Genomic DNA, 72,089 nt, shown 5'->3' on the forward strand with positions numbered 1-72,089 from the left:
GGTACGATGGGTTGGTCGTAGGCCAAACCGAACAGTATGCCAGCAGAAATTTCCGTACCCCAGACGTTAATTTCCTCTACCAAGCCCACTTTGTAGTCTTTGAGAATTTTGGTGATAAGGGATCCCAACCTGAGTGTGCCGGTACTACGTTGAAATTCACCGATAAGAAAAACGGGCATGTTGAGTGGCTGGTAGGTCAGCATGTGCCAGATAAAGCAATGTTCAAATTTAGATGCGGAGGATTGGGAGTTGACCTTAGGGAATATAAAGTTGGTTAGTATGTAATGAGCCATTTTCTGATTCTGACCCATACACGTGCTGGCAATTTCTCCTTTGTGACCAGAGGGTTTACAGAACTCAACAGGGTATTTGATTTTTCCGGAGTCGTTTGTGCACCTGAGTTCGGTTCCTTCATTCTTCAGCTTAAGCAGTTTGGCGAGATAGGGGGGATTGATGAAGATTTTCTTCCCCTTGACTTTGGTGACCAGGTAATCACAGTCATCATCAGCAGCTCGTAAATTGGCGTAGTATTCCCTTACCAATTCTGGATAGGTGGCTTCACGGATAGAAAATAGCTCGGTCCAGCCATTTTTCGAAATCCATTCGCAAAAGGGTTTTTCAGCTTCTACAAATCCCTTAGAGAACCAGCGGGAATGGTCGATCTTGTATCCCCTTACACTGTTGTAAACCGGAGAATAATTTCTTTCCAATGGTTTCTTGCCCTTCTCCTTCTTCTGTTTCTTAGATGGAGTTGCTTGGTCAGCTTGAGGGTCTTTACCGGAGATGTTGACCTTAGATTGGTCATGCTGACCATGACCTTGAGACTCACTAGAAGTCTCTACATGCTCCAGCTCAGTATGAGATGAAGGATTTTCGTCGGAGCGATTTTGGTCGTAATCGGCACCGGAGATATTTTGAGAATCAGACATGATTTTCTTGAGAGACTTTGAGAGGATTTTGGGATTTAGAAGAGAGAGAGAGAGAGAGAGAATGCCAAAAATTTTGAATGTAAAGAGGTATGAGTGGGAATACGTCCACTATTTATAAGGATGCCAAGTTGATCGAAAGGGTTGGAATAGCCGATTTACCTCGAGATGATCAATCGACAATAATTCTGGCATTTATGACACAATCGGCGCATGTGTTTTCTAATTATTGTGCTTACATCATCCTAGGTGGCTATTAATGCGCGTGCTAGCATTTATTGTGCATGAGAGTTTTACTCAGTTTCGAGAATCCTAATTGTTTGAGATTCTAGGATGTCAGTTTTACGTAGAAGGAATGTTCGTATGCTTAGTAACTCATTTTATAATAATCACTCAATATGTATATCTACTCAGCATAGGGTGATATAGTTCATATTTAGCACAGCATGCAATAGTTACCAATTTAGCACAAACCACTCAGCATGGTAATCACTCAACATTCAACATAGACTTTTAGTGAAGAGGATTAGACATACCGATAGCTTCCCTTAGTATGTTAAATTGCTCACGAGCTAAAGGCTTCATAAAGATATCCGCAAGCTGTTCATCTGTTGGAACATAGGTCGGCTTGATCTCACCCTTGAGTACATGATCCCTTATGAAGTGATGCCTTATGCTAACATGCTTCATCCTGCTGTGTTGGATTGGATTTTTGGATAAGTCAATGGCACTCTTGTTGTCATATTTAATTTCAATGGTCTCTATTTTTACGCCGTAATCCTCAAGCTGTTGCTTAATCCATAGGACCTGGGCCACACAGCTTCCAGCAGCAATGTACTCAGCTTCAGTTGTTGACAGGGCCACTGATGATTGCTTCTTGCTGAACCAAGATACTAGACATCTTCCAAGGAAGTGACACCCTCCTGAAGTACTCTTACGCTCTAGCTTATCTCGTCCATAGTCAGCATCAGTGTATCCAATGAGTGTGAAGTCATTTGTATTTGGATACCATAAACCTGCATTAACTGAGCTCTGCAAATATCTGAAAATTCTTTTTACAGCTATAAGGTGAGATTCCCTGGGGCCAGCTTGATATCTTGCGCAATAACATACTGAGTACTGAATGTCAGGTCTACTAGCAGTAAGATAAAGTAGAGAGCCAATCATACCTCGATATAATTTACTATCTACGGACTTACCTTTCTTGTCAGCACAAAGGACAATGTCAGTACCCATTGGGGTAGATATGGGTTTACATTCTTCCATATCAAATTTCTTTAGCATTTCTTTGGCGTACTTAGACTGACTGATGAAGATGTCGTTCTTCCCTTGCTTTATTTGTAGTCCAAGGAAGAAGTTGAGTTCTCCCATCATTGACATTTCGAACTCAGTTGGCATCTGTTTACTAAATTCTTTGCACATAGATTCATCAGTAGCACCAAAGATTATATCATCTACGTAGATCTGTGCCAGCAGGGTATTTTTACCCTTTTTCTTAATGAACAAGGTCGTGTCAGCTTTGCCTCTGACATAGTTCCTGGTCAGCAGGAAACTGGTCAACCTCTCATACCAAGCACGTGGTGCTTGTTTTAGTCCGTACAGGGCCTTCTTAAGTTTATAAACGTGGTTTGGAAATTTTGGATCTTCAAACCCCGGAGGCTGACTAACATATACCTCTTCGTTTATAAATCCATTAAGAAAAGCACTTTTGACATCCATTTGATATAGTTTGAAGTTCATGAAACTAGCATATGCACACAATATACGTATAGCCTCTAACCTAGCAACGGGAGCAAAGGTCTCACCATAGTCAATGCCCTCTTGCTGACAATAGCCTTGGGCTACAAGTCGGGCTTTGTTTCTGACTACATTGCCTTGCTCATCTAATTTGTTTCTAAAGACCCACTTAGTTCCTATGGTCTTTTGATTCCTAGGTTTTGGTACTAAATCCCATACCTCATTTCTTTTGAATTGATCAAACTCTTCTTGCATAGCATTGATCCAGAATTCGTCGTGCTCAGCATCGGTGAAGTTCTTTGGTTCATAGACTGAGACGAACGCAACATTGCTAAGATATCTCCTGAGTTGATTTCTTGTCATCAGGTTGTTCTCAGCAGCATCAAGAATGGACTTCTCCGAGTGTCCTCTTGGAATTTTTATTTCTTTGGGTAATGTTGAGTTATCAGGAATAGGTGTTTCTACAATATCTACAGGAGTAGATTGGTCAGCAAAGGTAATTTCGGGTTCGAGTTTACCTTTGGTCAGTTCTTGTGGTGATAACTCAGAGGCTCCATTTTGGTCAGCGGAAGCTGAGCTTGGGTCATCTTCGGCGGACTGAGTTGTCTTTCCTGCAGGGTCAGTTTCGTCGAACTCAACATGTACAGAATCTTCTACAACCTGAGTTCGTTTATTATACACCCTATATGCTTTACTGTTAGTTGAGTACCCTAGAAAGATTGCTTCGTCAGCTTTAGCATCAAATTTAGCAAGGTTTTCTTTTGTGTTGAGTATAAAACATTTACACCCAAAGGCACGAAAGTAGCCAATGTTGGGCTTTCGTCCTTTCCAAAGTTCGTAAGGGGTTTTCTTGAGTATAGGTCTAACTAAAGCCCTATTGAGTATATAACATGCTGTGTGGACAGCTTCACCCCAGAAATACTTTGGAAGCCTATTTTCGCTCAGCATTGTCCTAGCAATTTCAACTATTGTTCTGTTCTTCCTTTCAACAACCCCATTTTGTTGAGGAGTCCTAGGAGCAGAAAAATTATGGTCAATGCCACTGACTTCACAGAATTCGTCAAACTGTTTGTTTTTTAATTCTCCGCCATTATCACTTCTAATATGAGCTACTTTTAGGTCTTTGTCAGTTTCAAGCCTTTTGACTAATGTGGAGAACATCTCAAATGTTTCATCCTTGCTACTCAGCAAGATGATCCAAGTATACCGAGAGAAATCGTCTACAATGACTAAGGAAAATTTCTTACCGCCCAAGCTGAGTGGCTGGACAGGTCCGAAAAGGTCCAAATGTAGTAATTCCAATGGACGCTTGGTTGAGACAATATTTTTATTTTGAAAAGACTTTTTAGTTTGTTTACCTTGCTGACAAGCATTACACAATTGATCTTTCTCAAATCTAAGTTTGGGCAATCCCTCAACTAATTGCTTTCTTGCTAGTTTGGCAAGGAGGTCCATGCTTACATGACCAAGTCTCCTATGCCATAGCCAGGAATTGTCTTCCTTTGACACTAAGCAAATATTTTTTGAAAAATTCTTTTCTAAACTCAACATGTACACATTCTCAACACGAGGGGCAGTTAAAATCAAATTGTTTGTTTTTCCCTCGAGTATCTGACACTCAGTGGCATCAAATACAATCTTTCTACCACTGTCACACAGTTGAGCTACGCTCAAAAGGTTATATTTGAGACCTCTGACTAAAGAGACTGACTCAATAGTAGGGTTACCTCCGATAGTACCTGAACCGACTATCTTCCCCTTTTTATTGTCTCCAAAGCTTACACTTCCACCTCGTTTACGCTCAAGTGTGATGAATTGAGTTTCATCACCAGTCATGTGCCTCGAGCATGCGCTGTCAATATACCAAAGCTTTGACTTCTCCACGCACCTTAGGCTCACCTGCATTTTGAATCATTCATCTTTAGGTACCCAATTCTTTTTGGGTCCTCGTTGGTTAGCATAGACAAGTGCTACATCATATTTTAATTTGTGACGACATATATTTATTGTGTGGCCAGCTTTACCACAGAAGTCACAATAGGTCACCCTTTGAGAGTGATTTTGTTTCTGGTCAGCACGATTGTGCTGAGCATGCCAACATACCTTAGTGGTATGGCCTTTCTTTCCGTAGAAGTCGCATTGGACATTCCGCTGAGTATACCAACACACATCTATGGTGTGTCCTCTTTTCCCACAACAGTCACACTGAGTGGACCGTTTATGCTGAGTGTACTATTTATGTTGACCAGTACCTTGAAACTCAACATTGGGATAGAACCTTTTCTTAGCCGACTTACTCAGCTGGTTCTGTATGGTTGTGATGTCCTTTTTGAGCTTCTTTGACTCAGTTTGGACTTCCGAGACAAAATCATGCATGACTTTAAGATTTTCATCTTGCCTGGTGTTCTCTTGGAGAAGATATCGGAGGTCACTTAGTTTGATCTCCTCGATCTCATCACATCGCCTGCTGAGTGCCTTTATTTTCTTGTTACACTTTTTAGTGAGCGTGTATAGATCACTCAGGGCGTTAACCATTTCATTTCTAAGCAAGAGTAGAGATGTTACCTCATTGGAATGTTCCTCTTGGTCAGAACCATCAGAGAGACCAGCTTGCTCAGATTGACTTTGGTCAGCAGCGTCGTCGGACATGAAGCATATATTTGCTGTCTCAACTGCATCAGCTTCTGATGAGGTTGACTCATCACTGTCACTCCATGTGGCCACCATTGCCTTTTTGCTTCCCCTCTTTTCTTTCTTTAAGTTAGGGCAGATTGACTTAATGTGCCCAGTTTGATGGCACTCAAAACACGTGACAGGCTTGGAGATGTCCTTCTTGTATTTATCGCTGGACTCAGCTTTGTACTTATCACTTCTTCTGAATGGCCTTTTGATGTTCTTATCATTCTTTCTGAACAGCTTCTTCATTTTTCTTGTGAACATGGCCATTTCCTCATCATCTGATGAGTCAGCTTCGGTTGAGTCAGCTTTCATGACAAGTGATTTTTGCTTCTTGTCTTCTGACTTCTCTTTGGCTTCAAAGTTTTTCATAGAGATCTCATGGGTCAGCAGAGATCCGATCAGCTCGTCGTACTTGTATGTGGTCAAGTCCTGAGCTTCTTCCACAGCCGTTTTCTTAGCTTGCTAGCTCTTGGGTAGACTTCTCAAGATCTTCTTCACTTGCTCTTCTTCTGTGAAGTTCTTGCGGAATCTTTTCAGCTCATTTATGATGTTGGTGAATCTAGCATTCATTTCCGAGATGTCTTCGTTGTCATTCATCTCAAACAGCTCGTATAATCTCATATGTTGGTTCACCTTTGACTCATTTACCTTGCTTATGCCTTCATAGGTCACTTCGAGCTTCTTCCATATTTCCTATGCTGACTCGCAACCTGAAATCTTATTGTACTCTGTAGCATCTAAAGCACAGTGAAGCATATTGATAGCCGAAGCATTGTTTTGCAATTTTCTAAGGTCATCTTCTGACCACTCAATTTCACTTTTGACAACTTTTTCGTTGTCAACAGTTTTGTAAGGCACATATGGGCCTTGAACTATTGCAAGCCACACACTCATGTTTGTAGCTTGAATAAAGTTTTTCATCCTGTTTTTCCAAAATGTATAGTTTGATCCGAAAAACAAGGGTGACCGACTAATTGATAATCCCCCAGGGAGTATCTGTGTTGTTTGATTTCCTGGAAGGAAACGAGTGCTGTTCTCAGCCATTTATCGGGATCAGCTCAAGATAGTTATATCTTTGAGTAGTGAGCTACTTTGCTCTGATACCACTTGTTGGTCCCGTGTGATTAGTTCCAAGGGGGGGGGGGTTAGGAACTAATGTAACTTTTTGCTTAATTATACTGACTTAATCAATTCTTTAAGTTACTTAACTTAGTTTAGGCCAGCACGGTCGAGAGATGTAAGACAGCTTTAGTCAGATGCTGACTGGAACTGTTTTACTTGTGAGTTGGGAATTAACACTTGAGGTCAGCTTCCAACTCAGCACCAAGATTACTCAGTGTCAGCTTTTACAATTTATATCCTGAGCAATTTAATCAAGCAACACATATATAGATATATTGAGAGAGAGTTAGAAATTACTCAGCACGACTTATCCCGGTTCGGCCTCTCCGCCTACGTCAAGTCCCCAGAGTCCCTCCGGGCTTTTTCAGTCCAATACTGAGCTCTTTAAAGGTAGAGCACAAACCGTTTACAAGGCAGTTGAATATGCAAGAGTATCTTCCTCTATTCGTCTACTCAACTCCTACTAAGTGCTATAACCGAACACCTAGATTTCTCTACCGCTGAGTACTAAAACCGAGTACTCAGCACCACTCTCTCAATCTTTTACAATTGATACAAACTTGTTCTTTCTAGATGAAGAACACTTTAGATGATTACAAAATCAATCTAGCTTTTACACAGAGATAGAAATTTGGTGTAAGATCTTTTTCTTGTTTGAATGTGCTTTGTATGTATACTCTTTTTCTCTTTTTGTTTTTGTAATCATCCAAGGATCCAAGAATGAACTTGTCCTTTTATAGTTGAAGTCTGAAGCTCTAATGATTTGAATCTGGAATTATCCGTTGGATTCAAACGAATCTATTGCGTCATTGTTCTGGCCAGCTTCAGATTTACAGGCCAATCCTGTCGTCTGAAATTAGCAGGCGTCAAGCTTGTCCTCTTCTGGTAGGTTCGTCTTCTAGCGCCAGTTCGTCTTTTAGCTAACGGAGAGTTGACCCATGCATCTCGAAATTGACTCTGAGCGTAATTCCAAAGCTTCTGTTATTGGTGCAGACAGTTGTCGGATCTTGTCTTCTAGCAAACGGATCAATCGCGCTGTCTTGACGAACACTCAGCTTGACTTTATTGACATTGCTTTTGTTCTTTGTTTCTGAGTCATATTCTTACTCAGCTTCCGTGGTCAGCTTCGTCTGCAAGCATTGGTTTAGAGGAAGACTTCTCTTCTTTGATACTGAGTTGCATTTCACTCAGCTTCTTTGGTCAGCTTCAACTTTAAGTATTTGTTTTGAAGATGACTTTTCTTCTGTTATGCTGAGTTGTACTTCACTCAGCTTGTGTTGTGTTCTCATGCTGACTTCGTCATGTCTTACTTTTTATTTCTGTTTGCATTTATACTTATACTCAACATTGAACAAACATATTAGTACAATTAAATCAAAGCACTTAAATTTAATTGCCTCTTAATCATGGTTTAACTTAAATCATTTTGTCAAATCAAAATCATGTGGAAAGGTGTTTCAACAGATGCGCTGGTGTTGTTGGTCTTTTAGGCCTTTTTCGTTTTTTTTAATTTTTTCGCGGAGATTTTTCATTCGATTATTTAAATAACTAATCAATTAATACGAAATGAATTTAGGTTCAATTAATTAATTAATCATTTGATTAATTAATTCAGAACGCATTTTGATTCGATTAATTAACTATTTTGACAAATTAATTAATCCGAATCGTATTTTGCTTCGATTAATTAATCATTTGGTTGATTTAATTAATCCGAAATTGACTGATTTGGATCATTTATCGAAAGGTTTTCTTCATAGGTCCTCCGACCCCAGTGTCTACACATAGCCAGCCATATACGGCGTCTGTGAGTAACTATTTTGATTAATGAAGTATTTCCATCCATGAATGACTGTCCATAGTGTGAAAAATGTGTAGATTATGATCCAATCTATATGCTAGTTACCGAAGATGGCATGACAGTGCTCCGACGTAACTGAACTAACTATGTGGCTTATATCGTAGTGGACGAAGACGAAAACAACCATATATTGAGGTTTCAATCATGAATGCTTTCTGTTTCATAATGTTGGCTTGTGCTCAACACAAGGAGACTTGGTTAATGTTACTTGCTTAGAATCTTTGAAAATGGGAGAGCGGACCTTAGTGAATATTGAGAAAGAAACTCAAATCAGGAATATGGATTTACTTCAATAATCGAAATAGTCTATTTATAGTTGTTCGTATGCGTAGTGCTAGGTATGTGCTTGTTTAATCTGAGATTTACCTTTTCTTCTATCGTTTTCATTTTTCCTATTCATGTTAGTTAATATAAATCCCAATTCAACCAACTGTTTAATTCTAATACTTAAGGAAACTCATTTAACCAATTTGATTTAATCCTTGTGGAATACGACACTTGGTCTTACCAAATACTCCACATGACCTAGTACACTTGCTAGCATCCATATTTAACACACCAAGTATTCGGTAATTTTGTCACAAAAACTGAACCGACCGAAATTACCAACCTATGACCAAAACAGAACCAATGGATCGAAAAACCGAAATTCATTAGTTCTATCGGTTATTTCAATCCGGTTTGATTTTTGAACCCCCAACTTTAACCTCACTATGACATTATACTACTTTTGGTTTGCACATTTATTTTCTCATTGAAAACACCTAGATTCTTTTGTTAAATAAATATTATATTTTTTTTAGTACCCTATGAAATACCAATTATTTACTCTTAAATAATTAGTTTAAATATATAATGTCCATTTTATTTACTCATAATGTATATATTAACTTAATTTGACCATATAAAACAAATATTTAATGAAGAAAATATATAATATTTGACGGAATACTACAATATGATTAAAATCAAAATATAGAAATATTAAAATTATTTTTAAAAATATGATGAACACTTATGTGTGAACTCTTAATTAATTTGGTTAAACATCATGAATGTTTAATTATTAATCATTAATTTAACTTTCTCTATAAAAAATAATAATCTCAATTGAATCAGAACAATAAAATCACAACACCTCTGATATAAGTAAAGTAGATAAGACACAATTAAGGCAAAATCGCACAAATTCTCAACCATATATATTCAGTTGATCATATTTTTCAAAACTTGAGATTATGCAATTCATTCGAATTTGAGCTTAGAAATTTAGCACCAAAAGAGAATCAAACTTGAAAATGTCTGCCATTACTATTGTTGACCACATGATGCCTATTACCAGATAGTAACAACTACAAAATCCATATTCAAACAATGTTCTCATTCTTTGTATATTATACTACACCATATTATGAAATGTGATGTGTCAATTAACCGTTTAATTCAAAAAAAAAAACTTCAGCATGTATACGGCTTATGCATAATTATTGCCCAACTTTCATATAATAGAAAAAACAATTGAACCGGATGATATAAGTACCTTTAAAAGTTACAACTGAGCAAAGTAAGCTTCGTGCACTCTTTTAATCACTCTATTACCTGTGCATAAGGAATACAAAGATTCACTAATTAAAATGTAAAATTATGACAAAAACAAAAAAATGAAATTGAATCTAGATTAACACAATTAGAGTATTTCAAATTCATCAATCAATGGACAAATTGCACAAATTAAAGTACAGAAGTAAAAAAAAAAGTAGATGCTAAATTGAATTTCCTGAAGTATTGCTACTCAGTGCTAAAAAATTAGTACTCAGTGCTAAAAAATTAGTACTATGTGGATCGACTGGACTAGATTTAACCGGCTTTCATCTAACTAACCTGTAATCATGACATTATAAATTTTAATCTAGTGATATATTTGGTTTTCAAAGTCCAAAATTCAATTAAATTGGTAAAAGAAATAATAGTGTATCTTTATTTTCTCCTCAATCACCTAAAAAAAACTCAAAATAGTCCAAATCTAAGGAGCAGTTGTTGCACCTATTAAAGCTTTTCATTCTCTTTCTATGCAAAGGAAAAATAACACCAAGAAAAACATACATCAATTTATACATTGGTTGTACATAAAATAACCAATAATAGACTTCCAAAAACTACAAATTCATAACCAAACATTAAACTCTGGAGCTAGTCAATGATACATAAAACAAGCAGTGAAGTGCAATTGAAAAAGTAGAGAAATTTGGTAAAAATTAAGACTTGCCCAAAAAATTTTAATACATCAGCACTCCTAAAGTTGGCACAAAAACATTGCCCCTAAGTTTTATTTTATTAGCCATTTGAATTTGTTTAAATTGGCATGATCAACCCCATAAATCAATGTTGCAGAACAAAAATTAAATTTTGACAAATTAAAATATATATATATTAAGCAAGTATGAGATCAATATATAAATCACTATAAGCAAGTTTAGAAGGTCAATGAGTCACATTAAACAAATTTAAGAGGCCAGTCAGATTTAGGTCTTGTTTGATAACCCATCTAATCACTTAAATTAAAATATTAAGCACTTATTTAATTTAAGTGCGTTTGATAACAATTGTTTCTCTACCACTTAAATGAGCTAATTAAGTTAAAAATCACTTATTTTGATAAGTCAAAATATTTAACTTAACATTTTAAGTTAAACATTATCAACTAATATTTTTATAAAAATTATATCATTCAATACTTTCAACACTTATAATATTCAGCACTTAAAATTCAGTACTTATTTTTTCAGCACTTAATTTTCAGTTTTATCAAACAACACCTTATACAAGTGCATGAGCTAATGAAATACTCTATAAATTAAAAAGACCGGTCAGATTTTTGGATCAAGTTTCAAGCATTCCTAATGTATTAAACCAAAAAAATTATAAGTTAATTTTAAAGTTCAATTACTAATTAAAAGGAACAATCTATGAATGCAAATCTCTATCTCTTTGCGGCTACAACATTAGCATTTTAACCTTATTTCAAATTAGCTATCAGCTTTTCTTTGGCAAAGGACATAAAGCTACCTACGGTATGGGGAACGAAGGAAATGGTTTGTATCGTACGAACTCTTGAGGAAAATCCGAGTAATCTGTAAAAGGCTTGCATTCTCTTATGATTGAGCAGTTTACCCAGAAGAGAGAAAAATAAAGGCAATGATCAGTTAATCCAACATAAGTGGTAGAGGTCGCAGAGCCTTTCACTTCACTTACCTAAAGATTAAGGTTGAAAGTGAACCTATCGATTCACCGGCACGAATAGCATTTCCTTCTAGCATATCTAATGGCAAGAGCATGTCCTTTTCTCCATATGCGGAGTGTAGCTAAATAACCTAAAACTAGGTAAATCAAATCAAGTAGGTTTAATATATTAGTGGCCATGAACTTGGTCAAAAAAACCGATTGAGCTCCCTGAACTTCAAAAGTGTCAATTCAGCCTTTGAAATTAAAACGTCTAATTAGCTCCTAAGTCCAAATGACATAACAATGAGAGGTTTGAACAAATTAAAATGTATGTCACTTTAAGCAAGTTGAAAAAGCTAGTATTAATGATATGAGTTTGGTCTGAGGTCGTCGTCGGGGTGCTAACCTAGTTGGGGTTGTTGGTCCCTTGTATTATGAGAATAAGTTCCTAGGGGGGGGGGGGGGGTTAAAGGAACTATTTAAAATTTTAAATATTTAGGCTGTTTTTATCTTCACAGATTTAAGTAGCATAATGATACTGAGTGCAGTCAGAGACAGCTTTAGTTTTGGTCAGTAACTAAAGTTGTTTCTGAGGTTGGCTCAGAAAATAGCACTTGGTAGTCTATTCCTAAACACAACACTAGATCAAGCAACTCAGCAGCCTAAGTTAAACGTTTTCTTAGCAAATATAAAAGCAGGCAAGTAAAGGAGATCAGGGATAGAAATACTACTCAGCAGTTTATCCTGGTTCGACCTCCTGCCTACATCCAGTCCCCGGAATTCTTTTTTCGAGCTTTAATCCACTACTGAGCTCTTTTGGGTAGCGCACAAACCCTTTACAATAGTCAGTGAACAGTTACAGAGTACTGTCCTCTATAAACTTATACTCAGCACTATTCAACTATGAGTGCTAAATACCGAGCGACTCAGAGTCTCCTAACTAAATTTAGTGATTGATAAAGTTTTGTTCTATAACAAAGAACACTTGAATGGTCTAATCTACTATTTACACAGAAGAATAAGAGTTTGTGTAAATGTCTTTGCTTTGCTTTGCTTTCAGAGGGAACTTCAAGTATGAATTTGCTCAGAGCTTTTGCTTGTTGAGGATCAAATTCCAATGAAGCAAATGACAGGCCTTTTATAGTGACACTTCAAGGCATCGGTCATTTCGAATTTCGAAATAACCGTTGGAGTGAAATGGCTCTGCTATCCCTTTCATCCTCAACGCCTAGTGCCACAACCAATCGTAACGAAGTTCTTTCTGTTTCCCTGTGTCTTGTTCAGCAGCGCTTCAGTTGCTTTACTCAGAGTCTTCAGATGGTCTCATCATTTTTCGCAAAGATTCCAAGACAGCACAGCGACAACTCGTCTATTGCGTCTGAATCTTTCCACACTTAGATAACCTTTGTCAGCAAGTTAGGAAGTCAACTTTCGCCTTGTCTTCTTGCCCTTCGAACTCAGCAGCTTAGTGATGAAGGAATTGTCTTTACTTCTGGATCCTTCTTTTTGCTGGGCTGAGTGGATCAAAAGCCTTTGATCCGTTTAACTTTCTTCTTGACTTTCTTTGGGTCTTGACTTGGCTTATTAGACTTGGGCTTTATCTCAAATTTCTTTTGCACTTATAATTTAATCATTCCAAGAACACTCAACAAACACATTAGTAATGACGAATCAAAGCATTTAAATTTAATGTGTTGAGGATTTATTTTAGGGATTTTAATTCTAATTTAAATATATTTGTCAATTCAAAATTAGTGTGGAAATGTGTTTCAACAGGGATGTCATAACTCCTTATTCCCCTCCTTAACATTTTAATTAAAAAATCAATTTTTATGACAAAGTTTAGAGAATCCATTCACTAAACTTAGCATTTGCTGAATCTTCCATATTCAAAACTATTTTTTTGACATCAGCAGCCCAAATTTTTCTATAATGATCAAACAAGTAAAGATATGGATAACAAGGAATTACATGACCAGGAGAAAAAGGTAAAAATTAAAATTAGTAAGAAATTGAAACTTATGATTTACTATTTATAAAACAATTCAATTAATATGCTTAAAAGATGGATCTACTCGTCCTGTTTTTATCAATTTCAAATCTGGTCTAGAAATAGGTAGGTTTAGGCGGGCATGGCTGAGGCAGGTCTGGTGTTTATTTTTCTTGTCGAAGTCTGATTTATTGGACGTGAGCATGAACTTCCTAGACTAGTGAACAAATCTAGGAATTGACACATTTCAATCCTCGGTTGAAGAAATATTATTATGATTTGTTCTAAATATGAAATTAACAACCTAACTTTATTAATCAATCATAACCCTTTCAAAGCTTGAACTGCAACAAAAATTATTGAACATTTCAGGCCAGAAACCAATGAATTTTCTAATCTTGCTAAAAAAATGAAAATCAATTCAGTAATTTTGCTCAAAAATAAAGAACCAACTAAATGCTCAAATCAAATCCATATTAAAAGTTATTTCAAACACCAAAAAACAAAACCAAGATAAGAGAAAGTTAAGTTCTTGGACTCTAGCTAACTCACAATAATAAACATAGAAACCATTACTAACTTTAATCTATACAATCACCACTACATTAGCAATCTAAATCTATTAGTCAATCATAACCCTTACAAAGCTTGTACTACAACAGAAATTACTGAATATTTCAGGTCAGAAAACAATCAATTTCTTAATCTTGCTCCAAAATGAAGATCAATTTACTAATTTTGCTAAAAATTGAAGAATAAACTGAATGCTCAAATCAAAACACTAGTAAAAGGTATTTCAGACACTAAAAACAAAATCAATCACAACTCTTACAAAGATTGGACTCCAACACAAATTATTGAACATTTCAGGCGAAAAATCAATCAATTTCCTAATCATGCCCAAAAAAGAAGATCAATTTTCTAATTTTACTAAAAGCTGAAGAGCAAACTGAATGCTAAATCAAATCACTAGTAAAAGGTATTTCAGATACCAAAAAACAATATCAAAATCAGAGAAAGTTAAGTTCTTGAACTCTAGCTAACTCGCACAAAAGGGTCACTAGCTTTAAACTCCACAATCACCATCACATTAACAACCTAAATCTAATAATCAATCACAACCCTTACAAAGCATAGACTGCAGCAGAAATTATTGAACATTTCAAACCAGAAAACAATCAATTTTCTAATCTTGCTTCAAAATGAAGATCAATTTACTAATTTTGCTAAAAAAAATGAAGATCAATTTACTAATTTTGCTAAAAAAATGAAGAACAAACTGACGGCCCAAATCAAAACACTAGTAAAAGGTATTTCAGACACCAAAAACAAAATCAATCATAACTCTTACAAGCTTGGACTGCAACAAAAATTATTGAACATTTCAGGCTAGAAATCAAGCATTTTTTCTAATCTTGCCAAAATAAAGATCAATTTTCTAATTTTACTAAAAAATAAAGAACCAACAGAATGCTCAAATCAAATCACTACTAAAAGGTATTTCAGACACCAAAAAACAAAATCAAAATCAGAGAAAGTTAAGTTCTTATACTCTATAGCTAACTCACAGTAATAAACATAGAAAAAGTCACTAATTTAAACCACAATCACCATCACATTAGCAAACTATAAATCAATCACAACCATTACAAAGATTTAAAGAAAAAGAAATCAAATTCAAGGGGAAATAAGTACCACCAAAGGCTTCAAAAGACATTGTGGGAATCAACTGTGATCGTTATGAACCTGTACAACTTGATTTTGTTTGGGATGTGGAGGAAAAATTAAACGGGATGACTAAGAAGTGAAAGAAACTCGATATTCATCCCTAACCCATATGAATCGATGTTGGTCGGCTCTGGTTATTAGGTTTAGGTTTTTTGGAGAGAAAGTATGCGTTGAGTTTAGGTTTAGGAATTCTGAGATAAAGTAAAAGAGAAGAGACAGAAATTTCAATATTATATTTATATATGCTCTCAATTTTGAGTTTACAGTAACAAAAGCTAGACGCCTAAACTTCCCGCACTAATTTTTGTCAGTTTGTGGGGAATCAATTAAAATCCCCACTAATTTTTATATACTTTAGTGGCGATTTTTAGAGATCCCCACAATATGTAATATTATATAAATTTTTAGGAGAGACAAAGGGTTATATATAATTATATTTTTATTTACAGTACTTTTTATTACCACCAAAATTTAGCGCATTAAATTTTCAGCTTTTGTGGGAAACTTGAAAAAATCGCTACTCATATATATATATATATATATATATATATATATATATATATATATATATGGAAAATTATTAACTCGCCACATGTTAGTATATTAACTGTGGCGAAATTCGGAATTCACCACAAATATTAATCTTTTGTGGGGATATACCAAACTCTCACAAATATATAATAATTAGTGGAGAATTATGTTTCCCCACTATATTTTCTCCACAAAAAATTCAGTCGTGTGAACAAAATTAAACTAATTCAAAATTGTTGTTTCATATGAAATAATCATCGCTTTTTGATATTGAATAAAAATCATTTAATACTAATTAAGCTTAAGTCAATCCCTAATATGTACAACACAAACTTAATTTATCATTCATGTGTTTGAAATTTTATTAATAAATGGAGTTTGGAGTTGTAAGGATTTAAATCCTAGATTATTTTGTTTTAAAAGAGTATGTGAAGTATTTAATTTAAGTTATAAAAAGTATTACGTTTGACATGGTACTGTACTGTAGCTTCATGGCTTAATACTATTAAAAGCTTAAAAATTTAGCAGAGCAAACAGATAAAGAGCGCAGAAATGGAGCACAGTATAAGAATTCATAAAGTAAATTATAAGTGAATAGACAAATAGCATCAAGACTAAACAACATTTAGTAGGAATAAACATGTTGACCAATAAGGATACATATAACAGCAAACAAGAAATTGAACTAAAATAGGAGGAACTTCATAAGATAAGAATCAATATACCAACTAATTTCTATGAAAAATGTTTCAACAAACAGAACAATTTTCTATAATCTAGTACGCGAAAACCCAAGTGATATAAGGTTAAATGATACCTCACACGTGGCGTCATCACCACACTCGTTACGGCCCTAGCCCACAAGTAACAAAGATCCAAAACGGCACTGACAGGGCATAATCCATTGATGCGGCCCAAGCCCAAGCAAGCAACAGTCCATCACCAATCACCAAAGGCTCCAATCCTCAGCACATCAAGGATCTTCTAGAATCCTACAAGATAAAAGATTCCTCCCAAGATCCGGAATACTTGAGGGAAACAGAATCCTAAGCTTGTAAGGATTCTTAAAGAGATGACCACTTTTAAACCTAATCATGCACTATAAATACATAGGTATAAGCTCAAAGTTTAATACGTTAACTACTATCTCTAACTAGTTTGTTCCCCTCTATCCTACGTCTAGCTGATCCTTGTAGACGAACATCTCGTTCGAGGCACAATGGTCGTTGGCCCTCTCTTGGAGGCATAGAGCCACTAAAATCAGAGGCCTCCCCAAGTGATACACCATATACATCGCCCCTAGATCCCTCGGTATAATGATACTATGAGCTTCGACCATCGACTGATTCTTTGGCGCACGTGGACTACTCTCGGTCCCAAAACGCAGGCCTACCGAAGCACTGTTTTTTCCCTTGCCCCAGGCCCACAACTTGTCCCGCATATCTTCGTGAATAGTGGCCAGAGAAACACCCACAATAGTAATACGTGGAGAAAGATCGATTGATACCACCATATGGTTCTCAGTAATAGACCACGTCGTCCGGACGCAGTAGAAAAGGCTCATTTTTTCCCGTAGTCCGTGTCTTAGGTACAACTCCCCCATCAAAGCTCCTCGACTCTGAAGGCCCCACTTCTTCTTGCACGTTCCTATCACCACTATAGGACATACTTCGAGTGCAGAAGTAGCCTGTTGCCAGGAGGAGGCGGAAATGGAGTAATAAGAAGGAAAGAGACACGAGAATGACCTTGACAAACGATGAAAAGGCAAAGATGAAGTGGCCACCACACTAGAGGTCTCGTGACGAGCATCGAAGGAAAAGTAAAGAACGGACGAAAAAAGCAAAAGCAAAACTAGAAAAGGAAGAAAGTAAAATCCCTTTTTATAGTCTGGCTTGGGGCAGATGAAAGGTTTAGCATGAGGATAACAAAAAGGCCCATTAAAGGACCCTGGCAAGAAATGATTGCTCTGTAAAGCCCAATAAGGAAAGGGGAGCTAATAAAGGCGGTAAATAAATCCAACCGCCATTCCAAAGGCACGCCTCAAAATCCAAATAAATGTAGTCGCCAGTCCAAGGGCATGCCTCAAAAGCCAAACAAGAGCATGGTTAAATCACCAAGAGACCAACCCATCGACTCCGCTGAAGCGCGTCGCACTCGGTGGCCCACCCAATTTCAAAAATCAGGCATAAAAAACTAAACAAAAACATGATTAAATAGCTAAGAAGCCAACACACTGATCCCAATCAGTGCCTCGCCCAACTATGGGGGACATCTGATGAAGTAAATGAAGATCTCCTATTCAAGAGTCATCGACCTAGGTCCCCAATGCCGAACCCTCGTTGCATCTGAACCTACCCCGTTGTCTCCAGGCCAAAGCCTTGGTCTGGGGGAACGATGCGTGAAACCCAACACCGATCCCATAGAGGACCTATAAATACTTTCCACCCATAACCTTAGAGGGATAACTTTTCTCTCTCTAAACAATTGGACTTATCTCTCGGTGTATTTAGGAAACCGATCCCGACGCACGTCGATATAGGTGCACAACAAGTGCAACTCCTCAACCATACTTATAACAGGAAATAAAAAGTTGTACATATGAATTATTATAGACTATTATGCATTGATTATAAAGAAACAAAGATAACATATTTAAAGACAAATATAATAATTGCAAGCATGTTGGTCAATTGATAGTTGAGTTTGGTCCATGAAGTCAAAGTGTGTGTGGAGGAGATATCTTAGTACTAATATTAGTAATTAGGATCTTAAATATGTTACTGTCTAACTTCAACTACTACTTCTTTTAGATTAAATACATATCGTAGTTGGCATAACCATTCCAATTTAATGGTTAGCAATCTTTGACGATCAATTTATTTTAGTTAATCTTTTTCATATGTACTTGTAATTAAACCCAACTTTATAAAGGAAGCTCCAAGAAGTCTTATTAGATCCTAGTCCTCATTACGATAATCATATTCGATCCCAATAATTATAGGTTTAGTGGATTTAAGGAATATCAATTCCTGATATTTGTGTCTATTTCCTCTTGCCAATAGGAGACACGTTGTTCCAGTGGCGGATCTAGAAATTAAGATTTGGGGGGACTAATTTTAACTGTGCGGTTGATGGTAACAAAATTATTTTAGCCTCTAACGTGTTAAAACTGTAAAAATGTTATCATTTTTTAGAAACTAACATTGAACTAATAGAAAATTAAACATGTTTATTTTTTTTATAGTAAAAACATAATAAAAATGAATATTAAATACGTTTACTTTTTTTTAATGGTAAAGACATATTAAAAATGAATTCAAAAGTGTTATCAAAATAAAAATAAAGAGTCCATTTAAATTAATTAATAATTGTAACATGTTTTTATAATTATTAAAAAATAAAATTAAAAACTTTTTAAAAGAAAATGAGGTTAGAGGGAGTTGAACATAAACCTCTCAAATAAAAGTAAGCATCTTTAACCATCCCATCTACCTTTAAACATTGAAATAATACTACATAGAGTTAATATAATTCTTGCCAAAATATTATCAGACACCATTATTAAAAAAAAAAAATTTCTCAATTCTCCGGTGGGCTGTTGGGGCTCGAGCCTACTCTAACCCCCTTAGTTTCGTCCCTGCATTATTTTACAACTCATAACCATCTTCTATAGATCGACATTATTATAAATAGAGTAAATTTAGTTTAAAGTGTATAAGTTTATTCATTCTATTAAACTTAGATTATCCAATCTTTTTTATAAAGTGATTTATATGAGAATGGATTCATCTTTTAATATAATTATTTCTGTAAAATATGATAAAATTTGACTAGTAAATAAAGCTCTAAAATGAGAAAGAACGTCACAAGTATTGAATAGGAATAGAATAGGAATAGCATGTGTTGGTTTGGGGTGTAAAGTAGGATTTGTTCTTCTCTATTTGAGGAGGCTTAGCTTACCACCCACTTGCAATCTTCACTTGAAGTGCGTGAAGGTTATCGCTTTCTTTTCTCTGATATAGCCCACGTGTATCTGTCTCTTTTATTCACTCACACATTTCGACTATTTTAATCATATATCACACCGTTATGTAATTTATGGATCCTAGATAAAAGAAAACCTTTTTAATAAAAAAATCACACGTAACTCGATATATGTTTAAGTATAAAAATACCCATAATACATATAACCAAAAGCGATTTTATACATAATATCTATAATTGTGAAATTTTACTTTGTCAACACTTTATAAATAAGTCATCTTACCATTTATTAATAACAGTTTATGAATTTAAACATGAAATTTAAAATATACTATTTTTTTTATACTAATTGGATAAAAAAAAATTAAAATATTCACCGAATTTATAATATTAATCTTCAATTCCATTATTAAATCATAGAAAATATAATTTTTTAAAACAAATTAATATACAATTTGTGCAGAATAATAAACAATATATATATGTTTTATAATAATGTCTAAAATTGACTCAACTTGCCAATGTTATGCGGTTTGCTCTTGGCTACCAATGTTAGGAATAAAATTGCATCATTTTATATGTTAGGGATAAAATTGTTCTTGATTGTAAAAGTTAGGGTTATTTTTTTACCTTAAATTTTTTAAAAGCATAATATACATTTGAGTCCCTAAACTAAAGCTTCGAAATCAATTAGGACTTTAAACTATCAAAATTATCAATCAAGTCCTTGAAGTAAGTAAAAATCATCAATTGAGTCTCATCCTAAATAAAAATCATTAATTGAATCCTTATCGAAAATCATTCAGTTGAACAGTTTCAGTACATGTCAAATCAATGCAGATATCATTACAGTACATGTCAAATAGTTAAAGTTTCTGATTTTAAGATATGATAAAAACACAATTGATGCATTTTTCTTAGTTTAGGACTTTATTGATGATTTTAACAGCTTAAAATCCTAATTGATTTTGAAATTTTAATTCAGAGATCAAAATGAGTGCTATGCTTTTTTTTAAATATTACAAGTATTTTTTCTTAATTTCAATCTACCTACACTTCTCCTGTCCCGATGATAATAAACCATTGCTTACTGCTTTCCAAATCTTTTTTATGCTAGTAGCTGCTATATATTTTGCTAACATGCTCCTGTGCTAGTAAACCTACAGCTGCTTACGTGTTGCTAATATTTTCTAACTGTGTTCTACGTGTGATGAATATACAAGAGGTGTGCAATTACATGCTCATCGTCTGTTAGCTGAACTCCCTCTCCCTCCTCTTTATGTTATTTATATCTATTTTTCAATTTTACACCGATTTTGATCTAATATTATTCCTTTTTCTTACTGATTTTAAATTATAAATTACAAGAGCACCTCTTGTGTTCTTCCTTCTCTGCTCTTTTCTTCTCTTCCTTTCATTTTCCTCTCCCCACCGTTCATATCCTGTATCCGCCTTCAACTAAAACGATTTTAGCAGGAGCAAATCAAAGTAGGCAGTTGAATTTTGATTAAATGATTTTAACAATTTTGTATTCAATCTTTAGCCCAGTTGGAGTTAGTTTATTAATTTGTTTAAATTTTCTTTGAATGTTATCATAAGAGCAAAGTTGATATAGTCTCTGAATTGAGTATTGGTAAAGATCTTCTCAGCACCAGTGAGTGTAGTTTATTGGCTGTGTTCTTGAAAAATGCCTCATAGAACGACTTACTTCTTTCTGAGGCAATTTCCTGATCGTTTCGATGCATCTGTTAAGCAGCAGTTGGATCATGAGAAGAGGAAGATAATCAATAATACTGTTGGCAGTGCAAATGATCATCTAAAAAACTCGAATACAGTTGGCAATATCACATCATCATCACCAATAAAAACCAGAGCCACAACTGCTCATGTATCCGATCTCTTCACCAGTAGCGACGACGAGAAGTATCATAGAAAGGAGAAGCAATACGGTGAAGATGACAAGTTGAAAAAGAAGAAAAAGCAACTTGCCAGTTTTCATGATTGGGTGGCGGAGAGAAAAGCAGAGAAATCTGCTGATCACGTGAAGTTGCAAAGATTATCATGTGATGATGACGATCGTGAACTTCTGCTTGCACCGGAGCCGGAGGTTGTTAATGAGAGGAATGTTGACCGAAACTTTGACCGGCAAGTTTCTTTGCCGAGATTATCCAGCGGGAGTAGTTATGCAGGTAGTTTGTTCTCTGGGACGACTATAGATGGAAACTTATTGAGTGATATTAAGGACACTGCGACGACTATTTCCACGTGTCAAGATGTGGTGTTGGAGGAGAAGGACGGCGAGAAAGAGAAAGAGAGGATTGGTAATAGTGCAATGGCGCAAAGGACAGCAGAGACATACTATTTGCAGCTTGCTTTGGCTGAGAGGCTTAGTTATCAATCTGGTCTTGCCAATGAGGTTGTGCTTCTGCAGGAGGGCGGGCCTCTCATGTTCGATTCAGAAATGCTTTCTTATCGTCTCTGGGTATATTATTCTTCTATTTCAATAGCTTTTTCTATATATTCATGTTTGACGTTTTTTTTATTTGTCTCATATTTTAAGGTTAGCGGATGCTTATCATATAGTGATAGGATATCAGATGGATTCTACAACATCATTGGTATTAATCCCTATCTATGGGTTATGTGCAATGATCAAGATGAAGCAAAACGCCCACCAACTTTACCCTCTCTTAAAGAAATTCAACCCACTGAGACATCAATAGAGGTTGTTCTCCTTGATGGCCGTCGCGACACCCGCCTTAAGGAACTTGAAGATAGAGCTCACCAAATATATTGTGCTTCCCAAAATACGTTGGTATTGGTTGAGCAATTGGGAAAGCTCGTTGCTATTTGCATGGGGTAACCTCATTTTTTGTCTTTGCTTATCACTTACCTCATAAATCATTTGTATTTACTAATGCTCTATCTAATTTCCAGAGGAACTTATCATGTGGAGCAAGGTGATCTTCAAAAACGTTGGAAAGTAGTTAGCAAGAGATTGAAAGACTTCCATAAGTGTATTGTGCTTCCCATCGGGAGCTTATCCATGGGACTCTGCAGGCATCGCGCCATTCTATTCAAGGTGCATCACAATTCAGATTTTATGTTTTTAGATAATTAATTTTTTTTATTGTTCAACAGAACTTTAGTTTTTCACTGTACTCTAATGTGATCATGTTTATTGGTTGACTGCCCATTGAGAACTATAGGGTGATACATAGTATTTTCTCTTGTTGGAGATGATATTTAGAGTGGACTAAGTCTCTTGGAGATACAGAGTAGACTAAGTTTCGATTGCCTTTTCATGAGGGTTGCTAATATTAGAATTTTTCCCAATTGCTCTAGCAAAATGCTACTTTGTGGATCATGTACTTAAAAGTTACAACTCATTAACTGACTATTGTTTTGGCGAGTAATGTGTGGGAATTTAGTAGCATCAACTATTAATATTAGTTGGTGATCATTATTATTAGTTTGACTGTGTTCCATTTGCTATTTGAATTGTTTTGATTACTATTCACATCCTCTATGATGAAGCTCATTGTCCTGCATGGAAAAAATTGTTTGAAATATTTTTAGTCATATCTCTAATGAGGGTAGATCTATCTCTTCTTTATTGCATCTGTACTTCTTCACCATCATGTATTTTCTTTCATCATATATCTTCATGGGTGGCGGATACTGTAGGACTTATGAACAATTATTATCGTTTTAATTCAGTATGACACCCTTGTGCTTTTCTATCATCATATTAATTGCAATTTGTATAGTATTAGTAAAAGAGCAAAATAAGACTCTTTTTGAACAAATCTTCATATTCATTATCTTTGTTAATCTGATGATTTGAAGTTTGAACTAATATAAGTCATTCTTTAGGTAAAATATTGTCAAGTGCTTAAGAATACTAGTGTTTTTTGTTTCACATACACATACGGTGGATGTATGGTTTTTGCTTTGTACATAGCTGATGGCAATGTTTTTGGCACGTGCAGAAATTGGCCGACTGTATAGGTTTGCCATGCCGGATCGCAAGAGGCTGCAAGTATTGTGTTGCAGATCACAGGTCTTCTTGCCTTGTCAAAATTGAAGATGACAAACAGTTATCAAGGTTCAATAACTGTCATATTAGTTATCCATTTTGTGAAAATAAAAATAAAATATAAAAATGTAGAGAAATGTAATTGGTAATTTCTAATTTGGTACTTTTAAGTTTCTTTTACTAGAAAGGAATGCCAAGTTCCCAGTTGGATAATTAGTATTGCTGTGTTGGATATTTAGTAATGATGAATCTGTTTGCTTGTGTACATAGATGATATTATGGTTTCTGACATATGCCTCATTTTCCCTCTTAGTTATTGTCAAGTGATCCTAGATGTTAACTCAAAATCAGTTTAGGAACTTGAAAATTGTTCTTTATCCCTTTTAACAGAATAAAGTCTCAGCTCTTTCTCTTCCTTTATCATGCTATATTGTTCTTGACAGGGAATATGTGGTCGATCTTGTTGGGCAGCCAGGAAATGTCCACGGCCCAGATTCCACTATCAATGGAGGGTTCTTATCTTCAATTCCTTCACCATTTCAAATTTCTCATCCAAGGTTCCAACATTTTTACATGGATAATGCAATTTGTCCAATTCAAGGCTCGGAGCTTTCTCCTTTTCCTACAAATCCTCTATATTTGGGTATGCCATGTTCTACATCAATTAAAGTAATTGTTTTTGTATGGGTGAAATTGTTGGCTCAGGGGATGGATGGCTATATGATTTAGTGGCAAAAGCGTAATTGCAACTTTAGTTGTATCTTATGATGTACATGATCTAAACAACTTAGACATTCTTACCCGGTGGTTTTAGTATGACATGCTAAAGTTAAAAATGGAATTTGATCTGGCGATCGTTTTCAATTAATATTTTCATGGATGATATGATGAATGGTAATATTATTCTCATCCTTATGGTTGTCTTAACCTTAGAGATGTTAGATATCAATATATCTCCGACTTACAAAATGCTAATTTGAGACTATATCTATCTGACTATAGAGATCAATCCTCTTGCAGGCAGGGGACCAGAAGGCCGACAAACAAGAGGGACTCTTAAACAAGCCTCATTCAGAAAGGAGTCATCTCTGATTTCATTGCCTTTAACAAAAGAACAAGATAAAGCAGGGCAATCTGTTCATGAATGTTCTAGCAATGATTCTGCTTCAGCTGTAATAAAACAAACTTACAAGAAGGAGATTATGATGTCTGGAACTTCAATGAATAACAGTGTTGTCAAGCAAACTGCATTGGACCTATCTTGTCAGTCAGAGCTCAAGGAAGTGGACAATCAAGGCGGATCAGGTCTGTCCAATCCGAGATATGTGACTCTTGAACCTTCTCTTGCAATGGACTGGCTTGAGATCTCATGGGATGAATTATATATTAAGGAGCGTGTTGGGGCTGGTACATCCTTTACTGCTTCCATATTGGTTGTTCAATATTCAAGTGTTTCTACATTCTACATATTTAAGGCAAATATATATTACTCTCTTGTATCTTTTCAGGTTCATTTGGGACAGTGCATCGAGCTGAATGGCATGGATCGGTATATCTTCAATACTGAAAATACCTTGCTTTAGGGTTTTTCTTCTGCTACTCGTAGTCGTTATTGGACTACATTTTATTATTTATTATATGAGGCATGATCTATCTTAGCTATTGATGCGTCTTACTGAAGAATTATGTTCTTTTAACATGCATTTTTGCGTGAAGCCTTGCGACTTAATATAATTGTATGATCATCTAATGAACGTCTAAGCTTTTCAATAGGTTTTTGGGAATTTTAACGTGCATAATTAGAAGTATAACCAGTTAGTTTTTGAATAATGTTTTACATATAGATAATACATTATCTATGTCTTTCCAACTTACAAAATTATAGGCAATCTCAAATATGGTTGGAGCTCTTCAAAGATTTGATTGTAGTATGCCTTCATCATCCTAGAAGTGTAATTTGTTGATCAACTGTCTGCATTTTTGTATTGTGTTCTTTCCCTAGCAAAAGTATTATTGGATTAATTACTGTTTAAATTGAATAAAAAAATGCCTCATTCCATTGTAAATAGCTCTTTTAATTCATTTTTATATATTTAAATATATCTGGCAAGACTTAGTTTTGGTCTTCTCCAGCAAATAATTATCTTGTGATAATGTAGGATGTAGCTGTCAAGGTATTAACGGTTCAGGATTTTCATGATGATCAGTTGAAAGAGTTCTTAAGAGAGGTGATTATTGCTAATCCATAAATGATGGGTGTCATGTCATTGATGAATCTGATCATTGTTTGTGTTGGCAGTATATTATGTTTGTTGTTATTACCATTTCCAACGTTTTCTTTGGCAGAATCTATTGGATTTTTCAAACATTATCCATCCTTGTCACACTTCAACCTTTTGTTATCTGATGTTTTCCTTGTCTTGAAATCTATACCCTTAAAAAAGTATCATGGGGATGTTCTCATTTTAGTTAATTTTAGTTGAAACTTTAACCCATGACCCTCTACCTTCACTAGTTGTAAAATTGGTTGAATTTGGGGAATGCAAATGTGCTACAACTATTTTTATAGTTAGAACATTTTTTCAGGTTGCAATTATGAAACGTGTCCGACATCCAAATGTGGTTCTCTTCATGGGCGCTGTTACAAAGCGTCCTCATCTATCAATTGTGACAGAGTACCTTCCAAGGTAAGGGTAACTCGGTTAACACTTATCTTCTATGCACAAGGAAATTGATGTCTAACCTGTATTCTGGAACAGGGGTAGCTTATATCGTCTCATACACAGGCCAACTGCTGGGGAGATCATGGATCATAGGAGGCGGTTACGCATGGCATTGGATGTGGTCTGTAATTTATGATCATATGTTTCTATTTGGTCTGTAAATGGTATCATATTTAGTGTTTTACTTAAACAGGCTAAAGGCGTCAATTATCTTCATTGTCTTAAACCTCCTATTGTTCATTGGGACCTTAAATCTCCAAATTTGTTGGTTGATAAAAACTGGACAGTGAAGGTATAGGATCAAATATTTTTTAGCAGTATTTTGCTTCTGGGCAGCATGATGAATCTATGCTTACACTTGTATATATGTCTCAGGTTTGTGATTTTGGGTTGTCTAGATTTAAAGCGAACACATTTATATCCTCAAAATCAGTAGCAGGAACGGTAAGTCTAGTCGTCGTTTTTTCTGCAAGTTACTTAAAATAAGGGAATTAGTTATGATTTGTCCGGTGCTATTCAGTTGCCACTTTTTTTGTGAGACAGGCAGGTTAAAAATTTACTTGAATGTGCATCGATGAGCATGTAACTTGTTGCTTTGATTTTCAGCCAGAGTGGATGGCTCCAGAGTTCCTTCGGGGAGAGCCATCAAATGAGAAATCTGATGTGTACAGTTTTGGAGTGATTCTATGGGAGCTTGTAACTATGCAACAACCTTGGAATGGACTTGGTCCTGCACAGGTAAAATCAGATCTTCTTTCTCTTGTTTTTCCATTTCATCGGGAAAATCCTTGATATTTTTTTGGATAGGTGGTTGGAGCTGTAGCATTCCAGAACAGAAGGCTGGCCATACCGCAGAATACCTCACCCGTGTTGGCATCTCTCATGGAATCTTGTTGGGCCGAGTAAGCAATCCAGTTATACTACACATTCACATTCACATTCACATTTGTGCTGTTTATAATGGGTAGTTAGTTATGTTGAATTGCAGTGAGCCAAGTGAGCGGCCATCTTTTGGTAAGATAGTTGAAACTTTGAAGAAGCTGCTCAAGTCCCCAGCTCAGTTGATACAAATGGGTGGACAGTGATGAACTGTTAAAAATAATTGGTGTAGAACAATATTTATAGCTGGTCGCAGAATGTGCAATTGCTAGCCTTTATAGGATGCTACTAACTGAACCTTTTTATATGGTTTGTTGCTTATCTAACCCAGGCAGGCAGGCATTATATTATATTATATTATATTATATTGGGAGAAACGTCAAGTAGTTTCAAATGCATGTTCCTTCATTATTTTATTTTGTATAGGATTTCTAAGAGCTGCTGCTTCTCTAGTTTTCAGTTATTTTCCGAATCTAATGAATTTTGTTTTACAACTTGTAATATACAAAATCTCTGGCCTGTCACAACTCTCAGTTTAATTCCTTCATGTTTATAATTGCATGATTCTGATAATACTACTGTCTATCATCAACATAGGTTACCACTTTTTTTAACAAATAATTGGAATGAATTTCTGTTTACCAACTCTTCCAAATTAATTAGGTTTCGTTTTGGTATAATTTATACCAGATAAGCACTGCCGGAGCCATGGAGGGTTAATTTTACCTGTGCGGTTGGAGGTAATTTTTCAAATTCCAGCCCCTGATTGGGCAAAATTGTTTTAGTCTCCCGTATTTAAAACATCGTCGATTTGGTGTGTTTTAGCGTGTTGTTTAAAATATTAAAAGTGTCAAATGTGAAAAGAGTATTAGTTTCTATAAAAATTGCAACATTTTTTTTTAGTTTTAAATTTTTTTATATTTTTATAAATTAAAATTTTAAAAATTAAATTATTTGAGTTTATTTTTTTAATGAAAAAGATATAATAAAAATGAATTAAAAAATTGTTATGAAAATAAAGAGTAAAATGAAGACGGTAGAGATTGAACCAAATACCTTTACATCTTGACTAGTTTAAAATATTAAAATAATGCTACATAGAGTTTATATAAATTAATATTAGGGAGCTATCAACTAATATCATGGGAGGCTATAAAAGGTGGCACCACTGGTATTCAATGGTGGATTTGGTCCTATGGATTTTGGACTAGCTTCACCTCTGACCAGAAGTTTGAAAAAATAATTTAAGTGGTGATTTAGAAGGATCTACGTGGAGAGATTACATCAGGAAGCCATTCAAATTCAAGGTACTAAATGTGGAGGCAATGGTCTGTATCATGGTGGCCAATTTCCTCAATAAAGAGATATCCTGAAAGCTAACCACCACCAGGTCTGAAACCTTCAAGGACTTATGATTCAGGTAAAAGATTTCTATAGATGGGGAGGCCACAAACTAAATCCTTTGTTGAGCAAGAAAACCACGCCCACTAGCAGGGGAGCTTAGGAATGATATGGACCGAGACCAAAATAATTCACGAGCACCCGGAGAGATTGATGGTCTCCCTGAACGCTCTTAGAGATAAAGTTCTATACTGGGTAGACAATAATATAGTACTGTGAGCGTCCGTAGAACCCGATTATCCTTTTGGTTTTGGCAAAAAGGATTCTATGTTTGACATTACATCGTCACTTATCATTTTTAAGGACGACACATGGTGTGTACCTTCTGGTGTATGTCTTATTGTTTATTAGTCCATTTTTTTTATCATGTTTTTGAACTAATTTATTATATTGAGAGTCGCCATTCGGGATTAATATCCGGGAACATATATTAGATGACATATGAGCTCACACTATGTCATTTCTTCAGAGTTGGGTCCGTGAATTCAAACGGTCCAAGGGTTTGATTAATAAACTCGTAGAATTATCTTTTGTTAGAATACCATTTATAATCTAAATCATTTTCCGTTTATATCGTTTTTATCGCGGGAAAGCAATAAATAAATATGGAAAAATAAAATAAATTACATTTTAATCAAATGACACAAATAGCCCTATACATCAAATCTAATCTTACTGAAACTATTGAACTTGTAAAACAAATAAACGTTTACCTAGAGGAGGGTCATTTCAAAATTCTAGGAAAAGCTCTCTTCTGTCGCTTTCACCTTTTGATTCAGTACAAAAGATTTCTGCTGAATTTGCTTTTCCTTATGTCTTCATGAGACAACATGCTTCTGATTTCTATCGGAGGCAGTCTGACGGTTTGGATAATTATGGAAAAGAGTCCAAATTGTACAGGGGGACAAGAAGCCTGTTGCTTGTACTTCTTTCCAAATTTAGTAGCACAATGTCAGTGAGAGAAGCCAACTTTGATTCTCTTTGATTTTCTTGTCTTCCGGTGGAATTAGTCTTCTAGGCTTGAGATAAGCTTCTGAATTCTTCCAGCTTCTGGACCGGATTGAAGCTTCGGGCTTTTAGCCAATCTTAAGGCATTTTCTAATTCCTTTTCTTTCTCTTATTTAATTAAACACGCTTAACGAACCATTAGTTAAATTAAATCAACATTTAATTTTTATACTTAAACTATTCATGGGATTTTAATTTCATATTTAATATTTTTGTCATAAAAAGTCAGTGTGAAAATCGTGTTTCAACAGTTCGTCCATGGAGTAGACACACTGGCGAACTATGTAAATCCATGTATCATTTACTTTATTATTCTCTTTTATTTTTGTTATAAATTTATTTATCCAAATTAAATATTTGGTTCGGCTACAAGGTTTTCTCCAACAGAGATAATGGGGATTGGGATTTGCCACATGAGCAACATATTTAAGAGGAGGAGGAATTCCGCGCATAGCCTAAGGATTTAATTTTATGTAAATGACAGAAACATGAGTTGTTGTTTGAGGTAGTGAAAAGGTTGAAGGAATAGAGTTAGTGTAAAGTCATTGGTAGGTGATCTGTAAATTCCACTATAAATCCTCATCGATGTCTGTGGTTTGCCCTGACCTTGGGAGTGGGTAGACCTACCCTTATCTAAACTTTTTTCCTACAAAAAAAAAGAGTTAGTGTAAAGTGTTTGGTGATTATAGAGAAGGGCGAAAGCGATGAGGGCTTAGGGTATGCATTGTGTCGGTTGGGGTCGGACTGTTTCAAACAGAGAAGGACGTAGAGAGAGGTTCGGGACCCAAATAATTCAGATTTGGATTAGCAGTTGCAGTGGGTTGAGGGCAGTGGCGAATGCAATATTACTCGGTTGGGGGGGGGGATTTTACACATGCGTTCGGGATTTTTTTTTTTTTTTGCTAAATCGAACTTGTTTAATTTTTTTTTGTATATATGAGTGTTATAATTTGAATTGTCAAGAACCACTTTTAAATATTAATGTACAATTTTTCAAAATTAAGCTAGATTTCGTTTATAGTCCTAACATGTAAAAAAAAATTGGATTTAGGGAGGACTGAACATGTAAAAAAATTTTAAAAAAAATTGATTTCAGATGACCTACCAGACCAAAAAAATAATAATTTGGATTTATAAAGGCCTAACAGGCCAAAAAAAAATGGAAATTTGGATTTAAAGATGCCTAGGGTGCCTAAAAAATTAGAAATATGGATTTATGGAGTACCTAATAGGTTCAAAATATTGAAATTTTGAAGTTTGGACAAACCTAATACGTAATGAGATATATTTAATTTTCTTTATTAGTTCAATACTAGTTTCTAAAAAAATTATAACATTTTTACATATTTTTATGTTTAGTTTTAAAATTTAATTTAGAAATTAAGTTGTTTGAGTCTCAAAAATAAGAAATTAATTTTTTTTAATGGAAAAGACATAATAAAAATGAGTTCAAAAGTGTTATGAAAATAAATAAAGTAATTAATAATGGTAACATAGTTTTATAATTATTGAAAAATAAAATTTAAATAAACAAACATTTTCTAAAATAAATTAAGGTTGAAGGGAATTGAACCTAAGACCTTTTAAAAAAAGTAAGTGTTTTAACCATCCAATCTACCTTTAAATAATAAAATATTACTACATAGTTTCTATATAGACTAATATTAGGGCCGGCCCCTGGTTGGGGGCTAAGAAGGGATTCCTAATGGAACTGTTGTTCCAAACGCTGAACATGTATGAATCGGTTATCGTGGGTGGTTCGACGGGGACAGTGTGGGGATAATTATGAGTCTGAGGAGAAGAAGGACATAAATTTGTTTCAACTGATTGAAGGGTATAGGATATTAAGGATTCAACATCAATTTTGGTCCGCCAAGAGGAGGTCATTTGGGCTCCTAATTCCATGTTCGATTAGAGTAGTATAATCGTAGACTATGTTTTAACTGTATAGAAATATGTAAAAGTTGTCTCTTATTAGAGATTAATTGAACTTAAAATGAAGTTACACAGATACAATTGTAATAGAATCCTAAAGAATACAAAGTGGACTAGGATGAGAATAAGTTTGATTTGGATGATACATGAAATAAGACAACAAAACCCATATAATATTTAATGCCTGATTTTGGGTTGAATTCAATTAACCATACTCAAGCATATGTTTATCCAAATTCAACTAGAAGAAGAAGTAATTGGATTGTGCTATTCTGTCAAAGAGGGCGGCTGTACAGTATGTATCAATCTGGTCCCACAAGCAACTGCAACTGCACTACAAATGAATGCAATACAGGCATAAAATCCAACTTTCTCTCTCAAAATTCAGCAACAAAAGATGATCAACGATATTCTTCTACAGGCAGGCCTCATCCTGCTCTCGGTGCTCATGTATCTAGCCATGCATAATATCCCCCAAAAAACTCTAGCCAAGCTACGCGACTACCGCGGCCGTGCCGGAGCTCAAGCTAAGCGCCACTTCGTCCTCGGCGCTCAGATCCTTGCTCGAGCCAGATCTCCTTCTATCCCTCGCTCTCATGCCATCTCCTTAGCCAAACAAGCTGAAGACGAAGCCACCAAATCTATCCAACTCGATCCCAAAGACGCCGCCGCTCATATTCTTAAAGCCCTCGCTCTCGATCTTCAAGGTTTCAAAACCTCCGCTCTCGACTCCCTCAACGTCGCTCTTTCCCCGCTCGCCGTCAATTCTTTGACTCATCACGAGAAAGGAGACGCGCTCTTTAAGAGAGCGGAGTTGCTCCTGGCCACGAATCAGCCTAACCGACTTGACTCCGCGATTCATGATTTGACTCTGGCTCTGAACCCTAACCAGGAGAATGCAAATGCGTTTAGGTTATTAGGAGAGTGTTATGAGGCCAAGAAGATGAAACAAGAAGCTATAAATGCATATGATTCTGCCCTCAAGTTGCAGCCTCAATTTCCCTCCGTTCAAGAGGCCTTGGATCGCCTCAAGACGACCCCGTCTGACTAGGTTGTACCTATGCTTATAACAAATTTTAATTTTATTGGTGAAATTTCGGATGAAAATAGAATGAGAAATCAACCTTCTTTTGTTTGATTGTTTCCCTCTAGATATGTCTTGATGTTTAACAACTTTTCTCCCAAATTTCAAATATCAATCAATTCAGTATGGGGTTAGGATCAAACATTCTGATATATCTCATGTTTTGTTATCATAATTTCATAAATGTTTTTGGCAGAAAGAACTTCCCTCCGGAAAATGGAAGCATTTACAGTGTCGACATTAATAACATGATGATGCTTGAAAGTCTGAATTAGAGGTCATTATGTTTATTTCTCATACTGCAGATTATCTGATTATATACCATGCTTTTCTATGAGGAGATGACTTCTAATTTTGCTTCCATTAATTTTGTTTATTTTTCTTGTTTGGGTGAGTTGAGTCTAACTAATCGATTTGAGAGCCTATTGATTTCAGTTGGCAACGCAAGTTGAGAACATTGCAGGATTGTCTCTAAGAGAAAGCTCCTCAAAGTGTACCCAGCTGTCTGCTTGTTGGATGATTGGATTGGTATGATCTGATCTGATTTTATCACTATTTCTCATGTTGTTCTTACTCTGTTAAATTATGGTTTGTTAAGATGTCACAACACTTCCTCATTTCAAGATAATGATGGAGTACTACTATTGTTGTGGTTAGTTCAGCTCGTGGTGATATTTTACTTCTCACAGCATATTTGTTTCTGTCATATGCTCAAGTGAGAAAGTTTAACTACTTTTTCTTTTACCTCTTTAGATGTATATTCTGACCTTGAGCTGTTTATAGTATCAGGATTTCTGATTGTATTTTTTTCAACTCATGAAAAAGTATGGCTTTTGCCACAGGCCCACAGCAACTCAGACTATGTTTTACATTTTTTTATTAGTATTTGGCATTCTGCATCTTTATACTGTCGGAAGTTTGCTGGCCGGCTATTCCATTGCTGGGCATAAGATAGTAATTAACAAGGCTTCGGCTCTAAAACAATATTGGCACTTGATCAGTTAGTAAGAAACAATTCCGTTTAAATATGCATGTAACAAATTCAAATGTTGCAGTATTGCTAAAAATTAGAACGCTTATACCTTTACCTTTCTATTCTCTTTTTGGTAGTATAATGTCTTCTTCCTACTGGGCTGTTAAATAGCATAGCAATGATACTGTTGCTTGGGACAATCTTTGTGGACCGAAGTAGTTGGTTGGGAGGTAGGAAGGTTATCGACAATAATAAATCTCTACTGTTTGGAGATTAATTACTGAGCCTGACACTTTTGGTGAAGGCTTTAGAAGCTAATTGGAAGAGTATAGAAAAGTATTCAAGCTGTTATGCAAAGGGACTAAAAATAAATGCTAGCAATGGCTGTTTTTTGAATTGATAAATGGCTTTGTTTTCCCTTCCCTTCTCTTCTCTGATTGATGTTTGGGATAAACCGGTTTCTTTTTATGTTGGTGAATGTGGTCATTGGAAATGGCATCTTCTAGATGGTTTGTTGAGTAATGAGTGGAAGATTAAAGTTATGTGTAGTGTACTCAAATTGACACTCATTAGCTGCTCTGGATCTAAGTCTGCTTATCTTTTGGTTAGTGGCCTGGGTAATGTGCAGCGTTGTCCCTCAGTAGAATCTGTGTTTTTGGCTGGTCGTGTTTGAACAGAGGCATTTCATTCTCTCAAACGTTGAACGGCACCAGCAGCCTGAAATTGTATATAATTCAATAAATGGATTCAAATCATCTCTCTTCTCCTTCAATCCCGATATGGATATGGTATGGCTAAGATCGCCTTGCTTTTCTAATGGTGAAAGCATCCTACCTGAGATCAATCACAGGATGAAGAATTCGATGATTCTGTAGAATCAGATTTATCTGAATCACAATCGAATTCTGCTGAGAAGCTTACACCAGATATGTCATAACTCGATCCTTTTGGATCTACTTAACAAACAGAGAATCTGAGTTTAGTTCTTGTACCAGCACAAACTACATCTCTGGACTAACCGTAAGCTTGATTTCATTCTCTGGCGGGCAAAAACTTCACCAGAGTATACTTGGTGGGACGAGGTTGATAGTTTACTTTATTCCTGGATTATTAACAACATTTCTAACAATTTCCTGAAGCCTTTTTCTATGCTACATGAGCTCCCTCCCTCCTTATGGAAGGACATTAACCAACCCTTTGGTGAGAATGACTATGGTTGTCAAAATCCGGAAAAATTAGAGGCCCAATGGTTAAAGGTTCAATTGTGGTTCAATTGCAGTTCAATCGTGGTTTAAAAAATCATGTGAATATTTTCTTATTAACATTTATTTAAAAAATCATGTGAAATTTATATTTTTTTATTAACATTTAAATTTATAATGTAGTACAATCTTAATCATATTTAGGGTAAATAATTTATTAGTTCTATTTTTTTAACCCAACATATTGTTTAGTCTCTTATTTTGAAAAACACGTTATAAGGTTCTTGCACTTTATCATTATTAATCTTTTAATTTCACAAATATGAGGTTGCCAGGATTCGAACCCTCGACCGTTTGGTCCTAGAGGCTTTGATACCATGTAACAGTTTGAATCACTGAGTCTTGTTATTGAATTATAACTGAGTATATATACATAGTACAATCCTTGTTGTAGTGAATAACTAATACTAGCTAACTGTATGGTTGAGATAAATTCTATCAATAAACAATATATAAACAATATAATCTCTAATACTCCCCCGTAGTTGATACGTTCGGAGGCCGAACGTTGAGACTATTACGGAAGTCTTCGAAGAGTGGGGAAGGTAGACCTTTGGTGAAAATGTCAGCAATTTGATATCTAGAGGGAACATGTAGAACTCGAACTTCCCCTTTGGCTACTCTTTCGCGAACGAAATGAATATCCATTTCTACATGTTTGGTGCGGTGGTGCTGAACCGGATTGCCGGCTAAGTAGACGACGCTGACATTATCACAATAAACAATAGTGGATTTTCGGACCGGGCAGCCAAGTTCAAGAAGAAGATTTCGAATCCAACACGTTTCTGACACAACGTTTGCCACCCCGCGATACTCGGCTTCAACGCTGGAACGGGATAACGTGGGCTGCCTCTTCGCGGACCAAGAAATGAGGTTATCCCCAAGAAAAACACAGTACCCTGAAGTGGAACGACGTGTATCGGGGCAGCCTGCCCAATCTGCGTCTGTGTAGGAGATTAATTGGGTGAGAGATGAAGCAATGAAGCTGAGACCAAGGTCAAGTGTGCCGTGAACATACCGAAGAATTCTCTTGAGGGCAGCCATGTGTGTGGTTTTTGGATCATGCATAAACAGACAAACTTGCTGAACGGCATATGATATGTCAGGTCGGGTGAGTGTCAGATACTGAAGAGCACCGACCAATTTTCTGTATTCAGTGGGATTGTGATAAGCTGATCCTGAGGATATACTGAGCTTCTGTTTAGTGTCGACAGGGGTAGCCGCTGCATTGCAGGATCCAAGACCTGCTTTCTCAATAATTTCAGATGCATATTTTCGCTGTGATAAGAATAGGGAACCATGTGATTGGGTGACAGAAATTCCCAAGAAGTAATGTAACGGACCCAAGTCTTTCATTGCAAATTCTGAGCTGAGTTTGGAGATGATGGACTGCTGAAGACTGTCAGACGAAGTGACTAAAACAATGTCATCGACATACAAGAGGATATAGGCCGTGTTTGTGCCTTGGTGATAAATAAAGAGAGAGCTGTCTGATACACTGTTGGTAAATCCCACTTTAGTAACATATGCGGCAAACCGCTGATACCAGGCTCGTGGAGCCTGTTTTAGCCCATAGAGTGATTTCTGAAGCATGCACACATGATCTGGAAATTTTGCATTACGGAAACCCAATGGTTGATGCATGTAGACTGTTTCATGAAGATCCCCATGAAGGAAAGCATTCTTGACATCCAACTGACGAAGATTCCAATTTTTGGAAATTGCAATATTGAGAACTGCCCGAATAGTCACTGGTTTGACCACAGGACTGAATGTGTCACCACAGTCGACACCGGCCAATTGTCCTGACCCGTTTCCAACTAGTCTGGCCTTGTATCTTTCAAATGATCCGTCCGATTTCGTTTTGTGCCTGAAAATCCACCAACTACGAATAACATTAGCATTTTTAGGACGGGGTAAAAGTACCCACGTCTTATTTTCAATAAGAGCCTCAAACTCATCAGTCATGGCTTGTGTCCAATTGGGATCACATAATGCAAGGGCTGGTGTTTTGGGTAAAGGGGAAATGTTATGTGATGTGGAAGTGTGTAAATTGAGCAGGCGACGGGGTTTGTAAATCCCGTGTTGTGCTCGTGTGGTCATGCGGTGTACGTTTGGATCGGGATCGGAAAGATTGGTGGCTGATTGCTGTGGAACAGCGGTCGCTGTTCTATTTGAGGAATTATTTTCAGAACTCAATGGTCGTGTTGGGGACGAATTAGGGGACAGACGCGACGAGGAGCCAGGGGACGCAATGGACGCAGGGGACGACGACGCGGATGCCGACGAGACAAGACGCGAAGGAGATACAAACACAAGTGGAGTGACAAACGCAGGCGACGAGAAGCCTGTTTCGGAGGACGCGGACGGGACCAGACTCGATGACGACAAGGTGGGAGGACTGGACGACGTAGAGTTTGGTTCGAAAGGAACAGGAGGTGATAATCCACCGATTTCAGTGTCGACGTTAGGAGTAGAGGTAGAATTTGCGCTTTTGACAGCAAAGGGAAAAACAGATTCGTTAAAGACGACATGACGAGAGATGATAATTCGGTTTTGGGATAAATCATAGCATTTGTACCCGCGATGATTGGATGGGTAACCTAGGAAGACACAAGGACGGGAGCGAGCTTCTAACTTGTGACGAGAGGAAGACGGAATCAAAGGAAAACATAAACACCCAAAAATACGTAAGTGAGAGTAAGTGGGTTCCCTTTGATAGAGTACTGTAGTTGGTGAATTGTAACCCAATATTTTGTGAGGGTATATATTGAGTAAGTACGTGGCGAGTGCAATGGCGTGGTGCCAAAAATTAAATGGAACGGAGGCATGATTTACGATGGTTCGAATGACATTATTAATGGTTCGAATGGTGCGTTCAGATTTTCCATTTTGAGAGGAAGTGTATGGACACGAAAAACGGAATTCCATTCCATTAGTAACGCAAAATTGACGGAAAGAATTATTATTGAATTCACCGCCATTATCACATTGAAAGCATTTAATGTCACGTTCAAACTGAGTTCGAACGAAAGTGCGAAAAATCAGAAATACAGAATAGACTTGGGATTTCTTGGCTAGAGGAAAAGTCCACAAAAAATTAGAGTAATTGTCGAGAAATAGAACATAATAACGGTGACCACTGGAACTCAGAGTAGGAGATGTCCATATATCACTATGAATTAAGTCAAAAGGCATAGAAGCAGAATTAAAAGATGATTGAAACGGTAATTGAACTTGTTTTCCAGTAACACAAGACGAACAAACAGAAGCATTCCTAATCCTATTACACGAAATTAAATTTTTATTCAAAAGAGCGTCTAAAATTGGAGGTCCGGGATGTCCCAAGCGATGATGCCAGACATCGGAAGATAATGCAGTGAGAGCGGAAGGAGGAGAAAGTGATAGGAGACTGCTAGACACAACTGGATAGAGATCCCCGGTACTATTACATCTTATGATAGGAGTCCCCGTCCGTAAATCCTTCACAGAAAAACCGAAAGGATCAAAATTCACAGACACTTGATTATCAGTAGTAAATTGACGGACATAAATTAGATTTTTGATCAATTGAGGTGCATGCAAGACATTATTCAATTTAAGGGGATAATGTTTGGTGGCTAAAGATGCATTACCGGATCCACAAATAGGCACACAATTACCATTACCGACAATAATATTATTATTGAGGCTCGAATGAAATTAAGACTTGAGTGTACCTTTGTTTGCAGTCATATAGGACGTGGCTCCTGTGTCCATGTGCCATTGATCCGGTGGTGTGATGGTCATGGTGTGCATGGCCTGTTCAATGTCTGTAGGGGCATAGCTTGGGTGCGCCATGTTCAGATGAGCCTGTGGCATGTTAGGGCGCGGGCCGAGGATGCCGAGGTGCGACTGTGGACGACCGGAAGGTGACTGAGTTGGCCAAGGTGCCGTCGGGAAGGGGCACGGTGGAGCTGCCCATGGCTGCTGCGTCGCCCAGGGATAGTAAGGAGCCCAAGGCTGGTTGAACGGCTGACGGTAAGAGGAGCCGGTCGGGTTTGTGTTGTGGTAGCGGCCCCCTCTTCCGCGATTGTGACGGTCGCCGTATCGCCCACCGCGATAGGGCTGTGGCGCGCGATTATGCGCTGGCGGATGGGAGTGGTGCGACGGCTATTCAGCGACATCGGAGGATGCCGATAGCGCGACAGAGTCAGTGGAGGGGCTATTCTTTTTGGATTTTGCTGTTTCCTCTAGGATCAACATAGAACGGGCTCTGTGGAAAGGAGGAAGAGGATCTCTGTGTCGGATCTGTGTGCCAACTGTGTCGTAGGCGTCAGTTAAGCCAGAAATAAGTTGCAGGACCATCTGATCATTGGTAACAGGACAGTCAACATTCGAGAGTTGATCAGAGAGGGATTTGAGATGCTGAAAGTATGATGAGATGTCGGAGAAATCATCGAGTTTGATTTTTGAGAATTCCTGTTGAAGGAACAAAGCACGAGAGTGCTTATTGTCAGAAAAAATGTCTTGTAATTTGGTCCAGGCTGCGGCTGCAGACGAATCTGCTTCAATGATTGTGTGTAGTAAATCAAGGGAGATAGTGATGTAGATCCATTGGAGGACAACAACGTCAATATGTGACCAGAGTGCAGGGTTTGTGTTTTGGAGAGATGTAGCGGAAGGATTTGGAGGTGGAAGGATATGGTCGAGAACTTGATAGGCAGTAGCATGGAGTTTGAATAGAGCCGCCCTAGTCGGGTAATGGCCTTTTTCAATATCAAGGGTGATTTTGATAAAGGTGGAGATATTGGAAACAGTTAGGGATGGATGAGTGGTGGGAGTAGGATCGGAGTTGGGAGAGGTCGCGGTTGTGTTTGTATTGGTGTTGGAGTTGCCGGAATTGTTGGAGGCCGCGGTGGTGTTCGTCATTTTAGGTAGAGGAGGAGGGCTGTGTTTGACGGCGGCGGCGACGGCAGCTTTGGAAAGCTAGGGTTTTCGGTGAGATGGGGAGAGGAAGGTAGGTTTAGGAAGAAAGATTAGTCTCTGATAATTTGGTCATTCTGTCTATTATTTTTTTATTTTTAACCGTTATATTTGGTATGAACGGATAGACAGAAAATCACAGAGTAACATGGTCATTTTGTATTGTACTATGTTTGTTTTGAAAGTTAAGATATGTTCGATTAAAAATCTAAAATAAATAGACAAAATAACCAAAGAGTTGATATTGATAAAAGATAGAGACTTTAATTATGAATATGTTAGAAATCAAATTGTATTGTTAGATCCATACACGTCACTTAATTAAGCATCCTCAAAGATTTTGCGAGTTGAAAAGCAAAAAACTGATCTCACAATTGATTATGTGGATTTGTCTCATTCTACTCTTAACGCAATTGATACCCAAAAGAAGAAATATGCTCTCGTCAAGGAAGATAAATTTGTTTACATTGCAATGCAGTGATCATATGAAGGAAGAGTGTTTTAAAATAGTTGACTATCCGGATTGGTTCAAGGTTAACAAGAAGAAGAAGTCACAGACAACTTGTGTAGTTTATGAATGTGATTCACCTTGTGATTTTCATATTGGAAAAATTACAGACTTTTTTTTTCTACTGAAATGTTGGAGAAAGGTGCTCGGGGGATAGTGCAAAAGAAAATACAGAAGTATATTGTGAAAGGCAAAAGATGGATCTCACAATGAATCAATATATGGATTTGTCTCATTTTACTATTAGCGTAGTTGCTACCCAAAAGAAGAAATATGCTCTCGTTAAGGAAGATAAATTTTCTGTACATTGCAAATGCAGTGGTCATGTGAAGGAAGAGTGTTTTAAAATAGTTGGCTATCCGGATTGGTTCAAGGTTAACAACAAGAAGAAGCCACAGACAATTTGTATTGTTTATGAATGTGATTTGCCTTGTGATTTTTGTGTTGGAAAAATTACAGACTCATTTTCTACTGCAATTTTGGAGAAAGGTGTTCAAGGAATAGTGCAAAAAAAAAAAATGCAGAAGTATAGTGTGAAAGACAAAGGAACATGAGTTACATGAGCTCCCTCCTCATGGAAGGACATTAACCAACGCTTTAGTGAGAATGACTATGGTTGTCAAAACCTGACATGTCAAAGAACTGGAAAAAAAAATAGAGACCCAATGGTTAGATGTTCTATCGTGGTTCAAAAAATCATGTAAAAATTATATTATTATTAACATTTAAACTTGTGATGTAGTACAATCTTAACAATATTTGGGGTAAATAATTTATTAGTCATTTTTTTATCCAACATATTGTTTAGTCCCTTATTTTAAAAAACACATTATAAGGTCCCTATACTTTCTCATTATTAACCCTTTGGTCATTTTGTCTTTTTTTTTAACCGTTATATTTCGCATAAAACAGATAGATAGAAAATAACAGAGTAATATGGTCATTTTATATTGTACTATGGTTGTCCTGAAAGTTAAGATATGTTCGGTTAAAAATCTAAAAAAATAGACAAAAGAACCAAAGAGTTATTGATAAAAAAAAATGACCTTAAAATGTATTTTTGAAAATAGGGAACTAAATAATGTATTACGTAAAAGCGTGGAGACTAATAAATTATTTACCCTAATATTTATAAAAGTTATATTGATAATAATATTTTTTTAATATTAATTCATGATATTTTAAGATATTAAATTAATAAGTGTAATACGAGGTGGTTGGGTGTCTGGCTTTGCTCAGAACCTAGGAGTTGGCTCTTCCTTCTCTGCTGAGCTCTGGGGAATTTTCTCTAGGCCAAGCTTGCTAAAAATCTGGGTTTAAAGAATCTTCTGGTGGAATCGGATAACCTTGAAGCAGTTAAAATCATCTCGGAAAATAAGGCCTTATGTTTGGGCAACCAAAATTTAGTTAAATGGATCAAGAGGTTATGCTCTTCCTTCGATTCCATTAACTTTGAGCATATCTTTAGGGAGCAGAACAGGGTTGCTGGCCGCCTTGTTTCTGAGGGACAAGCGAGGATACTAGGAGTCACTACCTTCTCGTCACCTCCGGATTTCCTTATTCCTTACTTTCTGAAGATCGGGTTGGGGTTAGCTTTCCCAGGCTAATCCCGGGTTAATGTTTTGATTTTTGTTTGTTCTTTCCTTTGCCTACCAAAAAAATTAAAAATTTATTAACATTTAATATATATAAAATTGAAAAGGAAGCATACTTTTTAAACTAAATAATTATTATATTTATTTATATTATATAATAAAATAACATAATATGTATTTTATAATTTAATTTAAATTATATAATTTGCTAGATTTTTAAATTTTACTTGTATTTATTTAAAGTTCAAATACTAATTAAACTTTATTAATATTTGGAAAGATAAAGTAATTTTTTTATGATATATTCTTAAATGGTTAACAATAATCATAAGTAAAAGAGTGGTGGTGTGGTAAGTATTATTGTTTACAATCAAGAGATTCAAGGTTTAAAGGTTCAAATCCTATTGTTGTGTAAAATTTACACTTTTTCTAAACTAAATATGGGTGAAATTTAGCCGGACCGAACCACTCAACTAGGATTGGGTCAATTGGTACACGGTTTACCCGAGCAGTTCTAATCGATTTTTAAAGATAAAAAACCGAACCACCTACGGCTTGAAAATATAATCGGTTTCGGTTGACATAACCAGTTTGGTATGGGTGTAACAACTATGAGAATGACAAAATCTTTTTTTTTTCCATTTCAAGCAAGTAATGAGCTGAATTGTTCAAGGTAGCCTTTCTGTTACTTCTTATCTTACTAGCGAAAAGTATGGGATGAAATGGCTACGGTTAGCCATTGCCTTCGTGAACATATGGAGAAGCCAAATTTGTTCTCCAGAAGTTTTATGACGAAGATCAGTTGATGTTATTGCTTGCTGGTCTAACAAATAATTATGAACATGTTAGAAATCAAATTTTATTTTTAGATCCATACCCATCACTTAATAAAGCATTCTCGAAGATTTTGCGAGTCGAAAAGCAAAAGACTGATCTCACAGTTGATCAATATATGGATTTGTCTCATTATACTCTTAACGCAGTTGCTACCCAAAAGAAGAAATATGCTTTTGTTAAGGAAGATAAATTTGTGTACATTGCAAATGCAATGGTCATGTGAAGGAAGAGTGTTTTAAAATAGTTGCTATCCGGATTGGTTCAAGGATAACAACAAGAAGAAGCCACATACAATTTGTGTTGTTTATGAATGTGATTCGCCTTGTGATTTTTGTGTTGGAAAAATTACAGACTCATTTTCTAGTGAAATATTGGAGAAAGGTGTTCGGGGGATAGTGCATAAGTATATTGTGAAAGGGGAATGAACAATGGCCAATTCAGGAGCTACTGAATTTATAGCGTTTGCTAGAGGATATTCCAGTGGTATACTTTCTTCTTATGCCTTTACCTCTTCTTAAGTCTGTTAAGTATGTGGATGCTCTATGGATAGTTGATTCCATAGCTATATATATATACCAATTGTTTTCTAGAAAGGTTTACTTGCCATATATATGGTTTTGAGCAAAAGGGAACAACAATTAATCTGCTTTTTAGTACAATCCTTTATCAGTTGGCAAATTACTTGATCTCAATTGGTTTCATGTTCAGATATCAGTTGCAGGAATTGGCTTTTAGCAAAGTTCCTATTTAGTGAATTTTGTTGACATCTCTCTAGTGTGCACACCATGTCAAACTTCCTATTTAGCAAATATTGTTAATATTAAAGAATTAAATAGCTATAATAAAGCTCAATCGCAACCTGAGTGGCAAGTTACTATGCAGATTAAACTTCATGCATTGGAGGAGAATGAAACATGGGTTCTTATTGAGTTACCAACAGGAAAGAAACCTATATCTTCGAAATGGTTGTTTAGAATTAAATGTAATGAAGATGGCAATGTTAAGAGGTACAAGGAGAGGTTAGTGGTTCAGAAGTATATTGTAAATTATACTGATAGTTTTTCTCTAGTAACTAAAACAGTTACAATCATGTTATTTTATTGCAATTGCACATGCCAAGGCCTAGCTAATTCACCAAGTAGATGTTAATAATGCTTATCTACATGCTTATGTAAATGTAGACATTTATATGGTACCATATATATGCCATCTTAAAATGCAGAAAGGGCAAGTCTGCAAGCTTTCCAAGTCCTTGTAAGGATTGAAGCTGGACGCCAGTGGTATAAAGCTTTTACACATTCTTTGCAACAACTAGGCTTTCTTAAGTCTATGCATGATTACTGCTTGTTTAGAAGACAAATGGATGGACATTTTCTTGCCATTGTCATTTATATTGATGACACTAGTTCTTTAGTTACTCAGATTGAAGAAGTTAAACATAAACTTCACATCATTTTCACCATTAAAGATCTTGGACATACCAAGTACTTCCTTGTAGTTGAATTGCAAAGGTCTCCAATTGGTTTCATGCTATCTCAAAGCAAATGCAGTTGATTTACTAAAAGATGCATGGTTAAGTGAAGCAACACCAGTGTCTAGTCCATTTGCTTATGGTATTCATCTAGACAAACCTAATTTAACTTACCCATCTTTACCTGAAGTTGATAAATATAGAAGAATGATTGACAGACTTCTATATTTAGGCTTTACTCGACCTGCATTCATAACTCAACAATTGAGTCAATTCATGAATGCACCAACTCAGATGCATTGGGATGTTATTGTGCATGTTCTCAAGTACTTAAAAGGCACAAAATAGTTGGGTTATTTTTCTCAGCTCATAATAATTCCTATTGACTGCTTTCTATGGTTCAGACTGGAGTAGGTGCAAGCTCACATGAAATATAATAATTGGCTATTGGATTTTGTTTGAAAAGAGTTTGATTTCCTAGAAATCAAAGAAATCTTATGCTGAAGCTGAATAAAATGCCATGGCTACTACTGTTTGTGAGTTAAAGTGGATCAGTTACTAGGATACCATCTGCCTATTCCACTTAAGTGTGACAATCAATCAGTTATTTCTATTAACCTTATTGTCTTGGAACCAATTGAACTAAAAACTTAAATTGATAGTTAAATGCCTAATATAATAATATCTGACACCCCCTCATGCAAATGTCCAATGGGCTTGAAGCTTGCACAACATAAACCCATATTACCATGTCCTGCAATTTAATCAGGTAGCCGAGATTCAAACCATGGATCATTTGGTCAAAGAGACTTTGATATCATGTCATGAAACTACTTGAACTAAAAACTTAAATTGATAGTTAAAGCTCCAATTAATATTAATATCTAAGAGTTCTATTTCATGAGGAGGTCAAACACATTGACAATAATTATCATGTGGTCCATGAACATCTTTTGCAAGGTTTCATTGGTACACCAATTGTTGCAACTCAAGAACAATTAACTTATTTGCTCACCAAGAATTTATCCAGTTTTGAGATGCATTATGCTTTGATCAGGTTATGATTGTTAGTTATAACAATACCAACTTGAGGAGCGGGTGTTAGGATATAAGACATAGTTTGCTGTTTGTTACCATTAGAAGTGGTTTCCACATCATCAACTTACTTTCACTTTATTGTATTCATACTCTTTACTGTAATTTTGTTTGTTTCAAGTTTAATTGATATGTCTAAATAATAGAGTTCCTATTATGATTCAATAAGTGGATTCTATTAATCTCTCTTCTCATTTAATCCCCTACATTTTGCTTGGTCCTTTATTGTGTTGGTATTTGTGGAAGTGGCAAAATTCAATATCTTTAATGATTATCGCTTAATTTTGATGGTTCTTTTGATATTGATGCAGGAAAAGCAAGGTCTCTTTCGTGATGATGAACTTTACTGACTGGGTCTCTCACTTTCTTCAAAGTATTGCTGTTCAAGATTTTTTTCACAATAGGCGAGTGAGTATGGACTCGCCTACTCTTTTTACCCAGCCCAGAAGTGGAAACTGAAAATTCTAGTTGGATTCCCCAAAACTAAATAAGGTAATGGCTATTATTACTGCCTTTCCCTATATATAACTTTCAATCCTTTTCTGCTTCTTCAACAATAATGGGGAGTAACTTTCCTGTCTTTTCAAATATAATAAATTGTTTGGGAATCTTCCATATTGGTTCTCCACCAGAAACTATGTTCATGGTGTCATGCTATTGTTTTGTAACATTCTTACAGGACAATTCCCTGAATTCTTTCACAACATAATCCGCTTGTCAGGTCGGGACACTCCCCATGGATTTAGTCCAGTTTTACCTTCTTTCAACTTCTACTGTTGCCTTAACTTCGTGGTGCAATCACAGCACCTCGAGACTCTCTATCCAGGCAGCGTGCTGCCTATAACCATCCTCCCAAGGTGAATCCGATGGCTGGGGGCTTAACGGACCCCCCTCTGTACCCTTCGCCACTGTTTGCGGCAGAATCCCTCCTACCACTGATAGTGACTAGTTTTTTTCTCCCATGTGTATCTATCTTTTTATCTGCTGGGATTTTCGGGTTGTTTTGAATCTAATTCTCAGTTGAAACTGGCATGCAAATATTAAGCAGTAGTTGATGGTTGCATCAAATTCTGGAAGCTCTACAGCTTCATTTTTTAGTCAAAAATCATTGTCAGAATTAGCAAAATATTTGTACTTTATCTATGTTCCTCTTTGTCTTTCATTAAGCTTCAAGTCGGGATCTGCACCCGCAGAGATATTCAGAAAAGTGAGATCAAACATGTCAGATTTTAAAGGGAGTAGACAGACAGAAGAAACCAAGTGCATTTTTATTCAATAAGAAAAATCAACCACATCAGTTCATCCACACATGAAAAAATTTTATCATCTAGAAGGGAAAAGTCTCTTTGCTTAGGAAAAGGATCTCTGTCGAAACAAAGAACATAGAAACTTTTTCACTTTAACAGGAAAAGGAATTCTAAGTTCTGATGTTTGAATAACAACAATGGGAATTAGACTACATTTCCAAGGCTTTTAATCAGAAGTTTTTCCTCCCAAACAATCTATTGTAAACCTCTTACAAAACAATCAAGATAAGCAAGACAATGATGCAGCCGAATAAAGCAGCCAAACAATTATCAGCAACTACAGTTTTGAGGGAAGCGAATGAAAATAAAAAGAAAGAGATGTATCTTAATAGTATAAACCGTAAAGAACTTTCATAATCTCCCCATCTGCTATCATTATCTCTCCATCAGAATCCAATACCTTACTTCCCATCAAATGAGAACGGAAAAGTAAAATATATGTAAACATCAGATTCAGTCCAATTGTACACCATCAACCCACTTAAGTTTAGGCAGAATCTTAGCGAGAAATAAGTTGAATTTTTCATCAGAAATTGCATTCCCCGCCACATCTAATTGTGTCAAGTTCAAGCCTTTCAATACAAAGAAGGCTTCCCAATAATTTGTAAAACTGACAACATCTATCCCATTTTTGTCCTGTCCCCATTCACTTCCCACTGAATGAGATAAAGGAGAAGAGCAAAGGTACCTTGTTGTGTCAATAGCATGTGCACCTATCTCGTTGTGTGAAATATCCAGCACTTTCAATGACTTCAAATGCTTCAAAGGTTCCAAAGCAGAAAAACTAGCGAGTTTGTTTTTACTCAAACTCAAATGAGAAAGTAACTGCAAAGCCTCCAATCCTGCAAAAATTATCCATTACTAAAGAAGTAAGAGATCTTTTATTTACCAATCAAGAATACAGGGGAACTCATTAAGAACTATAATGAATCATGAAAGAAAGAGCTTTTTTGTTGATGCTTCATTAAACCATGTTACTTAAATACATAAATTTGATAGCAACATATATGTAAACAAAAAAATTAAGAACCACAGAAAAAGACTTGATTTCAGAACAATATATGCAGTTCAGAAAGAGGGAATTCCTTGAAGACCTGTCTAACTTGTGAAAACAGACTACCTTCAATAGATTTGAGTTCATTGTGACTCAGATCTAGCATTTGGACCCACAATAATTTGTCAATAGACCCTACTCGTGACAATGATAATTTATGGAGTCGTAAACATATCGGGTAGCCCCTTCTCAGTGAAGTCAAATCACTATAGTGAAAGCAGTGGCTCAGCACAGACTCCCTCCTGGACATCACCTGCATAATCAAAGTGAAAATGAGAATCCACTCACCTAATATAAAAATTTAGTAACGAAGCAAAAGACTTGAAACTCATACCTGTTTACCTTAAACAAAACTCTTTGATTCAAAATTATACATGGGATGACAAGCTCAATTATGTGCAACGACCAAATTCTATTTGCCAAAAAGCTGAGAGTTTTCTAAAGAGACACTGATGATTCCTCATATTACATGAAAACAAAATTTATTAATTAATTTGATGTTTCCCCATGATGTAATAGCGAGTTGGTCAAGCTGAAATTAAAGAGACAGGGTAACCAAAAAAAAAAAGCAATAATTTGTCTGCTATGACACATGAGACTGAAGTTCATTAACTAGTATGATGTTTTTCTTATCAAGTATCAATTAGTTTAACAGCAACAAAGTAGACAAGGCAACTGAAAATGTAATTCACTAGTCTTTAGCATTCCAACATTCATAGGTATGTATTACATGAGGCTAAAAAATCTATCCTTCTTACTTGAAACTTGAAATATCCTTCTTACTTGAAACTTGAAAGAAAAAGAAAGCACCTGTTCCAATAAAACCAAGTTGTATTCATCCTTATAATATTGAGAATGTGATGGATCCAACTTCATTAACTCTTTATATAGTCTAAGGACTTCTTCAGAGTTGGGAAATTTCCTAGAACCAAATAATGCATCATGTGCGGTCAACAGCCTAGCAAGTGTAAGCTTTCCGAGTTTACTGCAAAAAGAAAAGCAAAAACACAGATGCATGGTTAATAATAACACAGGGTTCACAAATTTAGGAATTACCCATTAGATAAAACAGGCTTACCAGTCAGACAGCTCACGGAAGTTTTGTATCTCTTCTGCTATAACGTTAGCTTGCCATGTAGTAGCTACAGTCTCATGTTCATCCTTCACACTTGAATGGTCAAGTAAAGCAAGTAGATTTGATCCAACAGAATGAGGCTCACAAAGAAGAAAATTTTCATCTATCCATGAAATCTTCTCTATAACTACTCCTTCCACAAATTCTGTTTTGACTGGTTGTACACACACTTTAAATACAAAATCAGAAATATTGCTATAGTGAAATCCACTAGAAGAAATGATTCCTTGACAGTGTCCCACGGTAACCTTTATATGATTTTCTTCAAATGAATGAGGATCCGAATCAGGAAAACTTAACCATGTAACCCAAACTTGAGCAGCTCTAGAGCTATTGGTTGAAAGAGGATTCCATATAAGCGTATCATTTGAGTTAAATCTGGATGCTATTGCTACTGTGGATGAGTTCACACCTTCAACCGCCTGACTGAAATAAAGAATGAGGGGAAATCTTCCTGAAGGAAATTGGAATTTATCCAACCGAAGAAAAGCACAACTTTCTGGGCTCCTATCTCCTGATAGAATTATATCGGAACCATGAGCAGGCCATGAAGAAACAAGCAGAGGAGCGTCATTCTTAACAGTATGCTGAAGAAGCCAACGATGATAAAACCAACTACTTCGATCATCTGGGTCAGTAAAAAGAGCCTGGCGTACCAATTCAAACTCTGCCATTAAAACCTCATCTTTTTTTGAAAAACGTTCAACATTTTTCTTCAATAAATTAGATAGAAGTACACTGCACAATATTCATCAAGGTAACATAATTAATACAGGTTCCCAACAAAATAGACATCATATTATCAGCACATGTTACAAATGATGAGAATTGAATCTTAAACATTCTGGGTTTGTCATTAAAATATTTCTTTTTGAAATTGGATATTAAGTTAACATAGAGAACATGCAACTGAAAACGATATATCTATTGCGTGCTTGGACAGTTCCAAAAAATTTTAAATTTCTCATTAACCAACATTGGTAGGAACATAATTTAAATTTCTCATTAGCCCAACATTGGTAGGAACATAATAAGAGCATGATGAATAGACAATATCACAATTAAATCTATGGAAAATCATCCTTCAAAATGAGCAAGCACCATGAACATAAGCCTCCAAAATCCAGGTCACTATTAATACCACCAGTATAATTAGATTGGAATTAAACAAGGTGCAACTATCCTGGTTACATCAATTCAGTATTCAATTCTAGTTTCAGCGGCTGAAGCGATTCAAAAACTCTCTCAGTTTAAAAACAAAACTAATAATCAAACCTTCGATTGTGCCATGCAGAGTAGTTACTGATAGTAGCCTCAATCATATTAGTGGTATAGTTTAACTCATCCTCCTCCGATCTTTTCATCAATGCTGCAACGAATCTAGAGAATATAGCAGTTATAATAAGAATCCGAAATGCACAATGCAGATATCTTATCTAAGAACAGGATAAATAAGAACACTTAGCAACCAAGTCTTCACCTCCGGTAACTCCATGCATGAAAATTCCGAGAATCGGATCTCTGAAGCTCTTCCAAAAGCCTCAACTCCTTCTCCATTGAGGAATGCCCTTTACTTAGCACCCATTTACGATGATACCATGCCCCATACGACTTGAAATTCTGCCGCAGAGCTCTCTCTACCTGCAACATTTACCTCATCATCCTATGAATTTTTAAGAAAACCGCATAATTCATTTAAATATACAAATGATGGTAGGTTGTTGCTTCCAGGATCTAAACTAACTAAAATTTAGCAATTAAGAAATAAAATTAATTTAACCATACAATAGGCTGATCATATAATCAGCAACCACACAGATAGTAAAGAGAAACGCACAACTCGAAGTTCTTCATCGAGAATCGACTTTACAGAGCTAGGATCGGAGCCAGCCTGAGTGAGATTGTTTTCAACGGCGAACTTTCTATAATTCCAAGCAGTGTAACATTCTGGATTCAATTCAACAAGCTTGGCGCTTAGCTCAACAGCTTCCTTAGTATAACTGAATAAAGAAACATCAATAATAAAAAAAAAAAGAATGGATCAACTGAGTAAAGAAGAAGGAAAGATAAGGAATGAAAATACATTTTCTGGTGGTGATAGGAGAGGAACTGAGATTGGAGAAGCCGAAGCTTCTCGGCTTTGGCAGCAGAAGCTGCTTCGTCGACTGGTTTAGAAGAATTACGAGGCCGACCGTGCATTTCCTTACCCAGTAAAGCCAACGGTTTCTCAAGTTTTGGCGTAGCGTGACGGCCGAAGAATCAGTTTTCGGACTGCGCTTCAAAATAGCCCGAAGGAGATACTATTAATTTAGTTCTTATAAACACAAAAATTAAATACAATTAATTTTAATATTTAAAAATTTGTTAAACTTAAGATTAATCAGAATTGAATTAATATCTCTTTGTCAACTTTACCATTCAATTTAACACTTAATTCATTGATTTTTATTTTTATAGTAATGTTTATTGGAGCAAGTTTGCTCCCCAAATAATAAGGGAAGTTGTTATATCCAGCGACCATTTCCCACCTCTAGCCCCTTGAAAGAACGAAAATGCCTTTTTTAGGTGTTGGAGTGGGAAATGGTCTATTTTTTTTGCTCTTTCGACACGCGGGCGTGTGGCTATCACGCCACACCACAAAGTGGGACGTGATAGCAACACGCCCGCGTGTCGGGAGAGCAAAAAAAAATAGATGGTGTGGCGTGATAGCAACACGCCCGCGTGTCGAGAGAGCAAAAAAAAATAGCCCATCTAGTCAATTCAAACCCTTAAATACCTGTAAATACTATATAATTTTAATTAAAATCTTAAATACTATACAATTTTAATTAAAATCTGTAACAATAATATAAGTTCATGAATAAATATTTTCAATCAAAACACATAAATGCATATACATCAATGTAATCTAATCCAAGTTGCTCTCCTGTCAGCATAAATATTGTCCAAGTGACGAACACTCGGATCACGAAATCTATGCCATTGTCCGGGAATGGGAGGCACTGGAAATCCAGGCCTTAAATAAAGACGTATATAGTGTTCATAACTCCCCAAATGACAAATGACAATCTCTCGCTCCGGTGGTCTTCCATCGTACGAACGCATCGGCAGTATAGTACAACATCCTAACTGTGGCGCAGTAAAAAGGAATATCACTGCATTCAACATAGATGCAGCATATATAAATCATACAGACTCACCATCTAGTGGGATTGACTACACCCCGCTCTTGCCCATCTAATACGCGTGACGACATCATCTACTCGGTTCCAGAATACTGGCTCATACAGATCACGGTGGGGCCACACCTCATTTTCTATAAGCACTCTCAATAGCTTCCACTCCTTTTGATTATTTGTGATGGCGTCGGCTAAAACACGAAATCCACAGTTACCATCTGATACAACATCTAGGTATCCAGTAATATATGGTACGGTGAGTCCCTGAACCCTATGTAAATGTTGGTATCCGCTGATATCCGCATCAAATCCGGCTGCAAATATGAATATATGAAGTTCGTCAGTGATAATATTTACTTTAACATGAACTTATTTATTACAAAAATAATAAATACCCGGCATCTCATTGTTATGTACAGAGGACGATGAGCTTCGGCCTCGACTATGACTACTCCTCGAAGTAGAAGACCGAGCACAGCCATGTGCACCCTGACTATACTCCCATGCACTCGGATTGCGCTTCGTAGATGAATTCCCCTTTGGTCTACCCCTAACTGTATCTTTGACCTCGGGTTCTTTGTAACTGCCTTGGTCTAGGTTAATTTGATCATGGATGTAGATAGATATGTTACGCACCATTGCAGGATCTAATTTGTCAACCTTTTCCACAAGAGAGTGAAAAAAACCGGTGATCCTCAGACCCATCATCATATACGGGAGCAGTAGCTGATATGTCACTCAAACCATCAAAAGTAAGGGTTCTCCAAAAAGGATGGATGCGGTCCACACTAACTAGCGTATTCGAATCAAGATGTTTTCTAATTTCACATGCACAAGGAATACCATGAGTCATGGACAACACACATCTGCAATCCGTTAACGCATCAACACTCAATCCGTGCATACGCACCATCTCATCATACAGTACACGCAAACAGTAATGTGAAACTTGTAAGTTGAGGTAAGTGAAAGGAGCTACGCAGTGAGACACTGTAGATCTTCGTCTTAAGTCTTCAAGTGAGTATCTGGTTATATATAATAAAACACATTACAAAACTAATTCATTACAATTAAAAAGATTAAATTTAATAACAGAAAAAATGTCTTAGTTGATAGCATCAATCTGAGCCTCAATGTCCTTGTGCACCTTCGCCCACACTGTATCGAGTGCACCAGTAGATGAATTCAACCACTGCTTCAACTGTGCATGTGCACTCTCTACTCGACATGTTGTTGTGTTTCCTAAGTGCAACACATTGTTCGTCCATGCTCGGCAAAACTTCTCCTTATGCACTAGCCATGTGGTCTCCACATACTGTATCACACGAGGCCATTTGGCAGTAGTATTCTTTATGCTTCTCACTGTCTCCTCATATTCAGCTATTGTCGGCGCTTCAATTATTGCTTTCCATTTGGTATTCTTAAAAATTTCTGCAAAATCCTTCATTCCAATCAACTTGCCTACTCTATCCTCCACATCTTTATTAATATGCCACATACACAATAAATGATGAGTTTCAGGAAAAGCCTCACTAATTGGTCTCATCAATCATAACTCTCGGTCAGTAGCAATGGTTGTCGAATTGAAGGAAAATAGGCTAACGTTTGGCAGCGGAAATATAAAAATTTTAACCTATTTTCATTAACCCAAGATCTGTTAATCGTTATTTCATATAAAGAGGGATAGAAAGAAATACCTTATAAAAGTTCTATCTACCGTTGCAAACGAAGTGCCCACAACTCTTACTTCGAGTTCCCAAGCACAAAACAAAACAATTGAAGATCAAGTTAGAATCAACCGTATATAACAACCAAAGTAGATTGTCTCTAATTAATCAACACAAGATCAAGGATAAAGAGAAAAAAAGATGTAATCAATTGAACGGAAGGAAACGGTGGATAATCTCGTCCTTATGGTGTGGGTCGAAAATTCTCTCTCCCGGTTTGCTCTGTGTTTTTCGAAAATTCACATATAGGGGGTATTTATATTCTCTTGTATCTAAACCATAGTTAGATAGAATTAGGTTACTGAATAAGAATTTAATTCGGAATATAATTCTTATTTATTATCTATAATTATATCTTAAATCTATATATAATATAAAACAGTAACGATGGAGCTGAGGTGTCACTTCCTCCTTTTTTACTGATAAATTATAAAATATAATATATTAATTTTAATTATATTATTATATTTATCTATAAAAAGATTATTTTATCCATACTATATCTAAGAGTTCTATAGAACTTAAATTAATCCCTAAAATCTTTCTAATTCTCTACATATCTATATCTAATAGTTCTACAAAATTTAAGTTAATCCCTAAAATCTCTCTAATTCTCTGCATATCTATCTATATATATAATATAAAACAGTAACGATGGAGTTGAGGTGTCACTTCCTCTTTTTTTACTGATAAAGTATATAATATAATATATAATATCTTAATTTTAATTATATTATTATATTTATCTATAAAAAGATTATTTTATCCGTACTATATCTAAGAGTTCAACAGAACTTAAATTAATCCCTAAAATCTCTCTAATTCTCTACATATCTATATCTAAAAGTTCTACAAAATATAAGTTAATCCCTAAAATCTCTCTAATTCTTTGCATATCTATATATAATATAAAACAGTAACGATGGAGCTGAGGTGTCACTTCCTCTTTTTTTACTGATAAAATATAAAATATAATATATAATATATTAATTTTAATTATATTATTATATTTATCTATAAAAAGATTATTTTATCCGTACTATATCTAAGAGTTCTACAGAACTTAAATTAATCCCTAAAATCTCTCTAATTCTCTGCATATCTATATCTAAAAGTTCTACAAAATTTAAATAATCCCTAAAATCTCTCTAATTCTCTGCATATCTATATATAATCTATATTATAATATAAAACAGTAACGATGGAGCTGATGTGCCACTTCCTCCTTTTTTACTGATAAAAAAATATAATATAATATATAATATTTTAATTTTAATTATATTATTATATTTATCTATAAAAAGATTATTTAAAGTAAATATGAAAATAAAATAATAATATTTAATTTATATAGCACCTTTATATAATTAATTGCATGTTAAGATGAATCCGTGCATCGCACGGGTTAAAAACTAGTATAAAGATAATAATAGTAACCTTATAGGATCAAATTAAATTTAATTCACAATCATAATCTAATTAGAATTGTTAAAATCAAATTAAATCATTCATGTATTTTCATACATGAAAATCGCCCCACCCCATGTACTGGGCCTTAGCGGGCTCAGTTGGGCTTTCATCAATTAATTAACATCCGTTTCTCTTTTGGGTTCCAAGTCTTATGTGTGACCCATTAGGTTCTTATTGCTTCTAGCCGTATGCAACTATTAAATTAATTTTCAAAGAATTATATTTAATCTTTGCATAACGGAATGAGTACGCAAAATGTGATTGGCAAATCCGAAACATTCCCCCAGAGCTATAAGAAGACAGGTTGATTCTGTCGTTGACCTTTCCGTATTAGTTACAGTATAATTCGATCCTTTATCAACTACATCCTTGAACTGAATCTTATGACTATGGATAATGTCAAGTCACATATAGCGAGACGTTCGTTTTACTTGTACAGGCCGAGTCAACTCCAATTAGATAGGTTAAGTGAAATCTGTATTTCAAGTCTTAAGCTATCACCTTGCAAGGATTTAGAGTCAAGTCTTCCACAAGCGATCCATGGATGTATCTCCCATTTATCGGGAGTGATAAATGCTCAATCCAATGTATAACTATCCTGCAATTACTTCTTGTGATACCCAACGTCTGCCGTTCACACCCCAGAGTCATCTCTGTTATGGATCGTGTTACAACAGGATCAAAGCGTCACATTCCATAATCCAGAATTACTAATTAACATTCCTTTGAGTCTGAGGATTACTTATACCTATTAATACCAATGAGATGAACATGTGACAAGGATGAATCTACCCATCCTGTTATCTCAAGTCTGGTCCCCAATCCTAATGAACTCCTTTTCATTGGATCCACGTAACTGTCCAGATATCTGTATATATGAAGCTTGTGAGATCAGCTTTCTGTCTCGACAGAAGACATTGTTACATGCAAGTCTCAGCAGTGATATGTCAATCCTAAACATATTACTTGACTTGGGGTGGTTTTAAGTTTATTAGTTTATTATAAAGTTTCATCTCACTTCATGCTTGTATGAACACTTTATAATCACTTTAAACAAACTTATGGATTTCCTTTTATTAGACTTTATTTAGTTCTTAAAAGGGATTGCCTTTATATAGTTATGAAAATATATCTCATTAAAACAAATGATATAAAGAACACTTCATTTACATTAAGTTTGTATCCTAGAACAATTGTCTATAGGACACTAAACCCCAACACGAATGCACATCACCTCCAAGCAAAAGCCTCAATTTTCCTAAAACCCACATATAACTACCCTCAGTCTCATCCTTCATAATTTCATAGGCAATCAAGAAGTTCTTGTTTGAAGGCGTCATTCCAATGATCTCAAAAAATGGCATTTTATACTTGTTTGTTTTATATGTTGAATCCATGCAAACAAACTAGTAGGATCGGAACAGGGTGATCGAAGTATGATGTGCTATAAAGAGGCGAGTCACAACATTGCCCGGATCCGCTTGCGTCCAATGTATGTAATCCATATCTATAGCAAGCCGATAAAACTGACTGATTACATCTCGACCCTCAAAACTCTCAGTCCTTATTTTTTCCCTGTAATTATACACATGTCTTTGGGTCGGGAATCCTCAGGGTGTTTTACTTTAATCGTTGCAAAAATAGCACAAGGCTTTGCTTGAGCTGCACGCATTTGACGCACAATTTTTTTTTGAAACGGGACTTAGTCTGCTCATTTGTCGATATCCTGACGATACACAACCAATCCATGATTGTGCTGTCCTCTCTCTCCATCAACACCATTTACCACCCAACCCCCTAATTCAACAATTTATAGAACCTTCACCTGGAATTTGCAACCACAGTATTTTGTTTTTGTATTCCTTCATACTACGTCCTCCATATCCATATCCCTATTCCTTTGAGTATTCTTTATACCACGGGCACATATAACCAATATCCATTTTAATTTACCCCCTGTCTTGTGAGAAGATATAGTTAACTCGAAGCCAAGACGAATCACCGTCTGTTTTGCCCAGTTAACAGCTTCCTAGTATGTTTCAAACGTCTGTACAGGATAAAATTCCCCACTATAATCGACACTGGGGATTGGTCGCCATTATACGTTGACTTCAGCAGATTGGTCGTTCTCGTCTCTTACCAGGGATGACGGATTGCTCGCCATTATACATGTAATCTCGAATTTCAGAAAGAAATGAGTTTGAGAGAGTTTAAGGGAATCAAATTTTTGGTTAGGGGTAGTTTCGTCTTTATTCGGGACTGAGCATGGGAAATTGGGGCTGGGTATAGTAATCTACAATAATAATTGGAGTAATATGAGTTGTTTTGCAATATAGAAGAATATGAGGTGGAGTCAGAATCCGGGTCACCCAAGTTCCCTGCCATTAACTCTATTCTTGACTTTCTCTTATAGCCTCCTAATATTGTTAACCTATTTAGTATTATTTTAATAGTTCAAAGTAATTGAGTTGATTTAAACCAAGATCCAACAATATTAATTTTACTTTATAAATTTTTTATTTATTTCAACTTTATTTTTCTCAATAGTTATACAACTATAGTACTATTATTTTTTTGAATCAACTATATTACTATTATTAATTATTTTCAATGTACTTTTTATTTTCGTAACATCTTGAAATCATTTTTATTATATCTCTTTTATTTTTAAAGAATTTGTTATATCTCTATTCCATAAAAAAAATTCTTATTTTGAGACTCAAATAATAATTTCTGAATTCAATTTTAATTTATGAAAATAAAAAAAAATATAACTGCAAATCAATAAAAATGTATAAAATTGTTATAAATTTTAGCCAACACACAAAAACGATGAAGTTTCAGCATGTTGGAGGCTAAAAAAAAATTGAATTCGATTTTAATTTATGAAAATTATAAAAAAAAAATTATAACTAAAAATAAAAAAATGTAAAAATGTTATAACTTTTAACCAACACAAAAAAAACGACGAAGTTTCAGCATGCCAAAGGCAAAAAAAATTATTTTCTCCAAACCACATGGCTAGCATTAGCCCCTATGTCAAACCCGATCCAAAATAGAATCGGATATGACAGTGAGACATTACCACAGACATGAACGAGTCGGAAGTAACATCTCACAATCAAATGTTAAGAATTACAAATCATGTTTGAACTTAAAAACATTTTCTACATACTTTTACATTTGTAAAAGGTCGAAAATCATTTATAATTTCCAATTACGAATTCTTTTCTCGTGCGTTTTACCAAAACGAGTTCGAAACATAGAAAATTACTCCAATTCTAACATGTTAACTTTTAATTTGCCTAATCTCATAAATTAACACCACAATTGGACATTCAAACCAAAATCCGGCATACCACAACTTCTTTATACTTCCAAAATTGGCAACTCGGGTGCCTAAACATTCACAAGCACAAAACAAACCTATATCTACATGTACAAAATGGTATGCAATACCCTAGAAGACGACTTGGACAATCGTGGCCGTATCCAATCCTCACCCTAGTGTCGAACACTTCCCTCAGTACCTCGTACTTCTTCACCTAAAAACATTAAAACATTTAAAAATATGAGACAAAAATCTCAGTAAGCAACTATCAACTATAGAAACTAGTTTTTACGTAAAATAGCTATATGTATACATTTGTGAAAACATTTAACCAAACCAAACCAAACCTTAAACTTATTAACTTGTAAACAACATCGAATTAAAACGGAATTTTAATCAATAATCTCAAATCAAACTTAATCAAAATGTAATGATTCTTATATAAACGTTTACTAAAAACCAAAGTTCGAATCAAATTCAACATCGTATCCATCACCGAGTATCCCCTCGTAAATCGATCCACAACACGTAAACATAATCGAGACGTCTCTTTAACCATGCCTAATCCTGTATTGGTCTTACCTAACACTTCGCTGCCAATACCCGACTAGGTCTTTAGACTGTGTACACAGGCCATGTTCCTCACTGAACATGGTCTTCAAATATCAAACCGCCCGTCCGGACTACTCCTGATGGATACAAACTTTACCCAAAATCCAATCAAACTTCAATTGTATACATTTTCTCATCAAATAGATCAAACTTTACTTCAATCATCAATAAATCGAAATCCAACGTTTACTGAACCAAAATAGCAATTGAACCCCTGAAGAAATCCAATTTAACACTAATTGACCAAAATATCATTAAAACCCTTAAAGAAATCCAATTGAACACTAATTGAACCAAAATAACATTAAAACCCTTAAACAAATCCAAATGAACACTAATTGAACCAAAATAACATTCAAACTCTTAAAGAAATTCAAATCAACATCAATTAAACCCAAATAGCACTTAAACCCTTAGGGAAACCAATTTCAACATCAATTGAACCAAATCATAATCAAACTCTTAAGAAAACCAATTCAGCATCAAGGTATGAATCACAATAGTCCAAAAATTACCATTGTGAACTTATTTGCTTCAACTTGAACACAAACTCAAATCAACAACCAATACTCAAATCATTTCTAGGAAAACCCTTAGGAGACAAATTCAAGAAAATTTATAGCTCAATATATATATATTTATACATGCAAACAAAAAACTAGTTGATAGTTACTTACCTTAGCCTAAATTTGAGAACAACACCACAAAACCCTAAATCTGTCCCAAATCTGCCTAGCCCGTATTCTTTGTACACTACTCCAAATCAAAATCCCTCTAGTCAGAAGTTGCTTCTATGTGTCTAGAGTCTCCAGTTTAAATTTGAGGTGATTTGGACGGTTAGATCTCCAGCAACACCCAAAACGATGGAGCTGCCCTGTTTTGGTGGGTGGTGGAAGGTGGAGAGAGAATGGAGGAGAAAGATGTAGAAGCTTAGCCTTGTGATCTAAAATGATCACAATGCTGAAAATAAGGCTTATATAGCCCACTATATTAATTATAAAATGTCATTTTTTGTCCCTCAAAATCCAATTTCTTTTAAAATTCACTTTAAACTTATAATTACTTTTAAAGATATGCAATTGCCCTCTAAACTATACCCGTAACATCCAATTAATCGAACAATCCTAAAACGAATATAATATAACTTAGGGTTCGGGATATAATAAATAAAAAATTAAGGACACGGACGTGACACCCTAGGTATGAATTTCTGGCTCCGCCACTAACAAGAATTAATTAACTACATGTAGTGACGGCTCTAGGGGAGCCTGTCTAGGCATCCGCCTAGGATCTCCTATTTATAGGGCCGTCCGATTAAAAAAAATAATTCGAAGCTCATTTCAATTATATTACAATATAATAACTATTGAAATATTAATTGTTAAAAATTATATGTATAAATAATTATTATATCATATCTGTGAATTTAAAATTAATCATGTATACAAAACAATAATATAATATGCTAAAATGGAACAAAAAATCCATAAGAATACACATTGTCTCGCTTTTTTTTCAATCACCGCCTTTTAACAATTGCACAACATGGGGTCTCTAAAATTTATTTCACAATTGCCCTCTTAACAACAATAGGGATAAGTTACAAACTTGTCCATGCGGTTATTTTGGGAGAGCATATTTAGTCTTTACGTATAAAACAATATAATTTCACGCCTAACATTTACTAGATGATGCGATTTCAAATCTCATTAATGGATGATATGTTTTTTTTCATTAGTATAAGATGTGGAATTTCAAGCCTTATTAAGTGCTTAGAATGCGGCAGGAGGATAGCAAGAAAATGAAATTACAGATGAAGAAAACTCATCTTCTATTAATGATGTAATTGTCTAATTTCGGTCGATTAAAATACACTTGCATTGAATTAGGATTTTAGATGAAAATTTCACTTTCAATTTCAACCTCTCTATAGTTATTTTCTCTTTCATGATAATTGTTTTTTTAAGAATGCAACACATGTTGATACCATGTAAAATGACATCACGTGAATGACATCAGTTCCGCCCTTTTTAAAGCTAAAAGGCATGTGCGGAAGATGTCGAACCAAGACAATTATCGGAGCTCTAATCTCCTAGTACCAAGGAATCTTCTAGAATCCTATGAGATAAAAGACTCCTCCCTCCCAGGATTCAGAATCCTTGAAGGATATGGAATCCTAAGCTCATAACGACTCCTAAAGCGGTGACAACCTTAACCTAAAAAACCTATAAATAAATAGGTATTGACACAAGACACGGTACGTTAACTACTATCTCACAATTAGTTCATATCCTTCAATTCGGTCCTAATCACAAACTGATTTAGGCATTGGAGCGGGTTCGCCGGACTCCGGTCCGTCTCAAGTTGGTCGATTAATTCAAGTTTCTTTTCATCTTCATCTTCTTCCATTCTAAGTTTTAAATTAGTAATCAAACTTGTTGAGCATGAGTTCATATACCTCCACTCTCATTATGCCTTTGTGTTTTAGCTCAAATATGAGTTAAACTAATATAGGCTAGGATGGCAGTGAACCACACTTAAAAAGTATGGATTTAACTAGAAATTAACTAAAACAAGTGCACAGTTTCGCTTGTAGTAATAAAATATCGATCCCACAGGGGACGTATGATAATTTGATTAGAAATTATTGTCTTGATTACATTCGTCTTCTCGAAGTTTATAGGAAAACGTTAATGGTTTAAAATGGTTTAAATTGGTTTCTAATCCTAATTTTGGTTATAGTTAAGATTGCAATTTATAGCAATCATGTTTAGGTTAAAATATAATTCAAGACTTGTTTACACAAAGCAAGAAAGCAACTTATAACTTTGATCAGATTATTAAGATGTAACAATTTATCGTTTAATGCAATTACTGGGCTTCGAACTGCAGACAATCTTTCTATGGTCGGAACAGATTGCTACCTTAATCAAATAGGTGTTCTATGTTTGATAAGCCGAGCTATCGATCATATCAACCATAAATCCTAATTCTTTTAAGTGTTCAACAAAGTTTCTATTGAAAATATATTCTGTGTAAAAAGGTTTTATTGAAAACACAAGTTTATTATTTTGAAGAACATTTGTTAGAACAGACTTCAAAATAACAACAGTAAACATAAATTGAATTGAAAAGATATATTATTAATGAACTGTGAATCATCACAAGTTAACAGAGAAGAAGAAACATGGATAGCATTTTAACTAATTTGAGTTCCGGGTTGTCAATCCTTTCTTCAAACTTTGTAGGTTTGTCAGACCCTGGGGCGCTTCAGCCACTAATTCTTCTCGCTGAATCCTCGAAATAGAGATCGATGAATCCACTATCAGAGTGTAAAATCATCTTTGAACAATACTCGAACTCTAAATGATAACTATAATAACTACATATTGTATCTCAAACTATTTACACAACTTGTAATTTTATATAAGTTTGTGTAACAAAACTAACATAAATTAGAACAACCAACTGAACCACATCAATTCTGAATTTCTACATCTATTTATAATGTTCCAAAAGGTGTTTTTGAAGGGTCGTATCCGTTGTTGAAGAATCACTTCTATCCGAACGAACAGACGCGTTGTTTGGAATTAAAACATGTGAAATCAGTGCTGTAATTTCACTGTTTCTGCCGAGATGATTGGCATCTCGGTCGCGGTATGGGGTTGAGGGAGAATGTTGTACAAACGCACGTTTTCAAGTCTAAATCACGCGTGTCGCGATCGAGATATTGGGAATCTCGGTCGCGACAGAGACTTTTGTCTCCGTTCGTAGATTGCTTCCCAACTCTTTGTTTCGGTCTCTGAATTGTACGTGCCTTTTAGCTTATAAATGTGATTTCTCTCTCGTTTTAGCTCCGTTTTAGCTCCTATTTGGATTTTTTCAAATAATTAAGTACCTTGCACAATAGAAACAAATATAGACGTAAAAGTATTCTAAATAAATATAATTAACATGATTTTAATACAAAATTAACGTAATTATTAATGATATTTAAGGTATATTTTGGGCTTATCACACTTCCACACTTAAGCTTTTGCTAGTCCCGAGCAAAATTATCATTAAATTTATCCTTCAAACGATCTTTGAAAATAGAATACATTTCCACATAACCCTTTTTAAATTAGTTAAACCAAAAGATAAATCTTGTAAGGTAAATTTATACACAAAACATCAAACTAGCTAGGATAAAAAGTGACTATCATCCGTCTTGTATTATAATTTTTATAATGAAGAATTCGGGACGGGTGTAAGCACGCATGTCTTTGATCTTCGGTCTCAAGGCTTTTATAAGCACAAAATTTCCTTTTCCCAAACCTATACTAATAAACATGAATTAATATGAACTTAGGTTTTCGTTAACTTATTTGTTAGCCACGCATGTGATAAGGGTGGTCTCGTCCGTGACTTTATAAATATTTATTAATTTGTGTCCGTTTAAGAGGTCCGACCATGTCATGGGTGGACACAACCGTTACTTTAAACTTTAAACACGTTATTTTTCTTTTAATTTATATTTTAACGTTCCTTTCATACCTCAATCATGATAAGGATGGTCGCAACCGTGGCCAAAAGTACTGTTTTATTAATTTTTCTTCCCTTCCATACATCGACTATGACATGGGTGGTCGTAATCGTGGCCAAAAATTAAGAATATGATTACTTAATTAAATTAATATGAGTTAAAATAAATAAAATTTAATATGTGAAAGAAAAAATAGTACATTCGTCATATATTGACTTAAAGCAACATGTATTATGGCTATAGTTTCCCTAAAAACTTCAATTGATTTTAAAGTAAGACGGAATCAAACCGAGCAAAAAGTGTTAGTTTGATTAATGCCTATAAACTTAATTGAAAAATAGAAATAAGAATTATATTATCATGCATTAGCATAATATAAAAGAAAGATCGAAATAGAGAATTTATTACTTATATACATTCACTCGAGACATTTTCTTTAGAAAATAGTTTCGGAGATTTGTAATAATATTTAATATTATAGCCCTTTGTAGAAATATTTAACTATTTCTAACATATTGATAACCTTAATAGTATATGAATATATATTGTACTTATCATACGTAATATGTACTAAAAAAATTTACGTAGGCAAAAATGTGTACGCAAAAATAATTTGACACATTCGTACTCAAAATAGGATAAGTATCCTCCCACACTTAAATTGGACAATGTCCTCATTGTGCAAAATTTGATAATTAAAAGATGGAGTACGAAATTATAAAATGAAATAAAGGAGTATGAAACAAACATAAATTGAAAATAAAATTTAGTCCAAATAATAAGGAAAGATAAAACCTGAATGTGAAGGACAATCCGGTGGAGATCGTGTCGACTCGACTCTTTGGCGGTGGAAATATGACATTAACCGTCGACGAGTGGATTTGTGTTCCTTACGCAAATGATTGATGTGTTCATCTACCTCACCAATGCTTAAGTTCGTTTGTCTATTGTTGGCATTTATTTGCGATAAAAACTTGTTGTTTGCTTGTTGCGGGAATGGATCTAATAACCGTATACTTGATCCAAAACTCATTGCCAACCCAAAACTGCATCTACAATGGCTCCGACGTCTGCACGTGGTGCCTCTTCTGCATGTCTTTCCTCATCCTCACCAAAATTCGCTTCCTCATTACCAACCTCTTGAATACCCTTTTATGTAAACTTGAAGTACCAACACCCGAACTTGCAAATTAACTAGCCATCCTAGCCTCATAATATCTAATTGAAGGCGGACCTTGGCTAACCACTAAATTAGTATGTAAAAGTGCGGCATAATCCAACATCAAAAAATAATCATGAGTAATGGACTGGAATTGTTCCAAACTACCCGTAGCACCCAAAACAATACCCGTAATCAAGTTATCCAAAGGAACTTGCTTATTGGTTGAAACGGAGACACAGACGAAATTGTCAAAAATCAACCCAATGCTATCTACCATCAATCCTTTAAAAAGGCAATCTAAAACAAACGAATCCCGACCTCGAACCTTCTACCCTTCAACATGCCCAAAAATATAATAGGATAAAAATATATGAAAATAGAAATTACAATGATCCTTAATGAGCTTGCTAGAAGTGTTCTTGGGATTAAATTCATCCAAATTCGGCAAATATTTCCAAACTGGATTGGTTTGAAATTTTTTAGGCTTATCAATAAAATTTTGTGTAGGAAAGCCAAATCAAATATTTATCTCTTCATACCCAACTTCATAAATTTAACTTAATTCCTAAATGTAAGTCTCTGTAGCAAAATCCAAAAGATAATATCGTGAAACACGAACTTTGTCCCAAAAAAATGCCTATATCGCTTCCCTTCCTCATTTTGAAATAATGTCGAATTTGAGCTCTATATTCAACATGCAAACGAATATTAGAGGTACAGAAAACCTTGTGATCAATAACCTTATGTCTAGGAATGGTGTATAAAATATCGGATTTATGAGAGAAAAATAGAAAAATTTGGAGAAAGATAGAAAAATAGAGGTTTAGGTAATGGAGCTTTAGTTTAGGGAATTAAATGAATAGTAAAAAGTTAATGGAAAAATAAAAAATATTATATGGAGAAAAAGTGTGTTGGATAAGTGAAAAATTGGTAAATATTAAAGGTGATATGGTGTGGAAGAAGAAAAAGTGTTTGAATAGGAAAGAATAAGGGAAAAAGTGAAATTTGAAGCAATTTTCGGCCGAAAAACAGAAAGTCGCGATAAAGATTCTCAAAATCTCGGTCGCCACACGCATTGGGCAGGGGGAATTTTTTTTTCTTCCTGGCTTGCCTGCTTGCTGGTCGTCCAGAGATTTTCGTGCTGTAGGCCAAAAACTTGTATTTTTACATTTTTAACTTATAAAAATTATTTCTTCTTGCACTAATGTTCCTGTAATGATTTTTTAAACATGTAAAAACTCAAAAACAAAACTAAAAATTAAATAAAAGGCTAGCCTTAAGGGCTTTCCCTTAAACCAAGAGTTATAAAAATAATTAATTTCATTAACATGGAACACATATACACAATCAGAAAATTAAAAATGTTCAAACAAGAACGTAAAACATAGAAATGATACAGAGACAGATAAGACATGATAATATATTTTAGAAACAAATAAACAAATCTAATCTTCATCTTTATAAATGTTAATTCCACTTGCTCGTGCCCAGTTTAATTTACTTGCATTGTTAATATTCTCTCTTATGAAAAAAAAAACTAGGGCTCAAGATGAAATTCATGTTTGACAAGACCTTCGTTCTCCAAGAACTCGAAATCAAGGACGGGGAATTGTTCATTCTCGCTCCTAAGAAACGGAAATTGTATTTTTCACTAGTTATATTCTCATATCCATTTGTTCTTTGAACGGGAAGTAGATATCAAGCCTTCTATTTAAAATATGTAGAGAATCCACAACATTACCTTAAAAGAATTTTTAAAACTGATGAATTAAAACAGATAAGGATTTCAGAAATTCTGAGAATTTAAAATTGTAAGTTTGAAAAGTATGTGAAGATAATTAGAAATCATGACTATTGAAAAATGAAAAGGTGTCTTTTGTACCTTTTGGTGAATAAAATAAAAAATTAGAAATTAAATACATAGAGAAAATGGAAGGAGAAGAAAATAAACTCACCGGCGCATAAATAACGCGTGTCGCGGTCGAAATTCTGGGAATCTCGATCGCGACACGTTTTGCCCACTGGCAAAGACCTGCGTGCTTGACCTCCCCAAATCTCTGTAGAGATTTTCAAAATCTCTACAGAAGCAGAAATTCTTATAAGGCAAAAAATGAAAAATCTCTGTTGAGATTTTAATAATCTCTGCATGAGCAGAAATTTACAAAACTTCAAACAAAAGTCACTGCAGAGATATTAAAAATCTCTATACAAACAGAAACTTAAATGTTGTGTAACTTTAATTCAATTGAGATTTTTTAAAATCTAAAGACACTTTCCTAATTAAGTACAAATAGTTAAGATACATAATAAATATCTTTTAATGATCAAACTTTTTATTTTCTAAACTAAAGACTAATGTAAAAACTAAACTAACTACGAACTGTAAAAATTTAAAATACGAAAAATTAAAAACTAAAAATGTGATAATCCTTAAAAGAAAGAATCTAAATTTTGGACAAAATCAATTACGTGGACCAGATTTAAATATGGTCCTGTCCATTTTAACTTACCTGGAAACAAACAATCGGGAATTGAAAAGTAAAACTGTATCCCCAACTTTGAATTTTTTTTTTAGCGTTTTCTCAAATTAAGGATCTAGTGATTTCGGTTGAATGCACGAACTTCTGGTTCTGCGCACGAACAAAAAACTATGCACATGAACTGAAACTTTCGAAACTATGGTAAAAGTAGACAATTTCTTCCTGGCGGAGAAGATAATTTCAATGACTGTATTCCTCATTCCTACTTGCTGATATATCTATCTGAGAAGAGTTGATCTGTTGTTTCTTAGAGAGATAAATGTAGGTGTTTAAGGAAATGATATGATAAAAGAAGAAATTATTTTGGTTTTAATGTAGGAATTTGAATAAATTTTTTTACAAAGAGATATGATATTTTGGTGAAGGGTTAAGTTTATAGAAAAGAGTTAAAGGTGTTTGGGGAAAAAAAAATTCTGGGGAAATCATCTGTCTTGTTCCTGATACTGCAGTTGCGGAACCTGATATGCAATTTTCTTGAAAAATTTCCATTTCCTTCTAATAATGTATCTGCATGCTGAATTTCTTTCATGTAGACTCCTTTTGTGAATTTATACTGATGATCAAATCTCCAGTTTATCTTTGAGAAAACTTGGATTTTTTCTTTTCTGTTTATCTGCAAACAATCTGAATGCAAACGTTAAATAACAACGAGGATTTAGTCCTAATGACCGTCCTCAATAAAAAAAACTATAAAATAAATAAATACATAAATTATAAACCAAGATTCGGAATAAAATAAAACAATAAAAATCAAATTATCAACAGCGTTCCCCGACAACGGCGCCAAAAACTTGTTGGGTGAATTCAGCAAGTGCACGGTTTCGCTTGTAGTAATAAAATATCGATCCCACAGGGAACGTATGATAATTTGATTAGAAATTATTGTCTTGATTACATTCGTCTTCTCGAAGTTTATAGGAAAACGTTAATGGTTTAAATTGGTTTCTAATACTAATTTTGGTTATAGTTAAGATTGCAATTATGTTTAGGTTAAAATATAATTCAAGACTTGTTTTACACGAAGCAAGAAAACAACTTATAACTTTGATCATATTATTAAGATGTAACAATTTATCGTTTAATGCAATTACTGGGCTTCGAACTGCAGACAATCTTTCTACTATCGGAACAGATTGCTACCTTAATCAAATTGGTGTTCTATGTTTGAGAAGCCGAGCTATCGATCATATCAACCATAAATCCTAATTCTTTTAAGTGTTCAAAAAAGTTTCCATTGAAAATATATTTTGTGTAAAAAGGTTTTATTGAAAACACAAGTCTATTATTTTGAAGAACATTTGTTAGAACAGACTTCAAAATAACAACAGTAAACATAAATTGAATTGAAAAGATATATTATTAATGAACTGTGAATCATCACAAGTTAACAGAGAAGAAGAAACGTGGATAGCATTTTAACTAATTTGAGTTCTGGGTTGTCAATCCTTTCCTCAAACTTCGTAGGTTTGTCAGACCCTGGGGCGCTTCAGCCGCTAATTCTTCTCGTTGAATCCTCCAAATAGAGATCGTTGAATCCACTATCAGAGTGTAAACTCATCTTCGAACAATACTCGAACTCTAAACGACAACTATAATAACTACATATTGTATCTCAAACTATTTACACAACTTGTAACTTTATAACAAGTTTGTGTAACAAAACTAACATAAATTAGAACAACCAACTGAACCACATTAATTCTGAATTTCTACATCTATTTATAATGTTCCAAAAGGTGTGTTTGAAGGGTCGTATCCGTTGTTAAAGAGTCGCTTCTATCTAGGGATGGCAATGGGTAGTGTATCCGCGGGTTTTCGGCACTACCCGACCCTAATAGGACTACCCGTACCCTGTATAAAAGGGTATGGGAATACCCCCAGGGTACCTGGTACCCGTTACCCGTCATATTTCTTTTATATATTAAAAAAATTATTGTTTTTTAGATGTAATATTTGAGATTTTAAACCCCAACCTTTTGTTTTTCAACCATTGAATGATACCACTAAGCTACCTATTCTTATTGATTAAGGTTCAATTTGTTCAATTTTTAGATAAATGATTTATTAAATTTATACTCTGTTAAATTTGTAATATTTTTTATTTTATTTATTGATTTTTAATGGGTAAGGGTACCCGTGGGTACCCGAGAATTAAATGGGAAGAGTATGGGATGCAAAAATATACATGTTAAGGTAATGGGATGGGTACGGGTAATTAAAAAATAAACGGGTAAGGGTTTGGGATTGGCACTACCCGCGGGTACCCTACCCGTTGCCATCCCTACTTCTATCCAGACGAATAGACGCGTTGTTTGGAATTAGAACATGTGAAATCAGTGCTGTAACTTCGTTGTTTCTGCCGAGATTATTGGAATCTCAGTCGCGGCATGGGGTTGAGGGGAGAATGTTGTATGAATGCGCGTTTTCAAGTCTGAAACACGCGTGTCGCGACCGAGATATTGGGAATCTCGATTGTGACAGAGACTTTTGTCTCCATTCGTAGATCGCTTCCCAACTCTTTTGTTTCGGTCTCTCAATTGTACGTGCCTTTTAGCTTGTAAATGTGATTTCTCTCTTGTTTTTGCTCCGTTTTAGCTCCTATTTGGATTTTTCCAAATAATTAAGTACCTTGCACAATAGAAACAAATATAGACGTAAAAGTATGTTGAAACACAAAGCACATGATTTTGATTTGACAAAATTACTTAAGTTAATCCATGATTAAGAGACAATTAAATTTAAGTGCTTTGATTTAATTGTACTAATATGTTTGTTCAATGTTGAGTATAAATATAAATACAAATAGAAATAAAAAGTAAGACAGGACGAAGTCAGCATAAGATCACAGCACAAGCTGAGTAGAGTGGAACTCAACGAAAAAGAAGATAAGTTATCTTCAGAACAGAAGCTTAAAGATCAAGCTAATCAACGAAGCTGAGTGGAACGAAACTCAGTATCAAAAGTAGAAGAGTCTTCTTGAGAACTATGTCGTGCAGAACGAAGCTGACCATGGAAGCTGAGTAAAAGAAAACTCAGTATCTGTAATCGAAGACAACGGTTATCAAATTCAAGTTGAGTGATCTTCAGGACAGCATGAATGATCTGTTTGCTAAAAGACAAGCTCCGACAACTGTCTGCACCAATAATAGAAACCTTGGAATTACGCAAAAGCCAATTTCGAGATGCATGGGTCAACTGTTCTTTGCTAAAAGACAAACTGGCACAAGAAGACGAAACCTGCAAGAAGAAGACAAACCTGACGCCTGTGCAATTCAGACGACAGGATTGGCCTGCAAATCTGAAGCTGACCAGAACTTGTGTCAAAAAGGAGCCGTTTGGATCAACGGACAAATCCAAGGTCCAAACCATTTCTGCTTCAGACCTCAACTATAAAAGGACATGATCATTCTTGGATCATTAGCCGATTACAACAAGAACAAAAAGAGTATACATACAAAGCACACAAAAACCAAAAGAGATCTTACACCAAACTTCTATTCTTGTGTAAAAGCTAGATTGATTTTCTGTAATCATCTAAAGTGTTCTTCATTCGAAAAGAACAATTTGTATCAATTGTAAAATTGAGAGTGTTGTGCTGAGTACTCGGTGTTGAGTGCTTAGTGGTAGAGAAATCTAGGTGTTCGGTTATAGCACTTAGTAGGAGTTGAGTAGACGAATAGAGGACGGTACTCTTGCATATCAACTACCTTGTAAACGGTTTGTGCTCTACCTTTAAAGAGCTCAGTATTGGATTTAAAAAGCCCGGAGGAACTCTAGGGACTGGACGTAGGCAGAGAGGCCGAACCAGGATAAGTCGTACTGAGTAATATCTAACTCTCTCTCAATATATATATATATATATATGTATGTGTTGCTTGTCATATTTACTCAGCATATAAATTGTTTAAACTGACACTGAGTAAATAGGAGTGCTGAGTTGGAAGCTGACCACAAAAGTGTCAATTCCCAACTCTTATGTAAAATAGCTCTAGTCAGCTTCTGACTAAAGCTGTCTTACGCTACAATCGGCTGTGCTGACCTAAGCTGAGTTAACAAACTCAAGAAACTATATTAAGTCAGCTTAACTAAACCGAAAAAGTTATATTAGTTCCCAACCCCTATTGGAACTAATCACACGGGACCAACAAGTGGTATCAGAGCCTAATAGCTCACTACTCAAAGATATAACTATCTTGAGCTGATCCCGATAAATGGCTGAGAACAGCACTCGTTTCCTTCCACGGAACCAAACAACACAGATACTCCCTGATGGATTATCAATTAGTCGGCCTCCCCTATTCTTTGGATCTAACTATACGTTCTGGAAGAATAGGATGAAGAACTTCATTCAAGCCACAAACATGAGTGCATGGCTTGCAATAGTTCAAGGCCCATATGTGCCATATAAAACTGTTGACAATGAGAAAATTGTTAAGAGTGAAACTGAGTGGTCGGAAGATGACCTTAAAAAATTACAAAACAATGCTTCAGC

At 35.3% G+C, this 72,089-nt stretch overlaps 2 protein-coding genes and 1 long non-coding RNA gene across 6 annotated transcripts; 2 read left to right on the forward strand and 1 right to left on the reverse strand.

The window, feature by feature from the left end:
• The first annotated feature begins 20,927 nt into the window (after nucleotides 1–20,927).
• Nucleotides 20,928–27,948, forward strand: LOC136234803 (serine/threonine-protein kinase CTR1). Of its 3 annotated transcripts, XM_066024284.1 has the most exons (16): nucleotides 20,929–21,268; nucleotides 21,380–22,262; nucleotides 22,341–22,639; nucleotides 22,718–22,862; nucleotides 23,773–23,888; nucleotides 24,263–24,462; nucleotides 24,840–25,226; nucleotides 25,328–25,368; nucleotides 25,979–26,047; nucleotides 26,406–26,506; nucleotides 26,579–26,663; nucleotides 26,736–26,834; nucleotides 26,918–26,986; nucleotides 27,149–27,280; nucleotides 27,350–27,444; nucleotides 27,531–27,948. In XM_066024284.1, exons 2-16 carry the CDS (start codon nucleotides 21,468–21,470, stop codon nucleotides 27,625–27,627), a joined length of 2,730 nt encoding a protein of 909 aa, XP_065880356.1. In that variant the 5' UTR covers nucleotides 20,929–21,268; nucleotides 21,380–21,467; the 3' UTR covers nucleotides 27,628–27,948. The 3 variants fall into 3 exon arrangements, with proteins under 3 accessions (XP_065880358.1, XP_065880356.1, XP_065880355.1); XM_066024283.1 differs by having other exon boundaries at nucleotides 20,929–22,262; XM_066024286.1 differs by lacking the exon at nucleotides 26,736–26,834 and having other exon boundaries at nucleotides 20,928–22,262.
• Nucleotides 27,949–31,872: 3,924 nt separating this feature from the next.
• Nucleotides 31,873–33,706, forward strand: LOC136235148 (uncharacterized). Of its 2 annotated transcripts, none has more exons than XR_010691680.1 (2): nucleotides 31,873–33,126; nucleotides 33,285–33,706. It is a non-coding gene; the product is annotated as an uncharacterized lncRNA (long non-coding RNA). The 2 variants fall into 2 exon arrangements; XR_010691681.1 differs by having other exon boundaries at nucleotides 31,873–32,816.
• A 13,279-nt stretch (nucleotides 33,707–46,985) lies between these two features.
• Nucleotides 46,986–51,346, reverse strand: LOC136235740 (geranylgeranyl transferase type-2 subunit alpha 1). The gene is made up of 8 exons (XM_066025712.1): nucleotides 51,135–51,346; nucleotides 50,889–51,051; nucleotides 50,532–50,692; nucleotides 50,327–50,431; nucleotides 48,995–49,789; nucleotides 48,727–48,901; nucleotides 47,983–48,169; nucleotides 46,986–47,704 (listed from the first exon to the last, which is right to left on the reverse strand). The coding sequence occupies exons 1-8, from the start codon at nucleotides 51,248–51,250 to the stop codon at nucleotides 47,316–47,318; spliced, it is 2,091 nt and encodes a 696-aa protein (XP_065881784.1). The 5' UTR covers nucleotides 51,251–51,346; the 3' UTR covers nucleotides 46,986–47,315.
• Nucleotides 51,347–72,089: the final 20,743 nt, after the last annotated feature.

The sequence above is a fragment of the Euphorbia lathyris genome, chromosome 7 (assembly GCF_963576675.1).
Source record: "Euphorbia lathyris chromosome 7, ddEupLath1.1, whole genome shotgun sequence".
Taxonomy (NCBI): domain Eukaryota; kingdom Viridiplantae; phylum Streptophyta; class Magnoliopsida; order Malpighiales; family Euphorbiaceae; genus Euphorbia; species Euphorbia lathyris.

What these genes read in the sequence shown, in the direction of transcription:
- LOC136234803 (XM_066024283.1), top strand. Translation starts at nt 21,468, where the DNA reads ATGCCTCATAGAACGACTTACTTCTTTCTGAGGCAATTTCCTGATCGT. An exon ending in TGCTTTCTTATCGTCTCTGG is followed by an intron (nt 22,263 to 22,340) that starts GTATATTATTCT and finishes TCATATTTTAAG; the next exon opens with GTTAGCGGATGCTTATCATA. An exon ending in TACGCATGGCATTGGATGTG is followed by an intron (nt 26,664 to 26,735) that starts GTCTGTAATTTA and finishes TTACTTAAACAG; the next exon opens with GCTAAAGGCGTCAATTATCT.
- LOC136235740 (XM_066025712.1), bottom strand. Translation starts at nt 51,250, where the DNA reads ATGCACGGTCGGCCTCGTAATTCTTCTAAACCAGTCGACGAAGCAGCT. An exon ending in TCGATGAAGAACTTCGAGTT is followed by an intron (nt 50,693 to 50,888) that starts GTGCGTTTCTCT and finishes TAAATGTTGCAG; the next exon opens with GTAGAGAGAGCTCTGCGGCA. An exon ending in TCTGCATGGCACAATCGAAG is followed by an intron (nt 49,790 to 50,326) that starts GTTTGATTATTA and finishes AATATTGTGCAG; the next exon opens with TGTACTTCTATCTAATTTAT.